The sequence below is a fragment of the Coloeus monedula genome (genome assembly GCF_965178545.1).
Source record: "Coloeus monedula genome assembly, chromosome: 6".
Lineage (NCBI taxonomy): Eukaryota > Metazoa > Chordata > Aves > Passeriformes > Corvidae > Coloeus > Coloeus monedula.
This window is the reverse complement of record NC_138786.1, coordinates 5770950-5843038: the sequence shown is the minus strand read 5'-3', so window position 1 is coordinate 5843038 and position 72089 is coordinate 5770950. Positions and strand designations below refer to the sequence as shown.

The 72089-nt window shown below is 42.3% G+C and overlaps 2 protein-coding genes across 2 annotated transcripts; both read right to left on the bottom strand.

The window, feature by feature from the left end:
* Positions 1–20016: 20016 nt before the first annotated feature.
* On the bottom strand, positions 20017–43057 carry BBOX1 (gamma-butyrobetaine hydroxylase 1; the record flags this gene model as incomplete). The annotated part of the gene is made up of 7 exons (XM_082283095.1): positions 20017–20177; positions 21280–21446; positions 22149–22345; positions 24708–24813; positions 28203–28401; positions 40414–40528; positions 42836–43057. 7 exons carry the CDS (start codon positions 43055–43057, stop codon positions 20017–20019), a joined length of 1167 nt encoding a protein of 388 aa, XP_082139221.1.
* A 25445-nt stretch (positions 43058–68502) lies between these two features.
* FIBIN (fin bud initiation factor homolog) lies at positions 68503–69206 on the bottom strand (the record flags this gene model as incomplete). Its single annotated transcript, XM_082283667.1, has 1 exon — positions 68503–69206. Exon 1 carries the CDS (start codon positions 69121–69123, stop codon positions 68503–68505), a length of 621 nt encoding a protein of 206 aa, XP_082139793.1. The 5' UTR covers positions 69124–69206.
* Between the last annotated feature and the right edge of the window lie 2883 nt (positions 69207–72089).

Here is a 72089-nt window from a genome sequence, read left to right as displayed (position 1 = left end):
CAACATTTTTATATGGAAAATATCACAGTTAATGCAGAGCACTGCTGGAATACACAAATACAGGTATTGATCTTTCCTCAGCTTTTCCCTCTTTTATAGCAAAGGCAAAAAAATATTTTCATCATGTTTCCAGAATTAATTATTCAAGGAGGCACTGAGAGATTTAATTACTCCTAAACCCCAATTTTGTTAGACTATGTCATGAGGTCAAAACTTTGACAATAACATTTCACTATTTAATAAAGACAACAAGATTCAAACTGCCCTATGACAAGAAAGCCTAATTGAGTTTCATCTGGTTATTCAACTGATATCTGTTGACTGTAAATGATGAGTAGAAGCTATGGAAATGTTTGCAAACTGATTTTAGGTCATATAATCATAGAGTGGCTTGGGTTGGAAGGGACCTTAAAGATGATCTGGTTCCAATCCCCCTGCCATAGGCAGGGACACCATCCACTAAATCAGGTTGCTCAAAGCTCTATCTGACCTGGCCTTATTTAAATTCTATGGTTATTTAATTCTGTAGTTATAGTCCTATTGTGTTACCCTACTAAGAAGAGACTAGGATTTATTTGACTTGGAAGGAACAGGTTGAAAATACACAGTTAAGCAGAGGGATTTGAGGGAGGAAGTGTGGTTATTTTGTTCAGCTCACAGCATGGTGAGATGCATCCTGTTAACTCTGCAGCTATAAGAACAGTGAAAAATATATTCAGCGGACATGTTGTTGAGTATAAAAACAAGAATTTTGAAATTCTTTCTTTTTCCATTTGGTATCTGAATATAGGGAAAGAACTTGACTACTTTGGCTGCAGTACTTTCTTCACAGCATCATTTTTACTCAGTATCCAGAGTAGAGGAAAACATCCTAAAAACCTATTGGAGGTGTTCTCTTTTATTTGGTGTAACAAAAATGGATTTGGGTTCAGTTGCCGCATTTCTGTCACATGCAAAGTCAATAGCCACTTCTGCTTTGTAGTTTCTAGACACCAAGCATCATCAGCATTCCTCCTCCTGACTTTACTCAAAAGTCTGCTGTACAGATCTTAGGTCTGTACACGGCATCTGATAGGGTTTCTGACCCTGTGTGTGACTCTACTCTGGGAGTGATTTATCTTCCTAATGCAGAGGAACATCAATATGATGCATTCTTTAGTTAAGTCTATGGTTTCTGAGCTTATGGACTTGGAAATATGCCATGATCTGCTCATACAAGCGAGGGTTGTGATGGCTCGTTTATGGATCTCAGAGTGAAAAAGGACACAAGGGATTTCAGTTCTAATCAAAACAGTGCACCTTTATTAAGTGCCCACAACACAGCAATGTGATAGAGGAGAGAAAGAGAGAGATAAAGAAAACAAAGTAAAGAGTAGAGAGGAAGAAGGGGGCAGGGATAGCTACCAACGGATGAGACAAAGTCCTCGTGGTCTTCTGCCAGTAGATTCACCTTCTTTCTGTGGGGAGATCTCGTCTCAGTTATCTCAGAAAGTCCCTTTATAGTCCTTTTCTGAAGCGAGGGGCAACTGGACAAGACCATATCTATGTTTTGTAGTAACACTGCAAAACTAGGAGCCAGCACTATCACAGGTACATACCAAGCATGCCTTTTATAGGCCGTACTGCCTGCCGTGGTTTGCGGCCTAGCAGCGTTAGCGTGTCTACTGCTGGCATGAGTTTAGCAGTGCTCTCGCTTCTGCTTTCTAGCTGTATCCCCACGTCTCCCCCTTTTCCCCAAGAGGTGGGGAAATCTACAGCCGTTGTTATGAGGCCCGTTGCTTTGGGAAACAGGTACAGGACAGGTGTACAGGACAGGTCACTCCCTTCCGCATCAGTGCAGTCCTTCCTGCCTGGGCAGCAAGAACGGCGCAGTCCACTGTGACTGGCACTAATTTTCCTCAGGAACGCATACCAGTTCCACTAATTTTCCTCAGGAATGCGTACCAGTTCCCAGCGGGCACACCCGCAGGCAACACTTGACAGACAACCCACCTCAGCCAGGCCAGGACTCCTGTGTTCAGTCTCTGTCCTTGGCGATGATCGTGAGGCAGATGAGGGATCTTCGGACCATCTCTTACACCACCTCGTGACTCACTATTGTTGTCAAGAGAGCTCCATCAGCACGATTTCATAGTGTCGTTGTGAAGTCTTCAGGACTCTTCAGTGTTGGTAGCATATCCCAAAAAAGGGTAGAGAAAATAAGAAAAGAGAAAGAAAAGGAAAAAAAAAGGAAAGAAAAAGAAGGAATAAGTCATTTTTAAAATACACATATAATTTTTAATCAAAATACATATCTAATTTCTAATCACATCTTATTTTAATACTGTGTAGTTCGTCTCATGTCAATAACCTTAGGGGTGTCCACAGTGGATGGGTGTTGGGGTGACCCAGCCCACTGCAGGGCTGGGGCTGCGTGATGCCAATCAATCCCAGCCCCTCCCCTGGATCGAGTTCCCTGAAGAGTCAGACTCAGGGGGCGGCTCAGAAACCTAAGCTGCACCCCCTGGGCGGTGCCTGGGTACAAGCCGCCTCCCCTGGTTCGGGAAAATTCTTGGTTACTCAGTTGTTCATTGGTTCTGTTATAACCCCTGCCTCTCAGTTCCCCCCGCCCCCAGTGGTTCTTGTTACATTGTATCCTCTCCCTGGCTTGTAACTCATTGGTTGTTTTCCCCTTGCACCGGGGTTTTCAAATTCCCTATAAAACTGAGGACAAGGCTCCTAGGAGCCATCCCATCACAATCCCATCATCCCATCATATCAGATTCCAGCCTTTCGAGCTCGTTCGGGTTGTGAAACTTCTAACAATAAACCTGTTAGAAGTCAGACCTGAACAGCCTCTCTCTTCCTTTGTCTCCAAGCTAACGTGAGCCAACATCATAAGCTCCTGCCATGTTCCCTCTGCAAAGAAGCCAGCTAGCTAGCCTAGCAAGCAGCTCTTTTCCTGATCCCGAAGTCACTTCTGCAACGCACAGAAGTAACGCAGTTGGACTCTCTGAGCTGGGGCACGCCAGAGCTCGTGCTTCGAGCCCAAGAACTGCGTTAGGTTGGCGCACCAAGCGTGGGACTCACGCAAGTGGATTCCTGCGACGTGGCTGTCCGTGGACAGCAAGAAGCGACTATGGACTGCCGACATCTCTCGGAGCAGTCTGCTCTGTTTTAGGAGCAGTGTCCTGAGAGAAGGCTGCTAACTCCCACTGATTCTGTGCTAAACTGACTTTGGAGAAAAGCCGTGCGGAGGAGAACCCCACCGGTGCCTTTTACTTTGTGACCGGATGACTGTGTGCTGATTTGAAACTTGTGTGAATATCCCCGGTCCCTGATACATTGTTTCTTTTTTCGTTTCGTGGGTGGCGGGTGGAAGAAGTGCTGAGAGAGAGATGGGATCAAAACTCTCTCAGCCCCAAAGAGAGGTTTTTCTCCAAGTTGTGAAATCCCTTCAAGTTAGTGGTTTTAAATTTTCAAAGGGTCTGTTAAAAGAGTTTATTCGCTGGCTTTTCTTTTACCTTCCTCAAGTGTCTCCTGCAAATTTAAAATCTCCTGCCTTCTGGCAGGCTGTGGGGGATAAGATTGCTGATTTAAAGCGAAAAGGGGACTCCTCTGGAGAAAAATTCTTTCCTCTAGTTCTAGTCCTCTGGGACTTGCATAAAATGGATCAGAAAGTAAAAGAAAAGCACAAATCCCCTCGCAGTTCTTCCCATATCCCTCCTTCCTTCCCTCCTGCTCCTCATCCCACTTCCCCTTCATTGGAAAAACCAAATGGGGTGATACACCCAGAGGCACAAAGTTGCTACCTTCTCTCTGACCCCTCTTGGTCTCTTCAGCCACCCTGTCGGAGTAGGCCTGGCCAGGCTGCCTCGAACGCTTCCCAAACCCCATATCCCTCGCCCTCTTCCCCACTTGTAAGCCCAGAAAACTGTTCTAAATGGTGTTTGCCATTGTTCCCCCCCCACTCCACGTGTCTGAACAATGGCGCCGACCACATGGCACAGTTCACCCCTCCCCCCTCTTCTTCTTCCCACAATCCCTTTTGCCCTCCTACCCCCAACCCTTTCCTATCCCTGCCCCTGGGCGTGATGTCATCGGGTTCCTCCCATGCAATGGGTACCGCCCCCTGCATCAGGAATCCCCGCCCATCCTGTGACCGCTCCTCCTGGTCCTCCAACCCCACCCCCTGTGGAGGACTTTCTGGTTCCCAGGCCTCCTATGCCGGTTTCCATGGGGCAGAAACCGGAAGCAGCGACATCTTGAAATCGGGTCCGGGAGTCCCCTCAGCCCCTTCCTGTCCCTTTGCTGCTCCTGTAACATATGATTGAACTGGCAATAATCCCACATGGAAACCTTTTGATTCTGCAGGGCTGAAAGAGCTTTGCAAAGCCCAGAAGGAATTTGGGAGGGAGAGTCAGTATTTTAAGAACCTTCTTAAGATAACTCTCTCCAGTACAGTTCTTGTGCCACATGACCTCAAAAGCATTTTCTTCTGCTTGCTTTCCCCATCCGAGTTTCAAATGTGGGAAGAAGGTTGGAGAAAGCAACTGGGAGAGGTCCTCTCGATTTTACTGCAGGATCCAAACAACGCTAGGGTTTCTATGGATCACCTTACCAGTGAGGGGTTATTAGCCAAGCCCCAGAACCAGGCTCAAAATACACCAGAGCCAGTCCTGAATGCTGTAAAGCAAGCAGCTGAGCAAGCGTTCTTAATGATGCCCCCTAAATTAGCACCTCAGTTGAATTATACGGAGATTCAGCAATTACAAAATGAGCCATTTATTGATTTTGTGGATAAACTGAGGCTCGTAGTGGAAAGACAAGTGGAAGATCCGAAAACAAGAGAGCATATTATAACGCAAATTGCAAAACCTAATGCCAGTGATGCTTGTAAAAGAGTAATTTTGGGTCTTCCACTGACCCTAAGTCAAATGATTTCATGCTTGCACGACATTGGTGCCAATTAACCAGCCAAATTTAAAAACAGGGAAAAATTTAATAGAAACTGCAGCCGCTGCTGATGCAACAGCATCTTAGGGCAATAGAAATGCTAATTGGGTCTGTCACAGGTGTGGCAAACCAGGGCACTTGGCCCAAAACTGCAGAGCTCCGGCCCCAATTAATCAGGGTTCCCAAGCTGTCTCCCCAGGGCAAATGTCATTGCCTACTGCCGATGGGATGCAGCCAAAAAACTGACAGGACCACGTGGAGTGGCAGGGCCACGCAGGAGAATGAATCAAGAAACTGCCACCAGGAAAATGGTCACCACGACCTCTGCAACTCAAATGGACTCGGTGACACCCCAGAGAATCATCGTGAGTTGCAAGAATCTGAGAGACTGTATATTGCTTGTGTTAAAAGATGTTGTACATTCACCAGCTGACATTTGTGTTACACCAGAAATTGTTCAAGTGGGTCCACAAGGGTTCTTTACTGTCAATATCCAGTGTGTTAACCCTCCCTATTTGCTTGCTGATAACCAGGTTGCGGCCCAAGCTATTCTCATGCCCAGTAGTCCACCACAGGACTACAACTCCTCTGTCTTCTGGGCCGAGGTAGTTGGGAACGACAAACCCATGCTTAATTGCAGACTGTCTTGCCAAGGCTCAGACATCAGCCTGGCAGGAATGATGGACACAGGAGCAGACGTGACAGTCATTTCTTCCCACAATTGGCGATCACACTGGGAGCTGCAGCTGGCAGAAGGTATCATGACAGGTGTGGCGGGATCTATATCTGCCCAGAGAAGCAAGGCAGTTGTCCAAATTGAGGGTCCAGAGGGACAGATAGCATCAGTCCGTCCTTTTGTAATTGACTCTGGATTTACATCGTGGGGCAGGGATCTCATGTCCCAGTGGGGGGCTGGAGTTGAAATTCCATCTCAACCCCAAAATTTTTAGTAAAGGCCACTGCGGAGCACCCCTTCCAGAAATTAAATTGGATCTCTGACAAGCACATCTGGACGGATCAGTGGCCTTTGAAAAATGACAAATTAAAGGCTCTCACCGCACTCGTGGAGGAGCAATTGAGAAAGGGTAACACTGAGCCCTCCAATAGTGCTTGGAATTCCCCAGTATTTGTAATCAAAAAGCCGGGGAAAGACCAGTGATGCCTCCTACAGGACTTGCGGAAAATAAATGCCGTCATTGAGGACATGGGACTCCTGCAGCCCGGAATGCCTTCACCCTCCATGCTCCCCAGGCAGTGGAAGGTACCAGTCATTGATATTAAAGACTGTTTCTTCCAGATCCCTCTCCACCCAGACAATGCTCCCAGGTTTGCCTTCTCGGTCCCTTCCATCAACCAAAAGGCTCCCATGCAGCGCTACCAGTGGCAAGTTCTGCCTCAAGGCATGGAGAACTCACCCACCATCTGCCAGTGGTATGTTGCTCACATTCTGTCCCCTATCAGAAAGTTAGCAGCAAAGGCAATGGTACTCCACTATATGGACGATGTTTTGGTGTGTGCTCCTAACCAGCAGTATTTAGACTGGACATTGGGGAAGGTAATCGAGGCCTTAGAAGCAAATGGATTTGGAATCCAGGCTGAAAAGGTCCAGAAAACCCCTCCATTGAAATACCTTCAATGGAGGTAATCCATGAACAGACTGTGGTTTCCCAACAAGTGAAAATTAATGATAACCCTAAGACTTTGCAGGAACTCCACCAGCTCTGCGGGTCCATAAATTGGGTGAGGCCGCTCCTAGAGCTGACGACAGAAGATCTCGCTCCTCTGTTCAACCTCCTGCGAGGGAAAGATGATCTCACATCACCCAGGCCTCTAACAGAGGAGGCGAGACAGTCCATCTGTAAGGTACAGGAAGCGCTGTCATCCTGGCAGGCACACCACTGCACCCCAGGTCTGCCTTTTCAATTTATTGTATTAGGGAAAATGCCATACCTTCACGGGCTGATATTTCAATGGGACGAGGTGCAGAGTGATCCCCTCTTAATCATTGAGTGGGTTTTCCTCTCGCACCAGCCATCCAAAAGTATCACAATGCCACAGGAGCTCATGGCTCAGTTGGTGATGAAAGCTAGATCCTGCCTTCATACTCTTGCAGGGTATGACTTTACATGCATCTACCTACCACTGGCAACCAATTCACTTGATAACCTCCTTCAAAACAATGAGCACCTCCAATACTCCCTAGACAGCTACACAGGCCAAATTTCTATACACCATCCACAACACAAACTGTTTATTCCAGTCTTCAAACTGATTCCAAAACAAATTCAAAGCAGAAAACTATTAAATGCCTTGACTATCTTTTCAGATGCCTCCAGTCGTTCTCGCAAATCTGTCATCACATGGAAGGATTCTCACACTCAGAAGTGGGAGTCTGATGTGCAGGTAGTTGAAGGATCCCCACGAGTGGCAGAACTTGCAGCCGTGGTCAGAGCATTTGAGCGGTTCAGTGAACCATTTAATTTGATAACTGATTCAGCCTATGTAGCAGGTGTAGTTTCCAGTGCAGAGAGAGCCTTACTAAAGGAGGTTGCAAACCCAAAAATTCGTAACTTGCTTTCAAAATTGATTCAACTGATCTCCCACTGAAAGCAACCATTCTATGTCATGCATGTGAGATCACACACTGACCTGCCAGGATTTATTGCCAAAGGGAACAGGAGAGCAGATGCCCTAGCTATGCCCATCGAGTTAGCAAATCTGCCTAACAGATTCCAGCAAGCCCAGCTGAGCCATGCAATGTTCCATCAAAATGCTCCAGCTCTCATTCGAATGTTCCACCTCACTAGAGCCCAGGCGAAAGCCATTGTGGCGACATGCCCCAACACATCAGCTTCCATCATTGGGCCAGGGGGTTAACCCCCAAGGCCTAGGCAGTTGTGAGGTATGGCAAACAGATGTCACCCACTTCCCCCAGTTTGGCAGCCAGAAATATATTCATGTTTCTGTGGATACCTTTTCTGGTACAACCTTTGCCTCAGCCCACCGTGGGAAGAGGGCCAAAGATGTCACCAACCACCTGGTACAGGCCTTCGCTGTGTTGGGGACACCAAATAAAATAAAAACTGACAATGGCCCAGCATACACCTCTGCACAGTTAAACAGATTCATGAGAGTGGGGTGTGGATCACATCACTGGCATCCCTCACTCGCCCACAGGCCAAGCCATCGTGGAGAGGAAACATCAGACACTAAAAAGACTGCTAGAACAACAAAAAGGCGGCAGTGAGATCGCTGCCCCCATCATAAGACTGTCCAAAGCATTCACTTTGAACCTTTTAAACTGTTCCTGTGAGGAACCTGATCCTCCCATAATGAGACACTTCACAAACTCTGCCAAACATAAACTGACTGAGAGACCTGAGGTCCTAATAAAAGACCCTGATACATGACAAATACGTGGCCCGTACCCCCTAGTCACCCAGGGTAGAGGCTACAGGTGTATTTCCACCCCAGAGGGTCCAAGATGGATCCCTGGGAAGTGGATCAAACCCTTTTTGAGACCACCTGTGGATACCAAGCAAAGGAAAGAAGCTGCCACAGGCTGGAAGAGAAGAAAAACCAAGCCACCTGGAAAAAAGACTCCTCCAGGCCTGAAAAACAAACCTTCCTCCTCTCAGTCTCCTTAAAATGTGTCTCCCTTCCCAAAATGACCCCTTAGTTTTGTTTTGAAAGAGGGGGACTCCAAGGGAGCCATTGTTATTTAAGTTAATTGTATTTGTATTAGTTTTATTTGTGTTACACTGTTCCTAAAGTTACCACCCATGACAGCGTGATGACATCCTACATGCTGCTGTCCCACCTGCTGCTGAAGATCCTCCTGTGCACCAGGAGCTTCAGCAGCCGGATTCCTTCCATTATCAAGGACATTGTTTGGGTTTTGTTTATATTGTTGTTAATTTTATTAGCCCTTCCCATTTTTAAGTGTTTGGTTTTGAAATCCCTTAAGCCTTCCCCCTCATTTCAAAGTAAAAAAGAAGGGGGAGATGTTGGGGTGACCCAGCCCACTGCAGGGCTGGGGCTGCGTGATGCCAATCAATCCCAGCCCCTCCCCTGGATCGAGTTCCCTGAAGAGTCAGACTCAGGGGGCGGCTCAGAAACCTAAGCTGCACCCCCTGGGCGGTGCCTGGGTACAAGCCGCCTCCCCCGGTTCGGGAAAATTCTTGGTTACTCAGTTGTTCATTGGTTCTGTTATAACCCCTGCCTCTCAGTTCCCCCCGCCCCCAGTGGTTCTTGTTACATTGTATCCTCTCCCTGGCTTGTAACTCATTGGTTGTTTTCCCCTTGCACCGGGGTTTTCAAATTCCCTATAAAACTGAGGACAAGGCTCCTAGGAGCCATCCCATCACAATCCCATCATTCCCATCATATCAGATTCCAGCCTTTCGAGCTCGTTCGGGTTGTGAAACTTCTAACAATAAACCTGTTAGAAGTCAGACCTGAACAGCCTCTCTCTTCCTTTGTCTCCAAGCTAACGTGAGCCGATATCATCGACTCCTGCCATGTTTCCTCTGCAAAGAAGCCAGCTAGCTAGCTCAGCCAGCAGCCCTTTTCCTGATCCCGAAGTCGCTTCTGCAACGGGCAGAAGTAACGCAGCTGGACTCTTTCTGACCTGGGGCACGCCAGAGCTCGTGCCTCGAGCACCAAACTCTGCGTTAGATGGGATATTGACTAAATTGTGCACATCTATTACAGATGTCAATTGTGTTAACCATTTCATCATTCTCCAATTCATGATGTATAAGATTGCTGATAAAACAAAACCAATCAAAACTAAAATCAAGAGAACAATTATGGGATGACACAATTTGTTCAGGACACCTGTAGCAGTAGGTGACCACCCAAAAAGAGTATCCCACCACCTGTGTTCAGCATCTTTCTTTACTCTTTCTAGAACACGATGTATTTCTTTCACATTGTGATGAACTGTTACCAAGGTTTTCTGTCCGTTTTTCTTGATCTTTTCCAAAATTTTGATTAAATCTTGGTGAAGCAACAATTGCTTTACTAAAGTATGGTTCATTCCAATGGGGATAGGCAATAGTTGGTGAATCAATGTGTAATTGGACTGTAAAAGATGGTAAGAAGTAAGTGGGGCTAAATAAGAGAAATCACATCCTGTGATTTTAGTAAAGTTACAAACACAAAAAATTTGAATGATTTTTAGTATCTACTACTAAATTTTCTATAAATACCTTATCGCAAGCAGTTCTTAAGCATGCACATACACAAGCACTGTTTCAGGAATCTTGTTAGGATGAATTTCAAAATGACAGATATTTTGTTCTGTGTCTAAACAAATGTCTTGTGCTCTAATTGCATTACTTTCACAAAAAACCCCTTGATGTTCTTGGACAATACAGGTTTCCAAATTAACAGTTTGCCACTTGTTACCAATTTGACGGGCCCATTCTCTATGCTTGAAAGGATAGAGAACAGCTCCATCACGGTTCAGCCCTAATGCAATGATAGGGAATATCGAATGCACTGAAGCATTACGTATGGTTAGTACAAAGGCTGTGGCTGTGTTTGTGATGGGATTGTAGGTAAAATTCACTAAGTTCTACCAGGATTGGAATTCTCTTTCAAAATCAGTAGGACTGTCTCAGATGATCTCCGAATTTCAGTAGGAAAAGTGCCTTCTTCACTTTCTCTTATAATTAAGGCAGCAACTGACTGCATCCACAATTGAGCCTGGACGCAGCTGAGAGCCAAAGAAATGTTGTTTTGTGTAGCACCGAGCGTGTCAATTATCAATTTGTGGTCATTCATATTTACCTTTTCCCAATTTGGTAATATGTTTGATAACAACCACTGATGGGTTCCCAAGGCTAATAAGGACGAATACAGTGGTTGTTGTAATTTAGTCAAATCTCTAGTTGTGGCAGCCAATTTATTCATTAGTACTTCGGAATAACACCAACTTCGAGTTCCCCCCAGTATTTTGTATTGTTTTTACCACACATGATTTTATGGGAAAATTGTACAGTAATTAAGTTTAGCCAACAATCTTGACTTTGAATTTCACAAAACAAAACACGGCCGTGAGGTCCAATGCTATAACTGTGTATAGGTTTGGTAAAAAATTCAGCAATTAATCTACATCGTATTGTAACATAGTCACCTCGGGTTACCATAAAGGGAGGAAAAACATTATTCTTGTCATCTAACACAAGGGGGCTGCTTATACCATGGTATGTGACTACTGCACTCGGTATGGGCTTTGCTATGACATTTATTTTGAATCTATGAGTTAAACCTTTCAGACTTGGCTGATTTGCTGGGTTATTTTGCCAATTGCATGTTACATAGGTTGGTTTGGTTAGAGTAAAGTTACACCAGCAGTCAGTTTTCAACATTGTTGGTACTGGGGTCTAAGGTGTAGTTACCGACATTCTTCTGACGACAACATAGGAGGAAGGGGGTTTGTTTGTCACACACCCACTCTGTTGTAGGGCAGTTTGGCTGTAATGTTGGGGTGCAAATCACTTTTCCCATCTGGTTTTAGAAAATTTCCAGCGATTGCAATGGTGGAAACTTTCCTGTAAAGAGATCCTTCTACTTTTCTGCATCCTACCTTAATTTCTTCACCAATTGTTCCATTTAGGGTTCTAGTCCAATCCTTCAAGTGCCATACCCATTCACTTGGATGGTATACCTCAGAGTCGTGCAGTACTACAGTGGCTAGGTTCGGGCGATGATCTCTGGGATAGGATCCTAGAGCACTAGTGTACCTAATAGTAGCTTCAGACCATGGCCACTCAGCTGTTTTTTGGCCCTGGTGTTGTGGTAGGATGCAGAAAAGTATCACTAGTCTTATCATGGTTTATGTGGTCTTTATGTCCCTCAGAGTTCTTCTGGGAAAAGTAAACACAACAGAGTCTGCCACCAAAAGGCAGAAAATTAGAATGATGGAATTATCCAGCGTGTATGTATCCCATGCTCTATTCCTAGGGCATCAGAGGCTACCCATGCGTGTTTATTCAGAGGGGTTTTTAGCACTAGTGGTACTTCTCCTACAGTAGGGAGGTCTACCAAAACAGGTTGTCCAGGGTAGTGTGCAGGATTCTTAGGATCATTTGGTCCCTGTAGTGAGGGAATTATGCTTGGAGCTGTTGGGCAAAAGGCAGTGATTTTCAGACACCCGTTTACCTCCCATCTATCATTCACACCTTTCACCGCTTCCCATAGCTGAACATCCCAATTTCCCTCCTGTGGTTTCAAAAGTTGTTTCAAGAGACCATTGGTCCTTTCTACAATCCCGTTAGCTTGAGGGTAGTAAGGCATGTGAAAAGTCCATTTAGTCCCTTCACCTTTTGCCCAGTCCTGTACAACTTTGGCAGTAAAGTGAGACCCATTATCAGATTGAATTTCTTGTGGTTTTGGGAAAGTTCCAAACCATCCCTGCAATGCTTTAACAGTATTATCTCCTGTAGCTCTTTTAAAGGCATCGGCCTGGACTAACCCAGATATAATCTCTACTCCTACCAGCACAAAGTGTTTACCTCCTGACTTTTTAAAGGGGCCGATATAATCTACCTGCCACGTGTCCCATAAGCCTTTACCCTTTCTTAAATGCAGAGGGTCATCTTCCAAAGGGTGTCTTTCTAGCCGTCTGTGGCATTGTTCACAGGCTGATATGCATGTTTTACACATTCCTCTGGTCAGGAGGCCAACCACGAGCAAGGGCTTCTTTGTACAAATATTTTGCACCTCTGTGTGTTGTCTTTTTACATGCAACCATTCTAATAAGTGTTCCCAGTCCTCTGTAATTTGATCTTTTTTTACAGGACTTAGTCTTGCTAATTCATTAGCTTTATTGTTCCACTCTCCTGCTGGATTTCCATCTTTCTGGTGAGAGGCTACCCACCCCACGGCAAAATTCCCTTGACTTACAATATTTAGAATTTCTTGCCACTTTTCTTTTTGCCATACTGGGATTCTGTTAACTTCCCAATCATTTTGCTACCTATAGGAGAAGGTTTCACGAAGGATGTCTGGACTTCAGGCGGCTCTCTTGAAAGCTGTTTATTGCATAGGCGAAATTACAGCATTTCAGGGAGTGGGTATCCAGAGCCAGCCCTACAGCTGTCAGCTACAGCTTGTAGGCATACCTGAAGCCGCTTTCTGTTCAAGTTACAAAGCATCTTATACTTTTCTTTGCAGAGTATCTTAATACATAACAACCAATAAGCACCATACGCAATACCTTTACATTTGCCTATAGCCTATCATGAGTACTACCATCACCATATTATAGTCATTATTATCCAATCACAAGAGTAAGTAAGTTACAATTTAAGCTTACAGTGGAAAATTCTCAGACCTCTCTTCTTCTTCCTACATCAACATTTCTTGTTTGCCTGCAATATCTCTCTTTTTGGTAAAAACATGTTTTCTATTTACTTATGCTCTTCTTGAGGCTTATTTACTTGGTGAAAAACATGTCTTTGCTTGTAGTCACATACCTTTGTCCTATTCATAAAAATCTCCTTCCAACTCATCTCCAACCTTTGCCTTCTCAGTTATTCAGTGGTCAGTGTTTCAGCAAAACATCTTTTACTCTATATCAAAAGTTGCTTTCATTTCTATCTCATCCTCAGTTTCTACATTCAGAGATCTTTCTGCTAAGCCTACATATCTGTGAAACTTTCTTACCAAACTTTCATCCTCTCCAACACTACCAAAAAGGAAGCCATTCAGTACATCCCTTAAACACAGCACAGGAATCTGTGTAGATACAGACAAGAGAAGTATTCTGTGCCTCGTGTTGGAAAACACTCCAAACAGCTATCAGCTTGCCAACTTGGGCACTGACTTCCCCCTCTGTGATAATTCATTCACCTGAGGAAGTGTGGAGGGCTACAGCTTTATATTTCCACACCTTCTTGCTTGGCAGAAGCATCCGTAAACCAAGAATTTGCGGAGTGTTTGGGGGAAAAAGGAGGGGCTACTTTAATGACTGAGGCAGGTTTGTCTTGGCTGCTACCCAAGTTTTCAGTTTCTTGCATTGCCAGATTTTTTACAGCTCCTTCAGTTATTGAGAAGACACTACAATAATGTTCAATCTGAGCATACCACTTCCTTACTGAGGCCCTCTGGGCCACCCCGTCAGGTGGGGGGGTCCCAGTAGAGACTGTCTTAATAACTTTGAAAGGGCCTCTCAAAACAATTGGTTGTTGTCGTGCAATCTTCTCCACTTCTATGAAAGCTAAGCTAACCACAAACAATCCTTTCTCCCAGGTAGTGTACCTTTTCTCAGCGTCTTTAAAGCCATGGGAGTAAAACCAACAGGCCTCGTCAGACCCTCAGGACCCCACTGCCATATGTGTCCTGACAACCCTGAGGAGGCAAATCCCCTTTCCACTTGAAAAGCATCTGTAGGATGAATAGGGCCCAGGGCTTGGTGAGCTGTTGCTTCAAAAACCAACAATTGCAATGCTTCTTCTTGAGAAGCAATCCATTCCCATTTTATCCCTTTTCTCAACAAGTTATAAAGAGGTCTGGCAATTATGGAAAAATCTGGGATGTGTTTTCTCCAGAACACTAATAATCCTAAAGCATATTGGAGATCCTTTTTGGATTCAGGCATTTTAATCTGGTTGAAAGAGGTTAGAGTATCAGGTGAGATACATGTCATACCTCCCACCACATTCCCAAAAATTTCACTTTGTGTGAAGGCTTTTGGATTTTTTCTGAGGGAATTTGCAAATCAAGGCTTTCTAAGTCTTATTTTCTGTTGGGTATCTCTTACTTCTTCTATTTCATCTCCTCCCACAAGGATATCATCAATGTATTGATAAACAGCCACATTGTCAGCTTTGGGTACTTTTTCTAACTATTGGGCTAAAGAGTGATGAGCCAGGGTAGGGGAATGTTTACCCTTGGGGAAGCCTAGTGAAAATGTATTGCTGTCCTTCCCATGTGAAAGCAAAACGGTCCATATCTTCTGGCTGTAAAGGTATCATAAAAAACATGTCTGACATCTCTAGTTGCCATGATTAAATGAGCCTTTTCTTGAATCAATGTTATTAATTCTGCTAGATTTGGGACTGCTGCTGTAAGAGGGTCTGTGTTGGCATTCAGCCTGTGAAAATCTATTGTCAGCCTCCACTTCCCATTAGGCTTTCGCACTGGCCACACTGGAGAATTGAAAGGAGAATGAGTATTAACTATTACTCCCTGTTCTCGCAGCTCCTGTATCTCTGGCTTGATACCCTCTTTGGCACCCAGAGGAAGGGGGTATTGTTTCACATTAGTTACTTTGCTGAATGGTAGGGAGGCTGCAGCTTGGAGCAGTCTGATGTTAAAACGTGTCATGCCAAAAGACCACTGAAGACCCTCTGAGTCCTCCCACTGCCTCCTAGCAAGGGCATTCATCCCTAATAAATTGGTTGGAATATCTCCAGCCACCATATTAATAGAGAGTTGGTTTTCCTCTCCAGGCAAAGGGAGCTTGACTAAGGCCACATTCCTAGATTCTGTTGTTCCCAAGGCATTTAAAACAAAATATCGGTTCTTTGTTGGAACAATTCCACACCTCTGGGCATCTTTCTTTGTCAGCGCAGAAATGTGTGCCCCAGTGTCAATCAGAAAAGTTACAGGTGCCCGTTTAGGACCTGTAATAGCTGTGATCATTATATCTCCTGTTTTATTTTTAGTGAGTATTCTCAGGTATACCCATGCTCCATTTCTTTGCCCACTTACAAGAAACGGAGGGTCTAGTTCCCCTGGTTTTGAGGAAGAATCTGTTTTGGCTCATTGGCCGGACTTTGAGAGAGAAGTGGCTTTGACTCACTGCCCAGATTCTGAGGGAGGAGGTGTGCACTGGGTTGAACTGACGGATTTGGTAGAATGGGTTTTCGGCAGTGCCAGTTAGACACTACCTTCCTCAATTTATCAAGGGCTAAGCCATCCATCACATTTCTGGGGACCCCCTTTTTGATACCTAATAACCACCAATGCTAATGGTTAGAGATCTGTTTTACATTCTCTAGTTTTTCGCTATGAGGAGCCCTAATGTACCTGACACCTTTTGTTTTTTCCGATTTTTCCTCTGGAATTTTTATAGCTCCATATTTTCTACTGTAATTAATCAGATCTTCTGAAACCTCACTCCATGTCCAAACTTTGTGATCACCGGCAGGTGAATTCAACTGTGAACTTGGTGGCTGAGAGGGGGTTGAATATGCAGTAAACCCAGGACTGGTAGATCCAGTTTGGTTGCTCAGGTTTCCAAGGAATCTATCCAACCTCTCTACAGGACCTACAGCTGTTATGGTTTTTTGAAGGACAATTGCTGTAGGTTTGAGTGATTCTGGAAGGCCTCAAATTAAAGGGGTCATCAGTTCAGGTTTCACAGGTAAATGCATCAGGGATTCATATCCAGGAGTTAATTTATTTTCATGGATCATTTGCAGACAGGCGGCTTTGTGGACACATTCTAGAAGTTGATCAGGGGTACCAACTGTAGCGAAAGGGTCTCCCCTTTCTAAAGGATTGAGTGCCCCGGCCCAGAAAGCTGCGCGCTGAGTCAGCGACCATGTGTTACGTTTGTCTCCTGTTGTCAAGAAAACTCCATGTCCCCAATATCCACTGGCCTCCTGTTCAGTTAATAGAATTTGGTCTCCTCTGGTGAGAAACACTCAGAAGACATATTCCATCTCAGATTCGTGGGGGAGCTGCCCATACACCTTTTTTAACTTAGCCAATTCAGTAGCAGTGTATGGTATTTGTTTAGTGGTGATACGCGGTTCAAAGTCTTCATCGATATAATTATATTCTGTTTTAATTAGAGGCCTCATACAAGGGCAGCAGTTTTCCCCACAATGTTTCACTAGCACTAGTTCTTTCTGGGGGTATATTTGGTTAATGTGAGGAGTTTCCTTTTCCTCTGTCTCTTTTGGTGAGTCAGCATTCTTTGAATTCTTAAAATATTCCTCTTTTAAAGCAGCCCGCAGCAAATGATTTTCATTCCTTTCTTCATCTAATTGTTTCTGTAAAATTTCCACTAGGTTTTGAAGGGAATCTGTGATTGCTTTCTCTTCACTACGCCACTTAAAATGGTGATCTATAGCTGCCGTACGGCATGCTCCTAAACCAGAGCAGATTATGGTTTTATTTTGGCCAAATTTAAGCTTTGTCTCATGTTGTACTGAACATTTTCTATCAGTCACACTCTCCAAATTAAACCAGTTATTTTGAGCCCATTCTTCCCCTCCCGGAGAGGGCCGGGCATTATGTTTTGCTAGCAGAGCATAAAATGCAACTTTATCTTTTGCACTAGGGTTTTCAGTCATTTTATGAAGGGATCAAAACCACTACAGGGAGGTAAAACTTAATTACACACTGTGACACACATAGCTTCGCTGTGTCTCCCTTTGCTTCCCTGGGTGGGTGAAGAGACCAAAATCTGCCTGGGAGGTACTCCTTAAGTTACTTATGGTTGTCTCTTTACTACACCAAGCAGTCCAAATTCACACACACCCACCAAAAGGGTTCCCCCTTTTACACTAATGTGGGAGACAGAGGAGTAGAAACTCCTGCAATTAAAGGAGGCTTTGATTTACAACCCTGGAAGAGACTAGGTCTGGCTTAATTGACAGAGATTTGTGGACTTTAAGCAAAAGGATTACAAACTTGTGTTCCTATCATTATAAGTAAAATTGTACACTGGGTGTTTTGGTGAAGGGTTTTAAAATATAATAGTGTGATTTTATATAGTTTAAGTTAAGAATGTAGATGGTATAAGAGAGACATCTGTGTGTATGTGACATGAGAAGTTATTGGTCAAGACACAGCTGCATTGCAGTGAGAAGTGCCACAGGTGATAGGTCATTAATCTAAAACAAAGTGTTGTTTTAAGTATCTATTGGATTAGAAAGTTATAAATTACGATGTAACCCTAAATCTTGTGAGTAGTCACCATTACTCGGAGATGTTGTAAAATCTCACGCCTCGACTGATGAGTTTGTTATTTTAAACAATAAATTTGTGTAATTGCATAGTCCCATCCCTCAAAGTTATTTTCCTCCGACACGTGAAGCGCGGGAAACGGACACACTAAGAGATCTTTTGTGAAAAATCTGAAGACAGAGCCCTCAGCTGAGTATGGGGTGCTTTTCACCTAGGCGTGTGCAGTTTGCGGGAAATTCAAGTCACCCCCGTTGCTTTCTAGACACTGCTCACCCTTTTTGGGGTGTTGGGCTAGATGCAGCTGGAGCGAAACATCCTTCCCCTATTACAAACTACCAAACCTTGCAACCCCTTCTGTCTGTCAGAGATCCTGTCCGTGACGCCAGTTTAATGTCACGATCCGCTAATACAAGCGAGGGTTGTGATGGTTCGTTTATAGATTTCAGAGTGAAAAAGGACACAAGGGATTTCAGTTCTAATCAAAACAGTGCACCTTTATTAAGTGCCCACAACACAGTAATGCGATAGAGGAGAGAAAGAGAGAGAGAGAGAGAGAGATAAAGAAAACAAAGTAAAGAGTAGAGAGGAAGAAGGGGGCGGGGATAGCTACCAATGGATGAGCTGAAGTCCTCGTGGTCTTCTGCCAATAGATTCGCCTTCTTTCTGTGGGGAGATCTCGTCTCAGTTATCTCAGAAAGTCCCTTTATAGTCCTTTTCTGAAGCGAGGGGCAACTGGACAAGACCATATCTATGTTTTGTAGTAACACTGCAAAACTAGGAGCTAGCACTATCACAGGTACATACCAAGCATGCCTTTTATAGGCCGTACTGCCTGCCGTGGTTTGCGGCCTAGCAGCGTTAGCGTGTCTACTGCTGGCATGAGTTTAGCAGTGCTCTCGCTTCTGCTTTCTAGCTGTATATCCACGTCTCCCCCTTTTCCCCAAGAGGTGGGGAAATCTACAGCCGTTGTTATGAGGCCCGTTGCTTTGGGAAACAGGTACAGGACAGGTGTACAGGACAGGTCACTCCCTTCCGCATCAGCGCAGTCCTTCCTGCCTGGGCAGCAAGAACGGCGCAGTCCACTGTGACTGGCACTAATTTTCCTCAGGAATGCGTACCAGTTCCCAGCGGGCACACCCACAGGCAACACTTGACAGACAACCCACCTTAGGCAGGTCGGAACTCCTGTGTTCAGTCTCTGTCCTTGGCAATGATCGTGAGGCAGATGAGGGATCTTCGGACCATCTCTTACAAAATGTAAGAAAAATTATTTGTGGCTGTGATAGTCAAAACATGTACAGTGGGATTTAGAGAATACAGCTTCTGTTCAATGACATCATGTATGACAGTGGAGTCCTACCTAGAAAGGTGTGTATTTAAAAATAACACCATGGAAATGTTTTTTTTTATTTTGCTAGTGAATTTTAGTTATGATTTATGCAATAAAGAATGCTTCTCTGAAAATAGAGGAAGGTGCTGTTCATAACAAAATTTAGTTAATAGTACATTTTTCATTTTATCTTTCAAGCTTTCTAGGGAGGGCAAGTAGATATGTAGAGGCAAAGGAAGGCATTGTGATCCCCAGTCAGTGAAATAAAGTGATAATCTTTCAAGCCACTTTGCACACTGATTTTAAAAAAGCACATAAACTTACAGATGTAGCAATTTATTTCCTAGATTCAAAGACCAGGGCATAGATAAATCTTAAATTGTTATGAACAACATAGAAATTCTTAGCTAATAGAAATAAAAAATACATTTATGATAGAATTATAGAATTGTTTAGGTTGAAAGGGACCTTAAAGACAATCTCATTCTACCCCTTCTGCCATAAGCAAGGATACCTTTCACTATCCCAGGTTGCTCCAAGCCCCACCCAACCTGGTCTTGAACACTTCCAGGGATTGGGGAGCCACAGTTTCTCTGAGCAACCTGTTGCAGTACCTTAGCACCCTCACAGTAAAGAATTTCTTCCTAATATCTAACCAAAAGCTACCCTCTGTCAGTTTAGAGCCATTACCCTGGTTCTACAACAAGCCCTTGTCAAAAGTGATGTTAGTTTCTGAAAAGAAGACTCATTTTTATAAAATTGCTGTTGTCACTTAGGTTAGATAATCTATGTTTTGCTCATTCTAGTTAGAAGAAAGCTCAATCCCTCTTCAGGACCCTTTTCCTAAGGAGCCGGAGCCTTGACATGACCACATCCCAGTCTGCATAGGCACCTTCCAGGTGATGTGTCACTTCTGAACATGATGGGTAGCTTTGGCGACCATGAAGCACACGCCAGTTATCAAATGTCACTATGTCTCCTATAAAGAGATTGCACAAAGGTCAGTAGTTGGAATGTTATGGTTGATTCCTTCAAAAAAAAAAAAACGGAGGTAGATTCATATCAACAGTTAGGGAGCAATAATTTTAAGTAGCTCAGGTACACAGCAACAACACAGTAATTTTAAATTTCCCAACCATACAGGCCAGTTCCCTTTTGACATCTCTTTCATTTCTTATATAATGAGGAGTTAAAAAGCAGAGTGATAGAGGAGTCCACACTGAGAAAATAAAGCCTTGAGGAGAAAGGCAACTACAGCAAATCCACACAGGTGAAATAAATAAAATGGGTGAAAGCCACTAGGATACTTTTTGTTTGATCAGTACAATACACATACATACTATCCCTGTTAAGAGAATTTTATGAGAACAAAGTCAAGACATTGAAAATTAGGAAATCACATAATTAATGCTAGAATACCAATTTAATTTTTCTCCCTTGTGTGCCACCATTATGATACATCTTGAATTAAATAACCGCAGTCTTTCTTCTCCCCATTCCCTCTACCACAATTTTGATGTGTTCATCAACAAAATGAATGTCACTAATGTAATGTAAGGCATTTTGTTTTTCCATTTATGTGATCTTCCACATTATTTTATTGCATGTTTCCAATGGAGAGAGATTAATTTCCTCACAGATATTTTAAAGACACAAGTACCATAGTACATGAGGCAGTCAGATACACCAATGAATTTACTTTTGTAACATCTCTTGAGAGATTCATATCTTTATTTTAATGCTGAGGAATGAAATAACAGAGATTAAGGCCACACATGATATCACACATGGTTATTTCCCATCTGTGGTGCTATTGATACATCAATTTCCAATATGGTATGTAGCATAAAATGCTGGTTTGGATTTAGTATAAAGATACATTCGACTAATCTATAGGTAGAATACTCCCCCCTGCCATTTTTTCTTCTTTATAGTGTAACTATGCAAAAGAAATCTATGAGATGAATGTAAGAATGAAGTATGAAATGAAATAAATGATAGAAAGATTTGAAGTGTTCAAGTGTTTTGACTGTCAGGAAAAACATGTGAAAAATTGTTGCGAGGAGAAGCAACTTACTGAACTGGTTTCAGCTTGTAAGTAAACTTGTGTTCTGCACTGTTTAATAAATCATTAAATTCCTTTAGAGCTGCATAAAATGGCCTCACTTTTTCAGCTGGTATGTCAAACACTGTGTCTCTTGTTGCATTATTATAATTGATGCGAATTGCTTGGCCTCTGGAATCCATGCTATGAAACAAAGGAAAGGGGAAAAAAGGAAAGGAAAAAGAAAAATGTGTTCTGTTGTTACTGAAACAGTTCAAGATGATTAAACAACAACTGAACTCCCCTGCTGGAATATCAGTATGTTTCTACAGTAAAATTCAGATTGTTATTGGATTGGATTTTGCTAATTAAGCCTAACTAGGAAAAAGGATAATCAGGAGAAAGTATAGACACTTAATTTGCTCAAAAATCCATATTATACACTCTTTAATGGAAAACTTTTTTTATATAAATCATAAAATTTTTAAAACCAGAAAAGAATATGAACATTTGCATTTCAACTTTTGATAGTATATAATTCTTAATCTGAACGTTTCAAATTATGACCTCTCTTTGGCATGATATGTATGTACATTGGCTGGCATTTAGTAACAGATTTGGCTGCTGCTAACCCATGCCTGTGCCTAGGAGTTACTCTAATTACCACCACTTCTTGTTTGTGTGTGGCAAAACCAAGTAAGTGGTACAATGCACAGAACAAGTCACATATTCCCCAAAAAACTAAACAAAAGACCCCAAACAAAAAAACCCAACTTAAACCTAGAACTACAGACCAAGCTAAACCAGTGTTTTCCCACAAGGTGGCAGGAGCAGACCTTCTCCTACCAACATGTAATCCACAACACGAGAAGGATTTTCTTTTTGGGTGTTGTTGAAACTACTCACTCTATAATCCTTTGTTTACAGTGCACAGCAAAATCACAGTAATCCACCCCAACATCAGTGTAGTCTACAGCAGTAGAGGACAGGATCTGATATGCCTCAGGATTTTGTTTCTTCAGCTCATTGGATACATGAAATCCATCTACAACTTCACTTTCACCTCCTGCAGCTGTTTGCTTTATACAATGAAGAAATTGAACCTGGAATGAATTAACAGCTCATTTAAAAAATAATTAGCTTGCATATTTAACAGTTTATTAGTATCAGTTCTTGCACATCTGTGGTTCTTTTATTCTGGTTAGGTTTCTTTTCCCCAGTGACAGACTGAGTTCTCATTTACTGCAGCTTCACAATGCCCTGCCACAAGTATCACAAAGGCAGAAAATTAAAACAGCATGTTTATAAATCCATCCCATTTGGGGTACCTTCTAATGCTTGCAATCTGTGAGTCAGTGGCAAAGTGGTCTTGCTTCTTTCCTTTGAGTCCCTCTTTGTGGCAGTCACATAGTTTTAAATGTGTTTCAGTCTTATCTCAATAACACGTATTAGCTTTGTCCTGCAGAAACAAAACCTGATGTGAATTATTCACTCATAGAGGGGAAAAGGTAGCTGTCAGAGAAGGCTTGTCTCTGTGATAAAGTAGGATTAAGACAGTTTTATTTCACTTTAGAATTAATTTGCCAAGGTGTAAGATGGAGCAGAAAGCCTAAACTGGGCTCTAGGTTGCAGTGGTTCTAAATCTGAGCTGCTGACACAAGCAGTAAAACTCCCTGTGGCTCTAGATATCACACAAAGTGTATTTGCTCATTCTGCAAATGACACAAAATACACTTGTCATATCAAAAGTTTTTACGTTTGTCACTTGGCCCTTCCATGATGGTGAATTATTTCTGAGACCACTAGGAGACAAAATAACCAAACCAAACAAAAAACCTCCCAACAACAACAACCAAAAGCAAGCAAACAAACAAACGAATAAAAACACAAAAAAACCAACCAACCAAAAAACCCCACACAAACCCTCCCCAAACAAACAAACAAAAAAAACCCACAAAAAACCCAACCAACCAACCAAAACAAAAAAAAATTCCCCAAACCCAAAAGACCCCAAAACAACAAAAACACAAACAAAAACCACCCCACAAACACAGAAGCTCAAACAAATAAACAACAAAACCGAATAAACAGACAACTAGCCAACCAAAAACCCCAACCAAACAAAAAAAAGCCCTCAGGATGGGAAAGAGGACCGGAACAGGGGTTGTTCTCCTTAGCAGCTGGACCTGCAGACCTTGCTGATGGTGATGAAGGTGGAAACTGAAGCTGTGGGCAGGGCAAAGGGCCCACTGAATGGAGCACAAGGCAACAAGTTCTTTTCTTTTGTGGCCACAGCTGGCCTTGTGCAAGGTAAGCACAGCTTGGCCCTGACAAGGAGGGCTGCAGTAATGTAAGTTGTATTATGGTCCTAGGAATTCCTAAACCAATTTTTATGGGATAGTTCTGAAATTAATCATCATCCTTTAAGAACAGGTCCAAATATTTTTAATAAATATGACATAAGAGTTCAAATATTGTGTAATAACTGCACATTCAGGACAATGTTCAAAAACATTTCAATGTACTTTAATACTTTTATTTCTTACAAGCATGTTTGAATGAAAAAGGTTACGCTCTTTTTCTAATGTTTCATAGCAGAGCATGAGCTTTGGCGCAGACAGGACAGCGAGCTAATTCACATCTGCTCTCTATTAATGAAGCCCTATTCCATTCTTACTCCACATCAATGAACAGTATCTAAATGATGAAAAGATAATCTTATTGTGAAGTATTTGGTACTTCCCTATGGGTAAATCACATTGGCTTTTTGTTTAAATACAGAAACAACAGAATACTCCACAACAGGAGAAGAGAAAGTTTTATAGGTGCAACTCTTCCAGGGTTCTCTGTGTTCCTTTGTACCTTTTCCTACTACTTTCCAGTTCTCTGGAATTATGTGAATTATGTGGATTACACTTTGATGTGACAGGGACTGGGTGAAAACATATTTTCTGTGGTTGTCCAGTTTTACAGAACGGCCCTGGATTTTGTCTGTTATGAAAGGACAAACAAGTGTTTATCTTGCATCAATTCACAGAAAACAGAATATACTATCTTAATCATATTTCTTTCTCTGTTCCCCTCCTGAGCTGAACAGATGAGTCCTTAAATGTCACAACCTGACTATAGCATTTAGACACCTAACTTTTGTGAAATAATGAGAACAGTATTCAAAGCATATAAAGGACCCTAAAGTTTTCTCATATGGTAATATTTTCAATACTTTGTGAATTTAATTTAAAAATTACGGGATATATAGGAGACTTACACTGAATTTACATCATACTGTATAAATTGCATATCCATGTGTATATAGATTGCCATATGCAGATTAATATCTTGTTATTTTTACATTGCTCTTTTAAGACAAAATTCAGAGCCACTGATCACTAACCGTATTTCACACTATAGAAACATTTCCCTTTCCCCTTCTGTGGGGTGAAAAACTCAGTAGATTCAACTTACCCCAGGTGAATGCTGCAGAACAGGGTAATCAGTGTGAAAACAAAGTCTCCCAGTTGTATAAGCTACATTGTTAGCATCTGCTTTGTCCTGCACTTGCCAAGTTGGTCTTTATAATGAAAGAGAAAAGAGAAAACATGTTAGAACAGCCAGCCAGCATGCCCGACAGTATACACTGAAACTGTGAAATCACAGTAAAAGAGTAATTTCATCTTTGAACATGAAAATATTGTAACATTATAAGGAAATAAGGATTTAGCAGTCCCTCCACCCCAACAGAGCCTTATTTCAGCAGTCCTAGATAAACTTCAGTGTGCCAAGGGACATCTGGCACCAGGGTAGCACCTAGAAGAACGATGGCTTTCCAGTGGCCGCACTTTGCTGAATGCAAAGGCCAGTTGAAGATGCTAACCAAGAGGCTTCTGCCAGTAGAAATCATCATCTTAGTACTGATGCTTCAGAAATAAGCAAGTAGAAGCTGGCCTGTTTCTTTTATCAACCTTCCACTTTCCCTCTGCCACATGGAGCACTTTATCAATGAAATACAAAATTGTTAAAGGCCATGTAACTTTCCCCAGAAGTCATTTTTAAGGCTTTACAATCTTATAAAATATAGAGTATCCTTTACAGGTGTATCTTTCCTGTAAGATGAAGACTTGCTACTGGAGGAAAAATATCTTGATGAAAGACTTTGAAACTTCTTCCCTTTCTATGACTCTTTTTGAGAACTAGCTCTGTTTATTTTATGATATAGTTTCTGTCTTGGAATTTGGCAAAATTCAGTAAAAAAGTTTTGTGACAACTGCAGTGAAAAGAGTAAGTCACAGCTATATGACAAAGACATGAATACCTCATGTTGCTGCACAGACAAAATGTGTTTTGAGTGACACACCACACAGGAAAATTTCAGACCAAGAACTACAGGTTTTATTTACACAAAGTTCACATGATTGAAAACAGTCCTCAGCAGATGCATGTTATAGATCCAGACATTTGTCTGGAAAAGTGTAATTTACCATGCAGAGTCCATATAATTGCAGGCACATAAGTGACTGAAAAAAAATTATGAAACTCATTTTCCCTTGTGGAATACGATAGACCAAATATATTTCAGACGATGTGTGCCTAGCTTTACCTCTTAAAACAGTTTAAAAAGAAAATAGGCTAAAGAACAGGCAGATGAAATTATTTACATACAGTATATAAACGCTTTTGTACTAGGAGTGGTATTTAGTATAGAAACTATGCAAAATACTAAAATTAAATTTCTGCAATTGCCAGAGGGAAAACCCCCTTGAATATTTGCAAATGTGTTTAACTTCCCGGGAGAAATAGTTTTTATTATTTGGTATGGCACATATTCATCAGTACATTACTTGAAAAACAGCACATATTCATCAGCACACGACCTCAGTTCTCAAGTATGATAATTTCAACCACACTTCCACAGTTCCCAGTTTGACAGCCAAAAAATAGCCCCTTTATATCATTCTTGTAATTAGTGCTCAAGGCAGCTAGGTTTGCTCCATCTTTAATTTAATAGGCTGTGGTGTCACTTGATGGTTTTAAAACAATTTAACACATTTTAATTGTCTCATTTATGTGAAATGCATAAAATTACTGGAGTGATAATACTTTATAGAATCATTATAAGCTTTTGCAAAAGCAGTCATTGCTTTTCTGCTGTCAGTATTTGCAAGGGATGCTGCTCCCCAGGAGCTTTCCTTCCACACAGGGAGCTTTGGTCAAAGCCCAAGTTACTGACTTGATGTCAAAGATGCTAACAGGGAGTTCAGCATGGAATATGGAAAAATCAGACTCACTTTGTCGAAGTCTCAATTGAGCTGAAGTATCAACTTCGCCATGCTGGGTGAACAGGTAATAAGGGTAGTGTCAAGAGACTCTTGGACCTTAGGGAGAGCAAAGTGGGTTGGAATGGTTTATGGTTTAGTAATTAGGGTCAGATTTCAAAGCCAATTGTTCAGGCTGTTTGATAGAGGAGGAAGATTGACACCAAGCAGGTGTAGCAATTTTTTGCATTAGATAGCAACATGAGCTCAGTGTTCATCGCTAGAAAACCAAGCTGTCTGTTACATCCTTAGTCCTGCTAAAGTGCAGCACTAGGAACTGAAGCCACATTTGAATTATTTGGTCTTACACTTCATTAAAGGTCTATGTCTCATTCATATGAGATTTGGAACACATCCTTATCTTGATGCTGAAGCCCTCTAGGAAAGACTGATGGATTGGCTGTTTTCATGGGAGTGCTGGAGCCCCAAAGAAAGGACTTCCCACCAAACCAAGCACTGGACAAGGCTTCAGAACAGTGGAGGAACACAAGGTCTAGGGCATGAGAAGTTGGAGAAACGAATTGTGGTATGACTGGAGACTTTATTAATGGAGTTGGGTCTCCATAATGGAAAGAAAAAGATTAATTTAAAAACGTGAACACTCTTGATGTTGTTATACGGCTGATACAGAGAATGTTTCCGCTTTTTACAGCAATGACAGTCTGCACCAAGCAGACATCTAGACAAGAAAAACGGCTTTTTTCTTTCATGTGTCAGAATTATATTCATTGCTGTTACATTTCAGTTTAAAATGCAGGGCCCTGTTGAGGTAATGTTTTATTTGGCAAGTTTGCCAATTCCAAGTTTATCCTTTTATTTATAGTATTTTGTAGGCGTTGTATTTGGCTCCCAGTGAAACGGCAGGGAAATTACCCAAAGTTATTATTTTATTACAGTTGTAAAAGCCACTCCAGAATTGGATGCAAGTAAGAAATGAACTTCTGTTTCAGAGGTGAAAATTATTATAAATATTAGCTACAAACATTTCTTCTTAGTTAGATGGAGGTCACTGACTCAGCTCACCAAGATGTAAGTTGCCATCATCATTGTCTACTCATTTAGTAGGCACTTACAGAGGTAGAGTTTCAGTTTTCCAGTTCTTGGCATCAAAAGGATAATTTACAAGTGCCTACTTGCCCTCTTTCAAGCTGAACTCTGCTTATTGGGATTGGTTATGGCTTTCCAGAGCAGACTGTTGCAAGCAGGGAAATGGATACTCAGTCCATCTTCTTGGTGATGTAGGACACAATACCATCATCTAAGTCTTACCTATATCCATGACTCAAAATCAGACTAAGCAAAAGTTTCAGAACAGATAACTTTCTCTGTTCAGAAGGGGACTAGATTAGGGATTTTTTGTTTTGTTCCGTAGTATAGATAAGTAAGTCTATCTCACTGTTATCCTATATTCCACAACATCTGTTTTCAGGCACTTTTCCTTCTCTCAGCAGTTAATGTTATTGCTGCTCTTCTTTACATACCCTACCTGTGACAGTATAAAAACTTGATGCCAAATTTTCTAATATAGAGAGAAAAAAACATACACCTTGCTTTAATAAATTAATCCACAGATACAGCAAGCTTAGATGAAGAACATTAGAGGTGATTACAACACTGGCAAAACAAAGATATTATAAAACAAATTCACCCATAAAATGTGAGACGCAGGAACCCAATCCTGTGGCCAAGTCTAATCAATTCTCCCAGCCTTGTAGCAGCTCCTGTCAGTAGAACAATTCCTACTTTCTTTAGGGTGCACAACCACTTGTACACACTTTCATCATTGTACATGATTTCTTCAAAAGGTATTTTGTGAAGTTGAAGGTCCGAGCCCCAGTACTGGCCTTCTGAAAGGGAAGAAATAGAGAAACAAGGCCTTAGCTGTTTTAGCATCAAAACTCAGGACACAATCAAAGCAGGAATCTAGTGGGATTTCTATGTATTTGTGAATATCCCTCAATCCTGCAAACCACCTCAGATGGGGTCCCTGAGTTTGCACGGATGACAAACAAACATGATGAAATTCAGCAAGACACTGCAGTATCAAAATTTTAGGTCAGAAGTTGAATGAAAGGACAGTTTGAAAGGAGTATTTTTTGTTAACAGTGCATCAGAAATGTGTGTATTCCGTTTTCGGCCTGTACTGGTGAGCCACAAGAGTGAAAACCTGAAAATACGACTGCTTTGAAAGCTTCTTATGATGGGTGCAAAACCATGGAGCACTCTGAGACCTCCCTCACAGGTCAACTCATGGGGTTATTCAAGTTCAGACTCATCACTTGGAACCATGATGGTGTTACCTGAGTTCAACCAATTAGCCTGCAGGGTTACTTGAGGTCAAATTCATGAGTTTGGACAATGCTAGGGTCGTGTGATGTCAACCATTTAGCCTATGGGATCACTTGAGGACAAACTGATCAGTTGGGACTGTGCTAGGGTTACTTGAGGTCAACCAGTAAGTCTGTGGGGGTTACTTGAGATCAAACTCGCGGCTTGGGACCATGCCGGTCCACGCAGAGCTCTGTGAAGAAGCTTCTTAAAACCCGAGGCCAGTGGTTTCAGTTTCCCTTGCCTATGTCCATGAAACACTTTTCATGCCCACTCATTTTCTGCCCCTCTGCTCTGCTAAGACCCCACCTGGAGTACTGCATCCAGCTCTGGGGTCTCCAAGACATGAAGGACATTGACCTTTTGGAGTGTAGCAGGGCATGCCCCCTGCTCTTAAGAACTTATCTGTTGCTTGTTAGCTGGTGCAGTAATTCAGGGCATCTCGCCTCTCACATAAGTTTGCTAATTGGTGAAATAACTCCATCAGGACAGCTTGTTTTGAGTTAATGAGTTATTTCAGCACCATGGGATTACCATTCCCAGTTGACAATAAACATCTTGCTGTGGATGCAGATGTGGAAATATAAGCTAGAATTTCTGACTGACAGACACCCCACTTTATAAAAAAACTATAAAAGCGACATGATACTTTCACAAAGCAGAAGTTTTCTGCACATTCCCTGGAAATGTGTGGGGGTCTTCTCCCCAAAGTTTGGGACGCCTGCTTTGTGGTTACTCTCTCGAGGGTTGAGTGAAAGGGCTCTGTGTACACTATGAACAGTTCAGTGGTAAATTACACTGACTCCTAATCTAGACTATTACTTTGCTAGCTATAATATAGGTACCTTTATGTCGTGCACTGTTTTATGTAATCTACTAGTAGTTCTTTTGTTTTATACTGCATAGTAAGTAATTCTGTTTAAGGCCTTTTGTCTGTTAATCTCCCATCTATTTAATAAATAACTCATTTCATAATAGATCTAATCAGCCATTCTTAAGAACTTGTGAGCCAGAGCAATTTAGGTGTGGGTCACCTAAGTTAAGCTGCTGACAAAAATCTAAGCCTAAGGCAGGGGTTGTCTAAAGCTCTCAGTCATGCAGTGAGTCCAGAGGAGGCCACCAAATTGATCAGAAGGACAAAGCACCTCTCATATGAGGAAAAGATGAGAAAATTAGGATTGTTCAGTCTGAAAAAAAAAGCTTCAGGGTGCCTTAACGGTGGGTAGTGAGGCACTGGAACAGGTTGCCCAGGGAAGGTGTGGAGGTGTTCAAGGGCAGGTTGGATGGGGCTTTGAGCAATCTGGTCTAGTTAAAGGTGTCCCCGCCCATGGCAGGGGGGTTGGAATAAGATGATCTTCAAGGTCCCCTTCCAACCCAAACCATTCTGTGATTCTATGATCCCAGAGCACAGCTGGAGGAACTCCACCACTGGGGCTCCCTCTCAACTCTTACTAGGTGTGTTTCACTTACTTGTAACTTTGGTAAACCTTAACTCTTTGGTCTGAGGTTTTCTACGGCAGTATCTGCCAAAAGCTTCAACAAAGACTAAAAGGAATCAAACCCCTAAACCAGTGAAAAGTATAATGTTCATATCTTACCAGTAGCATACAGGAGATTTAGGAAAAGAACTCTGATAATTTGTCTCTGTGGAGAAGCTAGTAGGAAGCACCACTTTGCTAACCATCTGTTTAAAATTTCTCATGACGTCTATTTTAAGATTTTCAGAAACATATGCCAAAATCAAATGAATATCCTCCAATAAAAGGCAGTGCTGTAGCCATTCATTAGTGCAGGCCAAACCACATAATAACAACTAAACCCCATGATTCATTCTTTTGAGCTCAATGTCATAGGCCAAGATCAAGTTAAAATAATAAAAGGTCATTCCACCCCTCCCCATTCAACCCCCATTTCTTTCCCTCAAATTAATGTTGCAAGGACCAATTTTGATAAACAACACTGAAACCGATATCATCTAAGTTTTAATGGCTCTAGTGTATTCAGCCAAGAACTCAAGGGAACAGTAAAGTAGAAAGGAAAAAGGCAGGATATTAATCATGGAGCCCAAAGCACAGCTTCTCACCAGGACACTTTCTGGAGCCTGACAGTGGTTAATGCAGTTACCTTTCATTTAATTTTTCTGTGCTACTGGCAGAGGACACTGGAAGCTATAGTTGTGGGTCACATCTGTTACAAATAATAGTGATTTTCTTCTGCAGTTGATAGAATTCCAGAGAATACCCAAAAATACTGTATGGTGTACCTGGACCACTGAGTCTATCTTGGTCTTTTCTTTATTTGTTCGTACATAGGGATTTTAAAATAGTACAGGTTTTAAAGGCAAGTAAAATGGCTGCCCATGCAGCTGAAAGAAAACTGCTATGCGGAGTCAGTAGTGATTTTATTGCTACAAATTGCACTTGTAAGCCCCCTTAGTACATGTAACCTGAAACTACTACAGGTTTCCAGTGCAAATGCATCTTAGGTCAAGATACAATTTTTATTAAGCTGCCTTGCTAGAAAGCATCACTGGTAATTGTTTTTTCCCTTGTACTTATACTAGTGTTTATCATAGAATATAGAATCACAGAATGGTTTGGGTTGGAAGAAGCCTTGAAGATCAGCTGATTCCAATGCCCCAGCCATGGGCAGGGACACCTTCCACTAGACAAGGTTGCTCCAAGCCCTATCTAACCTGCCCTTGAACACTTGTGGGCATCCACACCTTCTCTGGGCAACTTACTCCAGGGAAGCAGTGGGTCTTTTCTATTTCATGAAGGTTGTCTGGAGCAAAAGTTGATGAGGGGAGGAATGGCCCAGACCAGAGAGACACAAGCCACCAAGCATCCCAGGCTCTACAGAGCTGTGTCCCCGTGCCCGTGCCAGTTGCCTCACGAACTTCTGCCCTGCTTTCACCACACACACTACTTGCCACTACCCAAAACATTCACTCAGTGTATTCAACAGTAATTCACAGTAAAAAATCATTGAACAGAGAGCACATAAGCCTTTAGAACCCCCCACCCCAACAGCACTCTGTCCTGTCCTCTGATTCCAGCTGGGCTCAGGTGGGCTAGCTGTGATGCCAGAGAGTGGCAGCCATCTCGGAGCTGTCGACTGCTGCAGCTCAGCTAAGCACAGAAGCAAAATATCCTGGTGATTACGACTCTACAGGCTCTTTCATAGCTACTTTGGGTCTTATATGTTTCAGACTTTTTGTGGGCCACGAATAATGGAACCTGTCAACTTGCAGAATGAGGAAATGAGGTGCGATCTGCTCACCTGATCTGAAAAGCAGTGCTGGTACCAGATTTGTCCAAAGACCATTTGGACAGATAAATCGGCCTTTTGTCTCCCTCCATACTGTAACACACAGAAATTGATGTGGGGTAATTACGTTTTCTTCTGTATAACAAAGACGTATTCCAGATACTCCCCAAATGAAACACTGCCTGCCTTCTTGTTCTCTTCTCCCTTATTTCCACTTGTAACATCTCCTAAGTTTTTAAGTTTACCGGCTTGTATGCACAAACATACACATACGTTCAACAGTAATGGGTAAAAAGGACAAAGATGCTATTTCTTACTTTTTTTGTTTTGCATAAAGTTAGCATTGATTCTAGTTTTTTGCAAAACTTGAAACACTACTGGTTTAAGTCAAGCATTCTCTTAAATATTGAATCAGAGCTTTTATTCTTACAGTAAAGACATACTATTTTTCCTTGCTTTTATATATTTAGTCTGAAGCTGCTATTCTTAAAAGAGTGTGCTATAAAGCATGAAAAGATTTTATATAGAATAATTGTTTTGTTTAAATCGCAACTACCTTACTTGATATTTTAGCTAATATTCAGATAACTTGCCCAGTCATCAATCACAGAGCTTACACACTACAAATGAGACCATATAAATATTTGAGAAATTATGCAGGTGACATCACTTATAAAACACCTATATCTCTATTTATTCCAACATCTCTTCAATGGAGAGGACCAATAAAAACTATTACAAATTCCAAGGAGCCTTCAGAATTGAGAACTCTGGGTAATTTTACCTGGTGACTCAGGGACATACTATACTTCAGACAAATGTGAAGCCCAGGTTTGGGGCTTCTTTTTTACCACTTTATAGATACAGGCAGGAAGCACAAAATACAATGTGCTCATTAAAAAAAAATTGAACTCAGACACTACATAGTTACAAAATTTTCAACCACTAGTGTTCCTCTTTCATTTGGCTAAGGCTAGCTAGAGATGGTCCAAGAATCACAACACACATGCCCAGATACAAGCTATCCACAAAGACCATCTTTTATACTCTGCCTGTGTTTCAAAGAAGCTGCCGTATGATAGGCAAGCTGTTGAATTTTGTAACATGTTCACAAAATAAAAAAAGTACAAACCTTGAGGAAAGATAATCTAACCTCATTAAATTCCTTTTTGAGACCACTCCATGGTCAGCTACTCACTGCTCAACTTTGTTTAACTTAATACACATATTTTCACACACTTCAAAGATGGTGAAAAAATAAAATATGAATGTTTTCCCTTTTCTCTATTAGAAGTTAAGAAATTAAAATAGCTTTAAGTATGTTGTGTGAACTGCCAAGAATACCCCTGAAAGACAGTGCAGGTAAATAACCATGTGAAAACTAATGGAACATTTTAAGTTTCATCTTTTCCATCCTAGTTTTCTTACTGACTTGCTAATAAATATTTTCCTAATCTTCCTGAAACAAGAAGTAGAATTTCAAGGAATACACCAACAGATTTTTCGTCCCTTTGGAAAATAAATACATGCACCTGGAATTGAACTGCAGCTCCAGGAGTCCTAGCCTTCCAAGGGTACATGGACTGTAGTGTCCTCTTGTTCAAATTCCCAATGCCTATTGTTCTTGCTAGAAGTTTCACCTAATATGGGATGACCCTTCTGCAGCAGACATGGGCTGTGCTGTTGGGTTTTCAGGTGGTTTTGGCTTCTGTTACAAACACCCACTTTGTCGCAGCACTGCAAAACAGCACATGCTCAGCGTAGCAGTCTGATGTGTCTTGGATTTTGGCATAACGAAACTATCAACCCTTACAGCTGTCCTGTGGAGCAACCACCCATTTCACCCTCCATCCAACCAGACCCTCAGCACTGGCAACTGTCATCTGGCCTCACATCCAAAAAGCTATGGAGCCAAAGGGAGACAAAAGCTAAATTCAAAATGTTTCTCATATCACTTAACTTGAAGAGAAATATTTTTTCTGGGAATTTAGCCTTTGCCAGACTCTGAAATGTATTTGGGAATAATACTATAACATTGCCTGCTGACTGAAGAGATATTTAACCTTTACAATACTGCTATAATGTGGAAATTGCAAAGTGTCTGTCGGTGCCTTATCCAAGAGATGGGACGATCACGATTATCACGATTTATTACTTAAAACTCAACAAGGCATCAGACCCAAAGGCCATGCTTCAGTAACAATTCGCCATAAGTGAGGAAGTAATGGGTTTCAGAGTTACATGGCAATTTATAACTTTTTGGTCCGATAAGCAATTAGCACGAAACTTTGTTTTGACTCTGTAACCTATCACCTTTGATACTTTTTACTGCATGCGTTTGTTTCACAACCAATGGCTTGCTAGCTCACGTACACACATACACTTCTATTATAACATCTACATTCTTAACTTAAAACTATAAAATCACATTACTATACTTAAAAACCCTTCACCATATCACCCAATACATTTTCTTACTTATAACTATAGACACCTTGGTTTATAATTCTTCTGCTTAAAGTCTGTATAGCATTGCCATTACATCAATCCAAGCTCTTTCCAGGGCTGTAAATCAAACTCACTAATGCCTGTGGAAGTTTCTGCTTCTCTGTTTCCCACAAGTATCAAGGAAACTGAACTCTACACTGGTACTCCCAAAACAGCTACTAAAACTGAAAAGCTTTTTGTTTGTTTGTTTAGCCACTTTGCATTTTAAAAGCACCAACAAACAAACAAAAATAATCCCAAACACCAACAAAACGAAGAAAGCTAGAGAGTAAATACGGTTCAATCCTGCCTTGCAAGGCCATAAACTCTTCCTCAAAGTTTCTCTTTTCTCATATAAATTCCCCTGTGACAAGTGTAGCCAACATCCTTAATGGTTTAGGTTCGTCTATCTTTTTAAAGGTGCAGGCTGGTACATGTATGCTTATAAATCCTACCTCATGTTTCAGAGAAGAAAGGCTCCAAGTTTCCAGCCCTTCAGTGGGATGCTGATGCAGTCAAGAGCTTAGCCTTTGAGCTACTGCAGGAATAACCTTTCCCCCTTGACATTTGCCAATCTACTCTGTAACGACACCATGGTAAATACACTGGAAGTTGAAACCTTGCATACAGCTCCAAGTGGTAATATGAATGTGACCACTCCACTTAATACTAAATATCCCAAAGAAAATGATTAACTTTAGCACAGAATTTCCTGCAGACTTTTTAATATTTATGCTTTACATATTAGTAATTGTGTTTTTTTCCAGAGAGCTCTTAGAGCTTAATTTAACTATACTAGTGCCAGTTTTGATCCTTCTAGTAGCTGCAATAGTTCTGAGGTCTAGTTTCTAACACTTATGTCTGACATACACATGAACTGCTTTTAAACAATTCATATTTGTACAAAAAACAGTGAAGGAATTCTCCTGACTGGTCCCAGAGACCATCACAGCCAGGTGAGCACAACAGCAATAGGTGAGAGACAAGTCATAGGTCTGCACTAAAAGAAGCAGCACTTATAACTTGGCTCCAGATGAAAATGCTATATGTTGTCCAATATTTACAGTCTGACAGATTACCAGGTCCATAATTATTTGGAAAAGGGACAGGAAAGCATACCTCAGAGAAACGAAAAAAGATCCTGTGATATAAAGATATTTATGTTCTTCCATTTTAAAGTATTTTTTTAAAAGTCTGTCTGAAAAGTCTTAGAAAACGGTGTGCCCCCCATGGCATGTTATTCTGCCACATACCAAACAACAGGAACTTTCTACCCATTTTTATTCACAAAATCTCTTCAGCCTGAAAATCTATCAAGGAGCTGTACTGAACTGCACAGGGACTGTATTCTTTGCCAGTGTTTCCTGGTGGTAACTGGTCCTACTCAAGCTCTTAATTGTTTTATCATGTCATCACAGCAGAACTTTTTCCCACTGCATAAGGCAGTAAATACAACTTCCATTTGTACTACAGTAGAAATATTACAACATATGCTGTGAAAGCTGAAGGGGTAAGAAAGATAGGAGTGAGTCATTAGTGTCTAGACAGCCTTAGATCTCACTTGCACAGCACAGCTGCAGTTGCCAAATTAAAAATCTTTGTGTCACAGAACCACAGAATCAACTAGGTTGGAAAAGACCCTTAAGATCATCAAGTCCAATCTATGTCCAAACACTACCTTGTCAACTAGATCATGGCACTGAGTGCCATATCCAGCCTTTTCTTAAACACCTCCAGGCACGGTGACTCTTCCACCTCCCTGGGCAGCCCATTCCAATGCCCAATCACCCCTTCTGTGAAGAAGTTCTTCCTGATGTCCAATCTGAACCTCCCCATGCGCATCTTAAGACTGTGTCCTCTTGTTCTGTCACTGGTTGCCTGGGAGAAGCGACTGACACTCAGCTGGCTACAACCTCCTTTCAGGGAGTTACCGAGAGCATTAAGGTCACCCCTGAGCCTCCTCTTCTCCAGGCTAAACAACTGCAGCTCCCTGAGTCACTCTTCATAGGGCTTGTATTCCCGATCCTTCAGCAGACTTGTTGCTCTTCTCTGGACATGCTCCTAAACATCCTTCCTAAGTTGAGGGGCCCACAACTGGACACAGCACTCAAGGTGTGATCTAACCAGTCCCGAGTACAAGGAAAGACTCACTTCCCTGGTCCTGCTGGCCACACTATTCCTGATATAGGCTAGGATACCGTTGGCCTTCTTGGCCGCATGGGCACACTGCTGGCTCATGTTCAGTCTGCCATCAATCAGTACCCCAGGTTCTTTTCTGCCTGGCTGTCGTCCAGTCACTCTTTCCTCAACCTGTAGCACTGCAGGGGATTGTTGTGGCCAAAGTGCAGGACCTGGCAATTGGTTTTGTTCAACCTCATATTGTTGGATTCAGCCCATCTATCCAGCCTGTCCAGGGCCCTCTACCTGTCCAGGTTCCTCTGCAAATGTAACTGAAAAATATACAGGATAAAAAGAAGTCTTGTAGAACTATTTTGTGTCTTTATTGATACTTTATATTATGACTACTAAGCCACCAGATCTATGTGCTTTTCAAAATGGGAAGAATGAAACACTTTTGAAAGAATTAATGCCTCTTTCAATAATTTCAGAACAGTAATTTGGGGGAAAAAAAGAAAGAGAAACCAAAAATCCCATTTCTTGATCACACCAGGTTAGTCATAACTACATTAGAGTTTGCATAAAATGAGAAGATGCCCTTTGCCCAGTACCTGCAGATGGTGTTCATCCATCAACAAACACTTGGAATTATCCAGCATTTACTACACAGGTTGGGACAGTGCAGATCAAAAACTTCGGGAGTCATATAAGAAAATCTAGACACCTTAGATTAAATTGCTTCATCTAAAATTATTTTGTCTATAGCACATATTTCAATGTTTGTTGAAAGCCAAGTGTATTTTCGTTGTATTGTGAGTTATGTATATGGCAGCCTAACTCATGTTGTTAAGCTCTTATTAGTTATTACTGCAGGATAAATTCAGATGACCAAACTTTTTAAGTAAAAAACTACTTTTAACTTCACCCTCCTAAAATTATCATCTCTCAGGGCCTAGCAGAGAAACTGAAAACACCATTGATGCTGTTAACATCCTGATTCAAACTTTTGTGGAGCTGGATATATATCCACTGTCATATTACCACATGTTAAAGAACGATCATCATCTGAAACTTTAAACTGCTGTTAAAACCTTAACCTAACCTAAGGTCAAAAATATAAAGTACCACTACATACTAGCTCTGCAGAATCTTCTCTTTTACCTGACAGGAAAATATCATTTTGATGTTATCTTATTTTCCACCCCAACCCCATCCTGCTGTTGGTATGCCAGCATGTTGGAAAATTAACCTCAGCAAATGCAGTGAAGTTACGTACTGGATACTGGCTTACTTAGTGTCTCTCACAAGCATCCTGTACTACACCCAGCATCTGAATTACAGACATGGTAAATCATTCCTGTGACATCTGCTGGGCAGAACTCAAGTAAACAGAAAGAAAAAGGAGAGTATCTTTGAGACACCACAGCTGTAGAAGTAGAATATGGCTCTTTTGCTGTTCTTTTGGGAGCATTTTGTAAGCTGGGCTGAAATGAGCCTTGATATACACAAATAGCAGACTTTGATTTTGCATATTGCATGGATAGGATCTGGCAATGTTTTAAAAGGGAAATCTTAACATACTGCCATAGAGCTATTTAAAGCCACTTCATCATGCACTGAAAATCTGACCTACTCTTCTTTTTGGGTTTAACACAGTGCCTGACATCTACATTTTTTGAATCAGAAACTATGACGAAAAAACATTTTTTAAAAAAGCAACACTAAAAACAAATAACCACTTGCAAAAGAAAAAAAAACAGCCACAGCTGTGATAATGTCAGCCGTGAAAGTTAACCTTTAACAACAGCAGTCTGGTGAGCTTGCGTTCCTCTTTGTTGAACCAGCATACAGGGCTGGCATTCTGTATCATTGTCTGTAACACTATACTTCTGGAATATGATTAGCTACTTTAGGGCATGTAATTTGTAGTGTGCAGCTCCACTGACCACAAGGAAGTGTGTTCTAAACTTAACACAATGCACAATGAGAAACAGATCTTTAACAGCCAGCAAGCAAATGCACAGGCTGCACCCTTTTTTTTTGCAAGAAGGTGTCAATTATAATGAGCTAGGGCTTGTCTGAGAATAAGAGGAAGAACTGAGAATATGAGGAAGAGCTGAATGACACCACTAAAAAAAGCCAGTTAACTGGTGTAATGTTTATATACATGATTTCTTCAGACCTACCATGTGAAACAGAATTTGAAGAACCATTGCCCAAAGAATGAAACAGATCTTTGGTGTATGTTTCTCCCTGAATGGCTCCACTGGAGAAGAGCAGTGGCAAAGGAGATAACTGGCTTCTAAAACATGCACTGTATTTAGATGCCAAGAGTAAGCACTGTGCAAATGCATGCATGTGAAGGCAAATCACAGCCAGTTAAGACTTCATAATAGGTGAAAAAAGTAGCATTACATCCGAAATATTGAAATCTCAGTAATTAATACCTTTGCCAATGAACACAACCAGAGATCTAGATTATTTTGTCTGGGTATTAATTAAAGCAATGTTCAATTTACTTTGATCCCTTTGAAGGCTACAAAACATCCTGCTAGCTTTCACAGCATATTATTTTTTACAAATAAAAGTTCTTACTACCTGAAAAATCAAGTCTAGTTTCCCTGAATGAGGTTTGTATCTTCACCATATTCACTCTGGAAGCATGCCAAACTCTTCAAAATAGTAAACACAACAGTTTATTTTTGCCAAAATTAAAGTAAATATAAATTTTTATATTACCAGAGGAAAAAAGTTCCATTCTGAACTATAAGGAGTCTGTTATAGCATCCACTGAAATGAATGGAAATATTACTCATCATTTAAATTTTAAACCAGTAACGTCCTATTTTAACAGATACTGTCTTAGCAGTGAATACAGATGCACAGCTTTCTGCAACAGCAGATCTCACAGGAACACTGTCGAGCAATCGCAGATATCTTGCAAGCTTTCACACTTTCATGCTCAGTCTAAAGTCTGTCAAAGGAATGATGATGTGCATCATGCCAAACCTAGTGGGTTTATAATTATTCACTTAAAAGGGTTAGTGATTTGTACAGGGTAAATGTTGCAAAGACAGATGTACAAAATGCTTCGTAATCAAAAGACAGCCTACCACTAAAATACACATGGGAAGCAAAGCAAACACAACCTCAACTTCAGCACTACACACTGCTATGCTACACAGTTACTTTTTAACATGAAGGCCATGAAAATGGAAAAAATTATTTCAGTTGTAACTCCCTTGCAATTCCAAATTATCTTTCTTTTTAGAAAAATTTAGAAGAATTTAAATAGTTTAAACAGCACTCATACAGTTCCATAGTCACAGACCACTGCTGGTCCATGGTTCATTTGTGAGACCTTCTAACACTTTCTGGAAAGAAAAAGGCTTTTAGGAAAGTAAATGCAGCCCAATCAGTTGTACTTCTCTTTTTATACTATAGTTGTACTATACTCAGCTATAGAAGATAGAAGAGGAAAAAGATAATCACGGGTCCCTGTCATGCATACACAGCCTGGCACTGTGCACCAAGGGTCGTTGCCACTGCTTCAGCTGGGTAGACCTGGTCCTCATACAGGCACATCTAGCCAGTACTATCAGTGTCAAAACCTTTGCATTTGACATAAGCATGGCAGACATGGATTTAATTCCTACCTGGTAAAAATAAATCTGCTTGCATTACAGCTCTGGATTCTTCAGAGAAGCATCGTTTTTTCAACCACTCAGCTTCATATACACTTGTGTGTTCATCAGGCCATGTAATAGAGATCTTTCAACACAAAGGAAAAGGTGAGTTTAGAAAAAAAAAATTTAAAAAATGTCACCTAGAACAATAACAAAACTTAGACACTGCAGAAATTGCAATACTTAGATCAATAATATTAGAGTTAAGCTTTCCCTGAAGCATGATAGCAAACAAGTAATGAAAACCCAACCTGAACACCATTCAAATTCTGATACTTTTTATAAATGCTCATTTTTATTTCAATCCATGACCTAATTTGCTGGTTTGTGTGGACTGTTTCCATTGTGGGAGCAGCACTTAATAGAAAGAAGGGAATTGTAAAAACTGACACATATCACTGGGGAGAGCACTTCACCCCACCTCAGAAGAGCGAAAATATCTTGCAAAACACCAACGGCTTGTGAGAAAAGAAAAAGAACAAGACAGACAAGGACCTTGTGCTAGGAGAGAAATCTGTCTACTACTTTTGAAAAGTCTTCCCTCTAGCAAATAAATTTTTAAAAAGTGTTTGGTTTTCCACTTCCTGAAAAAAACATGGAAAGAAAGCATATAGCTTTGCTTGTCATGAACTGAAAGAGCTCAGTCCAGCACAGACCCTTAGCTGAATTTATAAGGTGGATGAGTAGGTATCAATTCCCAATTCACGTGATTCTACTCATTCACATGATGGTAAAACACTAGTATCATTTTAGTATTTATGCTGTGCTTTCATCAGTTTCTGAATATAAGTGGACGCAGACAATACCTAATTTGCCTAATCAAATAATGAATTTACACTGCATTAATTTTGTCTACAATCAACTTTGGATCCCAGAATTCCTCACCAGAGACCCTTACCCTGTGGCTGAGACACTCCTACATGGGTCAGCCTTTGCAAACTGCCCTTGCAGCAAGGCTGCCCCAGGGTTGACTACTGCATATTCAATATGTTTAAAACATCTTTAAGTGTAAAATTAAGGAAATTAGTTTGCCAAAGGAGCCATATACTGCTTTTAATAAAACATTAAAAATCTAAATAATATGTTCAGTTTTTATATATCAGGAAAGATTGAAATTCATAAAGAGGGCAGCTACTATCCTCTCTTGCTTGATAACCTTCACTTTTTCAGGAAGAAATGTTAATGTGGATAGGTAGACAGGGGTACAGACATTAGGCCAATTCTGATTACTGGATTCAACTTTGGTTTGAGTGTTCACTCTAAGAGGAAGTTTATTTTACATTGAAAATTTGCTAATGAGCTGGGTTTTTTAATGGATTACGGTCATCATCCTTTTGCCATTTGTTTTTCATACTTTCAAGCCATTTACTTAAAGAATAAAGAGAGGGAAAAGTGTAAGTGTAATTAAATGTCCAAGAAATGTCTGTATTTTCAACAACTAGTGATGAAGAAGCATATGGTAGAATTTTTAAAAGCATTATTATATTATACCATCTGAAGCCTGGGTTTATGCAGCCTCTGCATAACATCTACAAAGTGAAGTTTCACATGAAAGTAGAAAGATCTGAGTTCCCCAAATTGGGATTTTTCCTAAAAGCTTATACCTGGTAAGGTTTGCAAATAAGCAAACTGTGATTAGAGTATAACTTGGAAGTGTCTCGAATTTAGATTAATAAGCATTGTTAGACAAGTTTCATGAGAAGGTTGTGAAAAACAAGGTTCACTCTCCTGTGAGAATTTAAAGGGTTTAATATAAAGACAATAGAAGACACATAAAATAAAGCAAAGAGGTAACGGCCGGGCGCCTTGGTGCTCTGCCAAGAGCACACTTGATGCTCGAGGTTAGTCCTTTTTATACCATTTTTACTGTTTGTTCTCTATGCATATTCAAACTTTTCCAGGAGCTGTTCTGCATGGCCACTCCTTGGTTCCACCTTTTTAGAGCATGTGTAGTCTTCTGCTTTGCGGTTTTATTTCTTTTGATTCTTGGGGCTGGACTCGCTAGGTGAGAGTTGATAGTAGGGTGGATCTCTTAATTCTCCAGACAGTCAGGGCTGATTGCAGCTTCCGTCCTCTTTGCCTCCCGGGCAGAGCGGTGATAGCAGCTCTGGCCCCCCCCCGGCCTCCCCGTTCTCTGGGCAGAGTAGCCTTTAGGCCCTTTTGTTCTCTGGACAAAGTGTTGATCAGCAGCTCCTTGGGCCTCATCCTCTGTTCGCTTGGAGGTTATCTTACTTGCTCACACTTGCTAATATTCTTGCTAAAAAGAAAGAAAACTACATCCACACAGCAAAAAGCATTTCTAACATTATATAATATCTACTTTAATACTTGCGAGAAGCCAATATTACAATATATGTTTATAACAAGGTGAATGATGGTTTGCTTCAAATACCTTTTTTCTACCTGCCAGAGCAACCTGCTTCACCACAATGTTCACATCCAGATCCTCAAAGAGCAGCCTGCGCGCTCCGGCAGAGGGCAGGAAGCAGAGGGGACACTGGCAGCTGTCCCTCAGCCAGACGCAGGGGTAGCTGCTCTCACTTCCGTCCTCCCACTCCACGCAGACGAAATGGCCCTCGTTCAAAGCTTCCACCTTCTGTATCCCCGGGCTCATGCTAGCTGCTGGGTGGTGTGGAGCCCTGGACAGCATGCCAACTACAAGGCTGAGTACTCTCAGTGAGTGGATTCCAGCCCTTCTGCACCGGCACCAGGCAACACACCCGGTCTCCAGAGACTCTGGTCCCCAGCAAGGCGTTAGCCACCGCCCACTGACTTTTGGGTTCTATATTGAAAACGTCAGAGGGAGAACACTGTCATGGAATTCCTAAAACACCACTAAGAGCAGCTTATTACTGAAGAAATCGGTACAGCAAAAGGACAGTGTTAGATTGATTCCCCTCTCCCTTCCTACTACCTAGACTTCAGGAAGTCACTGCATGTTGCTTACAGATGGTGTACTCAGACACATCTATTCAAAAACCCCTTCAATTTGATCCATCATCTTGGCCATCTTTTATTTCTGCTCCCTCTGACCAGAGATTATGCCACGTCCCTAAACTTCTCCTCCTCTCCCCTTAGTTGAGGGGGAAGCATGTGCAAACCTGGCTTCAGGAAATGAGTGAGCTATGACCTCCCCCACCCTGAACCCAGCCAGAGCTGATTTTCAGGATAGCTGCTGGGTCTGACTTTCTTGTGGATACGTTCTTCTTCCTCAGCCTTATTTACTTCTCCCTAGACCTGAGGTAACTGGACAATAGTGTCACCATTATCTTATCTCATGTTCCCTTAGGTGTAGATACAAAAATGCTGCTAGCGAGGATTTTCTTACTATATTCTAAGTCCGTGAGAGACTTTTCTCTCTCACAGAAGAGGTAGCAGAGTATGTAAACAACCAAGCCACCTGCAACCTTGAAAAGTCCTGTTTATGGTATAGTAGAAAAATATTTTGACAATGGATGTTTTAGGAGTTTAGCCAATCACCCCCAGGGGTGGCTGATCCTTTGTCCAATTAGACTATGAAGAAAAAAGTCTATAAAAGAGTTTGTAAAATAATTAAATGAAGCAATCTTACTGCACAATTCCTGCCTGCTGGATCTTCTCTCCTCCTCCTCCCTATGGCTGCAGGACACGGTGATACACCCTAGGGCCCAGGCCTGCGGTAATATTTGGTGCTGCCCGACGTGATCTGCACTCTCTGACGTGTCCTACTGCTGCGAGCCAAGCCGAATTTCTCTAGAGGTACACTGTTTCCGTTCCCCCCCCCCCGGGACCGAGAGGTCCAACAGGACTGAGAAATGGCGAACAGCGGCTCACAAACCGACCCTGTGGTACTGGTATGGAAAGGTGTGTTTAGCATATTGCAAACCTCCATTCCTGAGAACTCATTTCGGGAATTATTAGATTGGGCTACCTTAAAAGGGATTTCCATGGACAGAGATACTGCCCTGGACTTTGCCTTATGGCAGGAACTCGGCTGTGCTGTCTGGCACGAACTCCCATCTGGGGGCCCATCAGTGTTAGAATTATACCAGACCTGGCGTTCGTTATTTATTCTGCTGACAGACCTTGACTGTGGCAGCAGGGCTGGCTCACCTATTTCGGTGATGAGTGACGGAGGAATGTCCGAGGAGGACCCTGCTGAACGGCCTTCCGGGGCAAATGATGGTGGATCTGGAAAAAACCCCCCGGCTCCACAGGCAGAGCCTGCGCCGGCTCACCCTGCACAATCGCAGGACTCTGAGGCCACCAGGGACCCGCACCGGCAGAGGCGGGGGGGGTCAGGGCAGCGGGAGGGCGCACAGCCTGCCTTACCGCTCAGCTCGGCGGCGGCCACTGCTTATCCAGGGCTGCGAATTAGCGGCTTAGCGAATTGGACCCCCAGAGCGGCTCCTAGCCCGGTTGCCTATGCACCAACAGAGCCAAAATGGCTCGGATGTCCCTTCTTAGCCGGCGTAGCGCCAGGCGTGCCTGCTCCGAGACTGCCTGGGTGTGGTCCGCTGCCCTCCTTGGCGCTGGACTGTTCTGCACCGCTGCAGAACCGAGCCATCGGCCTTTTAATACAACATCTGTCTTTGCTGACAGAGTTACCGAACATATCCCGGCAGCTGGGAGAATTGGTCAGCCTGCAAAAACAACTGCTGCAGATAACAGAGGCACCCTGCGGTGCGGGGTGCGCCAGGCCTGTGCCGCCAGCACCGCCCGCGCCACCCACAGGAGACGCAGCTCCAAACCAAGGAGCTGCATGGCCGGTGGTGAACCCGGAAGTGGCGCTGCCACGGGAAAACCCAGAAGTGGCGGCAGCAGGGGGCAGCGGCACCGAACACGGCCGGGGAGCGAGAAGCAGCAGCGGTTTCCGCAGCGGCACCGAGTGCGGCCGCGGAGCAAGGGCCAGCGGCGGTGCCGGATGCGGCTGCAGTGCAAGGGCCAGCGACGGTGCCGAACGCTGCTGCGGAGCAAGAGATGAGCGCGGTGCCGGGCGCGGCTGTAGCCCCAGAGATGGCGGCAGCAGCTCCAGTACTGGTTCAGTTGGGACTGGCCGAGACGGCATCCCGTAAAGAAGCTGCTGTTCAAACTGCAGCGCAGCCAGCTGTAGTCTGTGCTGTAAGGCGGCTGTAGCCGTGCGGCGAAGGAAAAGGCTGCACTTGTCTCACCCCTGGACCTTTCAGGACTGCACGGTAACAGTGCGTCCGACCCACTACAATCGCTTCTTAGAGTCAGTTAAAATGCGAGCATTGGAGGAGGGTGACTGGAGGTTATTGGAAACACTTGGAATGTCAAGTAGATTTGAGGATTCTGGGGGTAATCGGGAAGCTGTTACACTCCATCCACAGGCTGTGCCAGAAGTTCAGGATGGTACTGGTTCCCCAAAAGAGATCCAAGCTTTCCCAGTGTATAAGGCTCTCCCAAATTCAGGCGAGCATGATAAGCATGAGGTAATTGCTTGGAAAGTTGCCCAGGACCTCCAATCCAAGGTGGCACAATATGGGCTAGGTTATGCTGAGGTTATGCAGATAATAAGGGTGATAAATACAGATTTACTTGCTCCATTTGATATCAGACACTTAGGTCAAATTCTATTTCAACCTGTACAATTTACAGTTTTTGAGAAAACCTGGAGAAAGCTGGCCGACAAGACTGCATTAGGGAATATGCAGCTCCCTGCTGCTGATCCTAGATGGACAGTGGGAATGGAGGCTTTGATGGGGACTGGTCCCTTCTCTCATCCCAGTCTACAGGGTACTTTGTCCTCTAGTGTCCTGCAGAAAGCTACACAGGTCGGCATGGCTGCCCTGTTGAAAACCATAGAGTTGTCAGCACCCAGAAAGCGATATACTGAAATAGTTCAAGGGAAATCAGAGTCATTCCTCTCTTTTGTAGAGAAAGTTGCTGCTTCTCTCGAGAAGCAGGTTGAGGATGACGGGTTAAGACAATTGTTGTTAAGGCAGTTAGTGAGAGATAATGCAAACGAGGAGTGCAGAAAAATCATAGATGCCTTACCAGGGGATCCTGAGGTAACAGACATGGTTGAAACCTGTGCTAAGGTGGGATCTGGGAACCAGAAAAGGTCTGCTTTGGCTGCGTTCCTGCAGCCTGTTCATGCATCTTCTGGTCGTGAACCAAAGCAACCAAAACAGGCGAAAAAACGGAAGCAGCCTAAGCCGAGCCAAAAAGAGAACACAGCGATCCCCCAGTGCAAGGGGTGTGGCAGGCCAGGGCATTGCTCGGAGTATTGTAGATCCCAGACTCAGGCCAATGGTTGGCCTTTGTTGGGAAACTTCCGCTGGGGTGTAAGGAGGGGGAATTGCTCTCTGATGCAGTCGCTCCCCCAGAGAGTGGCACAGGTACAGGCACAGGCTTACCCAGCCACCCTAGAGACAGCACCCAGGGATCAGACAGCACCCATGGATCAGACGGTTTTGATGTCTACACCGCAGCTGCAGTCGTCTTAGACTCTAGCGGTATTTATAAAGTTCCCTTGGATGCATATGGACCCTTAGCCCAGGTATCCAGTGCGATGCTGGTGGGAAAACCTGACGTTGGCCATCAAGGAATCTTAGTGCACTCAGGAGTTATTGACGCTGACTTTAAAGGTCAGATTTGCGCTATGGTCTCCACGCAAAAACCCCCTGTAACTATTCCTGAAAAGACCTACCTTGCTAAATTAGTGCCTTTTAAGTCTTGTGTCCCCAGGATAGAGCAACAAACTCACAAAGATGACGGCAGTGGATCTACGGGACTTCCGCAGGCCTTCTGGACTGCAGACATCTCTGACCAAAGGCCACAGATGACATGTACCCTGATCCTGCCAAACGCCCATCTGCCCCAGACTCAGCTTCAAGGTTTGATTGATACAGGTGCTGATGTAACGATCATCTCCTTCTCTGCGTGGCCTCCCTCATGGCCTTTAGCCCCGGTGGGATTGGCCATCGCAGGATTAGGAGGAACCACACAGAGCTATTTAAGCGAACGGCTTGTGGTGGTGAAGGACTCAGAGGAGCCCACAGCTACAATTAGGCCTTATGTTGCTACCACTTCCCTTAACCTTTGGGGACGGGACGTGTTGGCACCTTGGGGCGTACGGATCGGGACAAATTTTTAGCAGGGGTCACTGTGCGTAAGGGCGCACGGTATCCTACACTACCTTTGTGGTGGTTCATTAACACATCAATCTGAGTCAGACTTTGCTTAGTTAGTTGAATTAAGGGCTGTTACCATGGCTTTTCAATGATTCTCACAGGAACCTTTGCATTTGGTTACTGAAGCCGACTAGAAAAGCTTTGTATACAATTAATCACCTTACAGTACCACAAAATTCAAATAATCCTGTTATTCTGAATCATTTCCTCTCATTGCAGTCTGCAGGCGAGAGACAACTGCCCCGGGCAAAAGTCTGGGTATGGAATTTACTCACTAACCAGTGGGAAGGCCCACATGAGCTTATCATTTGGGGTCATGGGTATGCTTGCATTTCCACAGATACTGGGGTACGGTGGCTACCTTCAAAATGTGTTCACCCTGACCTACGGCACCAGAGGCAGAACAGGCAACCTCCAAATGATGACCTGAATGCCAACCATCCAAATGGTGACCAGAATGTAGATCATCAGCCTAATGACTCTTGTGATGATGACCAGGATGTCAACCATCAGGCAGATGGTCCTTCTACAAGCAGAGACTGTGATGGTCCTTCCACAAGCAGAGACTGAACTTTAAATTTCTTGTTATGGAGTCAGATAGTTAAAGCCTTAAGGATATATTAGAATTAATAACTGATGTAAATTTCTACTTAGGATTAATAGTAGAGTTGTTCTCTTATCAAATAAAAAGGGGGAATTGTAGATACAAAAATGCTGCTAGCAAGGATTTTCTTACTATTTTCTAAGCCCGTGAGAGACTTTTCTCTCTCACAGAAGAGGTAGCAGAGTATGTAACAACCAAGCCACCTGCAACTTTGAAAAGTCTTGTTTATCCATTTTGACAATGGATGTTTTAGGAGTTTAGCCAATCACCCCCAGGGGTGGCTGATCCTTTGTCCAATTAGACTATGAAGAAAAAAGTCTATAAAAGAGTTTGTAAAATAATTAAATGAAGCAATCTTACTGCACAATTCCTGCCTGCTGGATCTTCTCTCCTCCTCCTCCTCCCTATGGCTGCAGGACACGGTGATATACCCTAGGGCCCAGGCCTGTGGTAATACTTAGGCATCTTAACTCACAGTCCAAAGTTCTGGTCAGGAGGCATATTCAGGAAGGGGTGGACTTTGGTGGTTGCAGTTTCTTTATACAGTTTTGCCATAAAGAGCAAGAAGTCCTGCATGAGAATATTTAAGCCCTTAGCCATAACATTTCAGTCTCTCACAAAAAGACACCTTGAAATGAATTCCACAAACCAAAAGTAGGAGCTACTACCAGCCATGTTCCAAACCTAAAGCTTAACCCCTGCTGTGGATACTATGGAATAGAAAACACAGGATCCACCTCCCTGCAAGGAAAAGCTTTGTAACATGACTTTAGCAATGGCAACAGAGTTCTGTTATAGTTCCTTTCTCCTTTCACAGCCAGACTGCTTTCTATAGATACACTCTTATTTAAAGCCAGCTGCACATTGTACTGCAGAAAGAAGATGTATCCAGATCCTAAAATTAGGAAAGTTCTGGTCTAATGTTTTTCTTATTCAGAAAAATTCAGGGGAGGCTCCCTGAATATATAAGTCATTACAAATGTATTTTAATAGACTTTAACAACTTCAAATATTGCATATTTTTTAAGTATCTTTTCTTTTTATTCTTAAACTCACAGGGCAAAATATTGATGCTACCAGGACCAAATTCTCACCAGTTGTCTTTGTGCATAAAAGATGTCCTGGACTTCAGTATTTTGACTCACAAAAGCCTATTGGAGTTATCAGATGGGTTTTTTAATATTTTCCTTTGCTACAGTTTAAAACTAGGTTACCCTTGGGTCTCCATTTGTTTTTATTTCATTTGATTGAGTATAGCACAGCAGAATACTGTTTCTTTTCTTTCTTGTGTTTGTAAACAGTAGTCCCATTGGAACCCAGTAATTACTAACCCTCACCTGCAATGCAGTACAGCTAGTTTTGTGCATACAGACTTAAAACATCTTTTATCCCAAACTGGGTTTATATCCAGATTGAATATATTTTCTTTTATACAAATGTGTACATAAATATACATATGTCAATATATATGTGTGTTTCTACCATACTGCAATTTTCCTTTGAACTGTAAAAATATTTATACTGCAAGACTGGCTGCAGTGTCCTTCTGAGATTTCTTGGACAAAGTTTTATTATGTATGACTGCAAAGTTGTGTTATGCTCCAGGGTTTAAAAAAAACCCCAACCATTCCAACCTGCCATAAACTTTTGATACATTAGTACTCATTTAAGGATAGTTCTCTGTTCAAGGTTAGCAGTTTACCTTGATGCCTGAGATGGCCACCTAAAAACAGGGACTAGAAAAGAATAAGGGAATAAAGGTAGGTATTTATTTGACGGGCCTTCAAGGTACTCCTTGGGCAGTCAAAAGGCTACACCCAAGATGGACCCTGGGTCATGAGTTCTTCACGCTTTTATAAATTTGGTACATTTGCATATCAGGGTTAATTGTCCAATTATAACCTCAGTTCATAATGTAATTACCCCAAGTTTACCCCACTTCAGAGGATTTTTGTTTACACATGTTGGGGCCTGGTGTACTTGATGTGGAAACCTAGAGAGGTTTGTTATGTCTAAACAGCATGAGAGAACAGTAGTTAACAGGCCACAAGAAACTTCAGAGTTACACACTAGAAAGTACAGGATTTGAAAAATATGAAAGTTAAAACTTAAGGCATCAACCTGATGGTAATGAGTCGCATTCCCTGACACCTGACAATGCTGAATTGTCCAGCACAAAACATGGTACTCACATCCACCTGAATTTAAGTACCTGAGCAACAAAAATGGTCGAATCAAATTATTCCACCTATCTTTCAATGTATAAGGAATTCTAGAACAAAGCACTCTTCCCAGAACCAACCACCCAGTTCCTTTGGGTACAGTGATGCTTTTCTCTGTGTACTAAATATAGTAGGTACTCCTGTAGGTATCTGTTTAAGACAAGACCATGAGAACCAGAATTTGCTTTAGAAGTTTAAGGCCACCAGGAAGCTTCTCCAGCTTACTAAATGGGGGAAGCAGGAGAAATCTAAAGGTCTGGATATATATATTAAACCCACCTAAGTATTTAATTTCAAATTTTCTCCATAATGTATTTCATACATTCATTACATTAATCTATCCAGTAGTCCACATACTGGTTTTGTACACAAATTTCTCATCTTATGTAAGTGGATCGCCAAATAATTTTAGTATTATTCACATGCTTAGTGTTTAACCTAAGCAAAGGCTCTTCTTTAACTTTAGCATGGTGGTTATAACTACCTGGATTTTGTATGTGGACATTCTATAAATATTTTTCTTCAAAATGTCAAAACAAGGGACTGGAAAAAATATTAAAGCCTTTACTTTCTGAATGTCTAAAAGGGAAGATTCATCACTAAATTTGAAGCCTTATGTGAAGCTTGCCAGATTTAAAGGGCTTCTAGACACCTCCTATTTTACCATTCAATTAAGAAATCTAAACTTGCTTCTAAAAGATTCCAAGTACACTAGTGGTAGTAGAAAGTCACATTTTTTATGTCAAGAAACTGAAGTGAGTTTAGGGTCTTTCTATGACAGATGTCACTTAATTGGTATTTGTTCATCTGGTAGTAGGTAACTTAGTCACACAAAATGCCTGTTAAGCTGTAAAGAGCCTATTTAATTTTCATTTGTCTCCACACTGATTGTCAGAGGTATGTGGAGGAGGGGTAGTACGTGTGCCACTTGCAGGAGGCAACTAAAAGAAGATGGGGGAAGTCCTTGTCTCTGAGGAGACTTCACCCGGTAACCATTTCATGTCTCACATGGGACTGGCAGTCAGCAGAGGAACCAAAGACACTGCACCCTCCAGAGAAGTTCTCCTATCAGATGGCAAACGGTCTCCATCAACGGACTGCATTGGAAGGCTGGACTGGGCCAATGGTCTCCTGTCAGCAGGCGGACTTTAGGAGGGGTCAGGGGGCATAAAAATAACTGCGTCACAAGCTCTGGGGTTTTATGGCTTTGGCTTTTTGAGTCTTGCCTTTTTGGGGCGTTTTTGAGTCAGGGCTTTTTGAGTCTTGTGTTTTTGCTCTGGCTCAAGCCTGCTGAGGTCTGTTTTTTGCACTGGCCCTAGCCTGTTTTTTGTCCCTTTTGCCCTGGCTCCAGCCTGCCTTCTGGCTCTTCTGCCCTCGCTGGCCCTTGCTTTGCTGGTCCTCGCATACTCGCCTTCCCTCTCGCTGGGCGCTTGGCGGGAAACTAGCTGACCTCCGAGCCTTGTGTGTAGCCTGTGTCCTGCTGTGTCCCTGACCAATGCCCTGCCTGCTTCATTCCTGTGTTCCTGCCTGAGCCACCTGCATCCAACCCTGCCTGCCTCCGATCCAGCCCACTGCCGCGATCCCCACTGCGATCCTGTCCAGGGTCGTGCACCTCCTGCCCGATCCCCACTAACCACGTGTCCAGCTGCCCGTCACCGAGGGAGCCGTGCCTGAAGAGCCGCACAGGCTCTCCGGCAGGCAGCGTGCACACACCCTCTGCCGCTCGGATGTCGATGGCACTCCCCAACCCCCTGGTGGTAACGCCCGCTTTTTCTCTTTGTCTCCCCTCTCTGCCCCCCCACCCATCCTTCTCCATTTTCCTTCCTCATTTTCTGTCTTTTCTAGTCCTCTTTAGTAAGGCAACTTTTTTTCATTACCAATACAGGGTTCTCAGGTACAATGTTGTCTCATTTTACTTAATTTCATCCTAGACCATCTGTTCTAAAAGAACTCCTCACAGTTCCCCACAGTGGAATGCAACACAAGCAGAATGTCTTCTAATTCCGTTACAGGGGAGGGTTTGTAAATGCTTTGGAACAAAAGGTTAACTTCAAAGAAACAGATGCAACCAATCCTCAAAGGCACAATTTCCAGATTAAAAATAAAATGTGGGAGCTACTGAGGTGAGATACATGTAATTTAAGTTATGATGGGAAAGGCTGTAAGCCAATGGAAATTTTCAGTTTTGCTTGGATGTGAGAGGCTTTTACAGCTGTGTTCAACTCACCTAACTTCAGACATGTAGCATCATGACTTATTCCCAAACATCAGACAGACCAGCCCCAATACTCCTAAATGACCAGGCATATTTGGGTCACAATTCAGCCAACCTTTTCAGAAACCTACTTTAGGAGACAAACCAAACTCTTTTTTCCTCTCCACTGAGTACAAAGAGAGCCTCAGTGACTAACTCCAACATGGATGTTCATGCTACTTACACTTCAGCAAGACTACTTTTCATGGCATTAATTTTGTGATTCACTGATGCTTTTATTTACTGATACCCTTTGCTATGTACAATTCACTAAACTGCTGGGAGAATCACAAATGGTGCCAGCCCTAGACTTCACTGGTGACAGAAAAAGCCTACACTGCTGTCCGTGATGCCCCTGTTCCACAAGGCTGTAGTTTTTGGACTCATCAGACAAACCTACTCTTAGTCATAAAGTACTCACTTGAAATATTTTCAGTCCTAAGAGCCAGAATCTGAAAGACCCGCTGCATCTCACAGAGATAGGGGAGGATCTCCTTCATAGGCTGCAACAGGAGCATTTGATATCTTCAGGACAGGAAATTATTCCATTGGACGCTTTTCAATATTAATAAAAATCATTGTATGTGGCTTTTGAAATATGTGAATCTACTTGGTTCACTGCCCCAAACATATTCAGCTCTTTCATTTATGTCTGCTTACTGAAGTCAATGAACTTGTAACTGCATACCACCACTGCTAATTAGGAGAGAATTGGGCACTCAAGCTTTGGTGTTACTCAGTTTGCTGGTTATACAAGAGGAAGTGTGAAAATTATTATAACAAAAATATTTCCCTTGTGGTAAAGTTAAGTATTTATTATTTAAATACACTGTAGTGTTTGCATTAGACTTCTGCTTCCGTCTTCACTGTAAAGGAATTCTTCGGGTTGCTCACCTGCCAAGAGAAATCCTGTTACAATAACAAGGATGTCTGTTATTTTCCTTGAGTTATTCATATCATAGTGTTACTGTTCAAATGAAAACCCAGTTCAGAGTGACTAAAAATATTTGCTACAAAATGCCTTCTGGATATTTTTCTACTTAGATACAGAAATTGAATAGATCTGCAAGTCTAGGGTTTTTTTACACACAGCACCAGAGCAGAAGCTTTTCCTTTCAAGATTTTTTCTGATTTGCATGAGTGGAGTGGTAAAAGTATTCTGGGTTGTTCTGCACAGAGGCCACCCAGCATGTCTTCACTGCTCTACTTCAATAAAGCATTCCAGAACAACCAAGGATTGGTCACTACTTGTACTACAGTGCTCAAGCTTCCTCGGTGGGACCTGTGTGCCAGGTAATTGTCAGGCACATAATACTCTCTCATCTGCACCATGCCAAGACACAATATCTAGTCTCTCTGACTGTCCCTGGCCTAATGGTAGTGAGGACACAAAAGAATCAGATATAGAAGACCTAACTCAATCAGTAGCACAATAGTGGAAAATAGGAAATCAGATGTTTGGTACTGGGAATGGGACCTATAGGGTATGCAGAGACAATGCCTATAAATGGCTTCTTAAAGGATGGTTTAGTTCCTGTTTTCAAGCAATATTAATGCCTCCCCTCATGGTACTTTGGCAAAATCCACAATAAGAGTTAGGGCCGAGAGCACATTTTCCACCCAGGGAATGCAGGATGATCTGCAATAAACCCCTTTGATTTCAGAAAGCAAAAGATTGTAGTTCACACTATGCCCCATGTGCTCTACCTTGTCCTGTGAGTTTAACAAGCTAAATAGATTATTAGAAATGGCAATGATGCTATTTAAGTATTAAATAGCACATCCTAACAAACACGAATGGTGGCTCTACAGAACCGCATGACCTTAGATTATCTGCTTGCTAGCCAAGGAGGAACATGTGTTGTTATAGGACAGGAGTGTTGCACTTACATCAATGATGGGTTTGAAGTCTAACAGTCAGGAATCACCTCAATAGAAAGAGCAGTAGAAGAGTGGAACAAAGAGGAAAATTCTTCTTGGTGGCATTGGCTTACTTCATGGCTACCAAACTGGAGACTGATACAAAATGCTTTTGTGGCAGTCATTGTAATCATTGTAGTGTGTGTACTTGTTACAGCGGGGATACTGTAACATGACGTATCAAACCAGGAGGCCGTGGAAAAGAAATATCTATAGACAGATTCTTGATAGCTGTTTCAGAGATGTTTATTTCTCCAGCCGCATGGCCGGGGCTCTGCCGAGGAACTCCTCCAGTCACCGGACCAAGAGTCCTTCTGCCCGCGCAGGGAACACAAACCAACCAATGGGAACGAGGCTGAGCAGGGGCAGGCAAACCCCATGTCTGTCCCCTCAGGGCCCCTCTCCCAGGGCTACATGGCAGGGGGAGGAGACCCCTACATTTCACCTGTTTATTTTTAACAAAAAAGATGTAAAACTTAACATTGAAAACAACAAGGACAGTTTCAAAACAAAACAAGCCACCCTCTTGAGTCTTTAAATGTCCAAACAGATTCTGTGGAACGTCTTAAGGCTGACAGAAGGGAGACAGAACTCTCTGAGCATGCTTTGTGGGGAAACTGAGGCAGAAGAGGGTTTAATTTCTTCCCTCCCCCTTTTCATCCCCCACTCGGCATTGGAAAAGGATTTTTGGGGAAACAATTGGCAAAGGTATGGTTTTGTGAGGGAAACCATGGATGAAAAAACGGATTGGAACTACACTGGGGGTAATAGGACATAGGGTAAAAGGGAACGGTGGGATTAGGAAAGGGAGACTGTAGGGGGGGCTTATAATGGAGATACTGTCCAACGTGTCATTTATAAAGTTGCTAGTTTGGCTTTTGCATGAGTTAATTATTTAAACTGTTACTGTGTTAAGGCTCATTGTTAATCCATAAGTGACCCCCTTCTGTTTACCACTACACATTTGTTGCTTACACCTTTTTTGAAAGTTATTTGGTGTTTTACAAAAAGTTGAGGAATTGCAGTTGTTAATACTTATATTGAATTGAAAGGTTCCCTGTTTAAAAACTTGAGTTGTGTGTGTTAGTAATCATTTTTAAGACTCTCCCTCCAGGACCCTCAGCAGCCCGTAAGTCAACATATTAAAGGCAACTGAGTCTCCTTCTGATAGTCAGTAACCTGCAACCACGGCAACCATGCATTTCAATTAGGAACTTTTCCTGCCAACAGAACAGCTTACCTCACTCCTTCAACAGCCCTTAGCAGCAAGCGAGCCACTGGATGAAAGAGCTGATGTCATGATTTTTTTATCCAATTACCTGAGGCCAGGAAGGCTGGACTATGGGTGGACTGTGGGTGTGTCTGGGAGGGACCAGAGAGTTTAAAAGGCTTCTACCCAAGCTGAAAAAACCTCTTTAGCACCTACTTTACTTGTTTTGTCTCTTCTTGTGGTCTTGTCTCTCCTAGGACTAGCCTTGGAAGAGACCCAAAGCTGTGGCTGTTGGTCCTCATACCTCTTTGGAGGCATAATTAATTAACTTGGGTTTTAGGCTAGCTGAAGCCACCGCAGCTTTGATTGAGTTCTTGCTCTGAGGCTCCTGGCTGGTTCGGTCAAAGATCTCTTGATCCAGGTGCCCAGGCTTTTTCTAATTTTATTTTACAATTTTATTTTTGTACTGCTCCTGATTAAATCTTTGTTAAATAAATTACCTTTCTATGGTAATTTCAAGAGTTGCTGTTTTTTTTATAACACATGACTACGATTTTTAGCATATATATACTGCCTTTTACAGGAACACCATCAGGCCCAGTGACCTTCAATGCTTGTAACCCTTTTCTACCTTGTATAATTTTGAATTCTACCACCTCTCCATCTCCCAAGCTTGGGATGCGTTTTTCAGGGTTATTCTTTTTAATAGCAGTTCTATGCACGAATATGTCTTGCTGGTTGTCACATCTCATTATAAAACCTTAATTTTTTTTAACATTATACCATTTTACTATTCCTAAAACTTTGGCTACGATGATCTTTTCCTCTTTTGAGTGGCTGCTGTTTTCTGTCTCGCTGGGTTCTGGCTTTCTCTATCGCTTGCTCCCGTGTTGGAATTTCCAGGGCTGCTAGTGCTGCCAGGGCCGCTGGAGCTGCTCGTGCCTGCTCTTCCCGGGGTCGCACTCGGGGCCAGGCCAGGCTGCGCCGCTCAGTTCTCCGTGCGTCGCCTCCTCTGGTCGCAGCTTCGCCGCCGCTGCCAAGCACTGCACCCACGTCTCTGCTGGGCCCCCGAGCGATGACTCCTCCACGTGTTTTGGCTGGGCGCGGCTGTGCTCCACCGCCGCCGCCGCCTGCCGCCGCCTGTGTGCCGCCCCTCTTGATCAGGCGTTCATGGGGCTCACTCCACCATGCACTGCACAGGGCTGGGTGGCCACCACCGGGTCGTGCCACTCCCGCCGCACCTCACTCCACCGCAGACACTGCAGCTTGTGTGGCTCCGCCTGCGCATGGGAACTGCCTCGCTGCTGCTCGGAGAGCGCTTGGTCCATGTGGCCGAGGCTGCACGGTCTCTGAGGCAGGCTTCCCTTTGCCAGGACACAGCTGACATTGCTCAACAGTCTCGGTAATTAAATAATATTCACGAAAATATTCTTCCATCGGCATATATTTTGACTCAAAAATTAACTGTGTCCAAACCGTGTTCCAAAAGTCTTTGGTAAGAATCAAATCCCAAGAAACATACAAAAAGTTCTTAAACAATCATGCCAGGAAGTGTTTCAGTTCTTTTTGAGCTTGAATGAAGCTAAAATTTACAAATCGTTTTTCAAGAATCATTTTAAGTTTAAGATAAATGTCCATATGCGGCTCTGAGAGCTAAGAATCTTCCCACGGTTCCTCCATAGTTTAGATATGGAATAGCAAAACAAAACCAAGAAGAGGAATCCAAAGTTTCTAGGGTTTACCCACACACATCAGTTGCTTAGGGATCGGGATCGTTCTGCTTGCAATTCCCCACCATTTGTTACAGTGGGGATACTGTAACATGACGTATCAAACCAGGAGGCCGTGGAAAAGAAATATATATAGACAGATTCTTGATAGGTGTTTCAGAGATGTTTATTTCCCCAGCTGCATGGCCGGGGCTCTGCCGAGGAACTGTTCCAGTCACCAGACCGAGGGTCCTTCTGCCCGCGCAGGGAACACAAACCAACCAACGGGAACGAGGCTGAGCAGGGGCAGGCAAACCCCATGTCTGTCCCCTCAGGGCCCCTGTCCCAGAGCTACATGGCAGGGGGAGGAGACCCTGACAAGTACTTGCTCGTATTATGATTCAATGTTATAGTTGTAACACTTTGTGCTGGAAAATGAAGCATTGAGATTTGCCTAAAAGAGAGATAGCCTCAAGAAAAGGGGGTGCTTGATAGTTTGACGGACAGTAGAAATTTTCAATTCCCCTTGAAGTTGCTAAACAGAGCTTAAAGACTAAGTAGCAAAATAGATAGAAGAATCTAAAAGTAGACACACAGGATGCTCAATGTAGCTGGAACCAGTCGCTAAGCAGATAATTAGGAACATAGTGGCTTTTGTGGCAAAGCCATGTAACAAGAAGTAACAGTGCATGCCCGAAGACAAGTTCAAGGCAAGGTCATCTGCAACACTGGGGGCACTCAGGGAGTAGAACCATCAGAGACCCCTTTAGACGACGCTGTAGGACCACAAAAGAACTCCCAGTAAGAGGCAGATGCATGCAAATTAGTTCTAGGAGAAGTGATGTTTGTGTATTAGCTAGGAAGTACATTGTAATGAATATGTATGAACACGATAGAATAAATACCTTGTTGTAAAGTTTCACGACATACCTGATTAGGGGAGATACCCTCTGAGTGTGTTCAGGACACTGAGAAAAAAGAATGCCTGCTTTCTAATGCTTTGAATTGTGTTAGAAAGTTTGTTTTCTAGATGAAATTGCCCCTGGTATCACAGTTGCCTAAATATAGCACGTGTAGTGCCTCTGGTTGCAAGGCTAGATTACATCACCTTGTATTCCAGCGTGCCAGTGTCTGCAGGAAAACACTTGTCTGATGCTTTACCTCACAAGCAAAGCAGCAAATATGTACCATAAAACCAGAAAACTCTGTGCACCCACATTCCTTCATGGCTGCATAGCACTGTGGAGACACTGCCTGAAGGGTCCCTGCTCAGGAGCCTGGCCGCAGCCTGACTGCGGTCCCGCTCCAGCGTTCCATCTCCTTACTGAGCGTAATGAGAGTACACGACGAGGGAGATAATTTGCGCAGGTAGTGACGTGCTTCCAGCGGAGGATGCGCAGCCCCCTCTATCATGGGTGGGATTGGGCAAGATGTCCCGGCTGATACACCAGCTCTGACCCCCGGCGCTGCACTCCCGGCCTCAGGCCCAGCTCCTCTCACCCGGGCGCCCGGCTGCCCCCGCGGCGGGGCGGGGCGGGGCGGGGCGGGGCGGGGCGCGCCTCGACTCGACTGAGCTGGGCAGGCCCAGGCCCGGGTGGGGTGGGGCTGGTGGCTTCAGCTCTTACGTGCGTAGTGCTCCCCTGGGAGTTTGGCCTCCCTTTTGAGTTAAGGGAGATCTTTTATGCATTATTTATCACCTGAGGAACACACCGGAGACCAGGGCTTTGTTATCCCTGCTATCACCACACTGACTTTGCAGTTACAGATGGATTTTAGAAGGCCTTGGGCCTGGATTTGGGCATGAAGGGTGGAAAACTCATTTCCTATGGCTACTTCTTCCCTGTGTGTAACAAACCTTTCCCAACCACTTCAGGCTCCTGGGACGGAGAGGGAGTGGTGGTGGTGGTGGTGGTAGTGTGTGGAAAGAAAAAAATAACCTGGGGTTTTAAATACCAGATGAAACCTACAATAAACATCACCAAATAGAGATGGCCTTTTATGAACAATATTGAATAGGACTATGGTCAAACAGAGCCTTTGCTGTGGCACAAAACATCCCTCCTTCAGATGGAGCCACTATTTCTGGACCCTCCAAGTTAATGGGGCAGATTTGCATTAGACCAGCAGGACCAGGGCAGTGATCATCCCTCCAAAGTTTGCACTGGTGAGGCCACAGACACTCAAATCCTGGGTTCAGTTTGGGGCCCCTCACAATAAGAAAGACATTGAGGTGCTCAAGCATGTCCAGAGAAGGGAATGGAGCTGCTGAAGGATCTGGAGCGCAAATCTGATGACAACCAGCTGAGGGAGCTGAAGGGACTCAGCCTGGGGAAAAGGAGACTTGAGAGGGACTCTTGAGAGGGACACTCTCTACAACCACCTGAAAAGAGAGTGCAGTCAGCTGGGGGTCAGTCTCATCTCCCATGTAATAACCAATAGGACAAGAGAAAATGGCCTCAGATCGTGCCAGGGGAAGTTTAGATTGGATATTAGGAAAAATTTTTTCACCGAAAGTGTAGTCAAGCATTGGAACAGGCTGCTCAGAGAAGTAGTGGAATCACCAGCCCTGGAGATATTTAAAAGTCATATACAGATTTGGCTTAGGGACACGGCTTAGTGGTGGACTGGGCAGTGCTGGGTTAACAGTTGACTCAATGATGGCAGAGGTCTTTTTCAACCTAATTGATTCTATGACTCTATGAGGTAATTTTACTGCCAAACAAATCATCTGAGCAGTAAGCTCATACAAAGACAAGTGAGCTGCTTGGGAACAAATCTTAAAACAACATTAATATACCCTCATTGTTTTGTGCCTGATATCTTCTGGCTGGCAAATATATTAATGCTGCATTTATTTGATCAGTGTGTTTCTTGTGGTTGAAGGGAGGGAGGTTCTAACAGAGAGAAATATGACTTGTGTAGTTGAAGGCTATAGGAGAAAGTTTCATGAAGGATGTCTGGACTTCAGGCGGCTCTCTTGAAAGCTGTTTATTGCATAGGCGAAATTACAGCATTTCAGGGAGTGGGTATCCAGAGCCAGCCCTACAGCTGTCAGCTACAGCTTGTAGGCATACCTGAAGCCGCTTTCTGTTCAAGTTACAAAGCATCTTATACTTTTCTTTGCAGAGTATCTTAATACATAACAACCAATAAGCACCATACGCAATACCTTTACATTTGCCTATAGCCTATCATGAGTACTACCATCACCATATTATAGTCATTATTATCCAATTACAAGAGTAAGTAAGTTACAATTTAAGCTTACAGTGGAAAATTCTCAGACCTCTCTTCTTCTTCCTACATCAACATTTCTTGTTTGCCTGCGATATCTCTCTTTTTGGTAAAAACATGTTTTCTATTTACTTATGCGCTTCTTGAGACTTATTTACTTGGTGAAAAACATGTCTTTGCTTGTAGTCACATACCTTTGTCCTATTCATAAAAATCTCCTTCCAACTCATCTCCAACCTTTGCCTTCTCAGTTATTCAGTGGTCAGTGTTTCAGCAAAATATCTTTTACTCTATATCAAAAGTTGCTTTCATTTCTATCTCATCCTCAGTTTCTACATTCAGAGATCTTTCTGCTAAGCCTACATATCTGTGAAACTTTCTTACCAAACTTTCATCCTCTCCAACAAAGGCAATGGCAGAACATTGCACCTACCAGTTTTCAGCTGGAGTGGCCCATGTTGGTCTTCAAGTTTTTAGCTTTTATTGCACTGCAATCCCCACCTTCTTCAGTATGCATGGACTGGTGGCATGACTGCCATAAAAGATGAGGAAAATGGAAAAGGAAAACCTTTATTTGTCTCCAGATGGAAAGCTTTTCCCAGCTGTGCAAGACGCACCTGCTCCACGAGACACTCACTGGCTGTATTGTGGTCTGCAAAGCCTCCAGAAGAGTCCCAGTGCTTCAGTGTAACCCATAAAGGGAAAACCTTAATGTAAATTTTGCCTAGTCAGCATTTTTCAAAGACAGTAAAGCATTGTTGGAGATGGAAAGTTGGCTAGTTGGATGGGAACAAGTACATGCCAAAGTGAAAATATTCAATGACTCTTTAGAAACATTTTGGCACTTAAAAAGACTGAGTATATATCTAATAGGAAATGAAGTATTTGTGTTGGTAATTATAATTTAACATCTTCAATAAAAACAACCCTCACATGCCAAGGCAGTGCTAGTAATATATGGAGTTGGATGCATTACTTTCTTTTAAGGGAAAGATTAGTAGGAATTAATTGCTTCCAAATTAGGTCCCAAATCCATTTTTTCAGCTTTCTTTCACATTCTTGCCTTGGTTTTTTTTCTGTTTTCTCTGTGGAGTACATACATTTTTGGTTGTCATGGTTGTCTTCTGTTTTTTTTATTAATTCTTTGTAAGAACTAATATATACCTCCCACCTCCCCATTTAAATACATAATTTGAAACCAGGAGCTTGAAAATCCTAAATTATTTTCTAGGTTTGATAGACTGGATGTCTGGTAGGTAATTCATAATCCTTTCATAAATACTGTTTACAAATGGCTTTATTTCTTTATTCCAGAGGTTTTGTAACTCTTTATTTTCTTTATCTAAAGATAATAAAGAGAATTATTTACCTGCAGATTTTTATATGGAGTACGTATCTTATTCCTTGTCTCAATCACTAGTCTGCAAGTAGTAACTCCTAGAAAAGAGCAGGATGAACATCTTGCCTATGCTGAATGTAGATTATTGCTTGAGAATCCACATTTCACCTTCCTGACTCTTACGCTGTTGACTTTGCAACACAGTACCTTAACACTAGGTTTCTCAATTATTTTTGCTTCTTTGTTTTCTTTTATAAAAAGTACACATTAAATGCATACTGGGTGAAAGAAAATGTTTATATTGTATGCATTTATAATTTGTTTTGTTTTTATTAAATGGAGAAAAAATGAATCTATTTTTTCAAGTGTCTAAATAATACAAATATAGGCTTTTAGTGAGTGAAATCTGTTATTAACATAAGCTACATATATAAGCATACATATAAATCCCGGTCAGGCTGGAAAAAAAGAACCAAAAGTAATTTAATTTGGACCTTAGGAAGAAAAGTTGTACATATACCAAGAATAGAAATTTCTTCTTCTCCAGTCAAAAGGGGAACATATTGAAGTATTATAAGTATAAGGGTGTAAGAAGTCTCATTTGGTAACAGGAGCACTCCAAGGTTTTTTGCAAGGCTGGGTCTCTATTTTTACAAAGAGTGCTATATAGTATAGAAGTGGAAAAGTATCCTATCCAAGTGGAAATAAAACCAAACTGCCTTTAAGATGACATAACAGCAAAATCTAAATCATTAATGCTGTGCTTGTATTTGTAGTGTTGCTGTAAAAGAATTTTTAAAGAGGCATATCAGAATATATAATGAAAATTTCAATCTGCAGTATATTTATGTGCCTTTCTACTGTCACAACATCATTTTGCTTAATCCTGTAGTGCCAGATCAGTTCACTAATTCTCTTTGGGCTTTACTCTGTCACTATCACTCATACAGGGATGTACCATGGGGGTTATGCCACAGGTCTCCATATGACTACTAGTCTTTGCAGTAGGTTACTGTGACATAAATATCAGTTTGGCAATTAGTAGGTAAAGGGCATTGCAAAATTTAAAGTCACAGGGTAACATACAAAGAGCAAACATCCTAGGAATCAAACTCTGCTTGCTACCCTGACATGATAGTAAAAGGCTACAACCTAGACCAGTATTCCCAGTGGAGTCAGACATAACCAACAATAACAATATTTTCCTGTTTCTGTGAGCTGGAGCTCTGCACACATGCTAAGGGAGATAAAAGCAGCAACTTAGAGCAGGCCTGAGATGTATGTGCAGTGGGGCAGACTGAAATTTAGCTTAGAATTGTAGAGGAGTTACTATTAAAGCCAGTGAGATGTGCAAGTAAATAAATACCTTGCAGCCTGCATATGGTTGTGGAATCAGATACAATGGAAAAGTGATTAGGATAGAAGCTATAAATCAATATATAAGTAGCACAAGGGGATGCCTGACTTTTTGAAAAACCTAATTGCCAAAGAAATGTAAGTGTTAGAAATGAAAACTGGGCCTGGCTACAAATTAGCTTCTAGGGAAAATGAGCACACCATGAACTTCAGTTCATTTCTGATGTACACAGTCAGATTAATTCCTCTGCACTCATATAAGGAAAAAAAAAATCTGAGTGAGGTTTACCTCTTATTCATTCGCTCTTTTTTTCCTAGGGTTACTCTTCTGAAATGAGAGAGTATGTGAGATATTATTTAAAGTCACAAATCTAATAGCATCCTAACTTATATGATGATCCAGTTAAGAATTAATCTGCATTTTGTTGTGCTTCTGTTGGAATCCAGAGTAACAAGTGTATTACTTTAATACAAATCTCAGATGAATAACATTAAATAAGAAACAAAATCATATTAATTAAAAAAGGACAAAGCCGGCTATTAAGAAAAATTGACTGCTCTTCATTAACAAAGAAGCTGTCCACACAGAAAGTGTAAAGAAAAGAATTCTTTATCATTACCCCAGAAAAGGCATAACAAGATCTTAGATAAATTCAGCTGAGAACCTAAAGCTAAAAGCCCACTGAATTAATTGTCGTGAACTAAAACCTAACACTAAACTGAAAATCATAGTCACATTATTTTTGAGAAGAGATAACAAGTAGACAGCAAAAACCATCTCGCAGTTTGGAGGGTGTCCAAATTATTAATGTAAATAATAGTATTTACACTATATACCAAATATATAATACCAAATGATTACTATTAATAATAGTAAATCTCTGTTATAACACTAAAACTACTCTATATTGGTAACTCCTGTCACAGGGAAACATCTGCAGAGTGGAAAATGTATGGAAAATATGATGCAAGTACATAGCTCTTTTGGTCATCGTGCACTTCACAATATTCACATTATCCACTTCACTGGATGATGAATCCCTAAAACAACCTTCTCTAATGACTTTCCTCCTCCCCAAAGAAAGTTCAGACATGAACAATGACTACTATACAGTTTCTAAGCACTTAAAAGGGGTGTACACAGTCTAAGGAAGGTTGTCATCTGAGAAAATATGATACTCTTGGCATTGTCTTTTCTTATGAAAGAATGTTAATGGCATGTTGGAGACTGCCAGCAATACCTCCCCAAGGTAAGGTAGTTTTCAAGGAGGAATGACTCTACACAGACACGAATGACTCCGTCCAAGTCACATCATTAAAAATGTAATGGTTATGGAGACCATATGTTTTCCTTGTTACAGAATTAGTCATTAAATTCTGCCTTTTCCAGTTATAAATTGATCTTATAGGCAGGATGACAACTCAATGAAGAAAATAAAATAAGCAGCTTTAGTCTCTTTATACACATATGTTCTAATAACAGCTTTTTTTAAAAGCATGTAGCACAGTCAGGGTTTTTTGCCAGTTTCACATATTATAGGAATGAAATACAGATCCACAAATTGAACAATATTTTGCTAATGGCTCACCAAAAAAATTTAGGCAATAAAAACCAAATTCCCCAATGAACTGCAAGTAAAAATACATTTTAAAAGACAGAAAAATGACAGACTTTGAACCCACAGGATTACTTCAGGCATAGTGGCTGTGAAATGCACTTCACTCAACAACACTTCAGTGTTAGTTGAAAACTTCTTTAATAATCACAAAATTGGTATTCAAGAAGCATGAGCAAGAAACTGGTAAAGCAGCATGAAGACCGTCTAAAGAAACAGACACACCAACAGTAATAGACACATCCAATAGAATTTCTCCACAAAATACACTTTTTCTAGACAAGACTATAACCAGAGCTCTGTAGCTCACAAGGTTGTTTCTAGTGACTAAGCCAGGTATATTTTTTGCTTCTGAGGTTCACATCTTGCCAAACTGCATTTGAGTAAATGACAACCTATATGAGCAACAATTTAGCTTCAGACAATTCATATAGCCCAGCTTGGCACACATAGGGTTTTTTAAAGGCTCACCAAGTTTTTGAAAGCTTCACTTGACCTCTCTTTGTGAGGATGGTCCTGGGTAAGTCAGCCTGTGAAACTGGAAATTGCAATTTTGAAATCCAGTTTGCACACTCCCCTCTGAATTCCTAGCCATTAACTTGGCACAAGGCAAGGACACTTTTCTTTCTCAAGCTTTTTTTAATGGTTTTGGGCATATTCTGAGCGCCTTCTGTTCTGTGTGTATCTGTGGATATGAGAATGTCCACATCAGAGCACTGCTTTCCAAAGTGAGCTACCTGGAGAGAAGTGGAGGTGAGTCCCTTAGTGCCTTGCTTTGACTCTAGTCATATAGAATGCTTTGAGTGGGAAGGGACCTTAAAGATCATCTCATTCCAATCCACCTGCCTTAGGTGGAGACATCTTCCACTAGACCAGGTTGCTCAAAGCTCCATTTAGCCTGGCCTTGAACACTTTCAAAGATGGAGCATCCACACCTTCTCTGGGCAACCTGTTCCTCTTGATGAAAAACTTAAGTATTAAGTAAGCTCTCTATGACTGTTCCAGCTGCAGCATTTTTTTTTCCCCCACAAAATAGTCTTTTGCTCTTCAATACCATCAACGCTTTAATAAATTCAGAAATAATACATGTTTTGAAAATCGTCAGCAAAATACAAAAAAAACCCCACTGTCAGCTCAATTTTAGCTCAAACTTCTGCATTCTGAAAAAGAAAAAAAGAGTCTAATACCAATGCAATATTTTAACACAACGGGAGAATATAATGAGGATGATTGCTGTTACAATCATCCTTTTAAAGCTCTCTGCTTAGAAATCATCACCAAATTTTCAGTGATAAAAGGGCCTTTACTATTTGAAATAGGCTGTATGAAGCTCCAGATCCAGGGGATCTTCATACCTTCCAAACAAATAAGTTTTACCAGATAAAAAGCAAAAGCAGGACATTAATAAGATTGCAAAGAGTATTGCAATATAGTTTTCATAATTTTTAAAGAAAAAAATTGAATTTAAAACTTTAAACTGCTGAATATCACTAAGCATTCAGTTCTTGCAGGCAGCTCTATAAAAAACATTTAATGTATCAACTCGGACTCAAAAATTATATATTTAACATATACATTTGCTTAGATTAGCCAAAATGATATAAATCAAATTCTAGTAGATTTAAATGTCCTAAAAGATTTTTGTATTGGCTTCAACAAATCCACATAAGATTGACCATTTTTATTAAATGTGTGAACTTATACATAGACTAGACTCAGATATCTTAATTTTCTTTTTGAAAGGAACATTTAAAGCCTTCCAAAATCAATGCTACTGAAGCAAAATCAGAGTTCTGTCATATTTCAAATATAAAAATGTTTATATTTTACTGAAACATAAAAAAGTGTCAGGATTTCATATTTATCATATGAAACATTAGTGTGGATTATAAAGTACCACAGTCTTGTTTCATTAGATGACAATTTACAGACTTATAATAACTTACCCACTGGGTGGTTTGCAGACTGAAATATAACTAAATGGGAGCAGGGTTGACAAGAACAGACCTCAAAAGTACATCAGCTTCTCTTCCAATGCCATGAGGTTGCTAAGTGTTTAAAAAGGCTTACAAACTCAAAAAAGTCTGCAAGCCCTTCTGTATTGTTTCTTTTAATGAAACTTGCTTACCTCATGAGTCTGTAAATTTTTGTTTTTACTAAAAAGCAAGTTATTTCACTTGGCAGGGGCTACAAATTTGCAATTTTTTTCTGTAAAGACACACTTCAACAGAATGTTTTAAAATTAAGAATATCTTGGGAACTAATAACAAAAAAGTACTTTAACATTGTTTTCAATATTTACTAGAACAACCTGTAAACTTTTTTCATCCAAACGGCTATTCTGCCTGCAGTATCTGTAACCTAATAGCCACATTACCCCAAATTGTCAGTTAAACAGCAATGAGTCTAAAAACACAAATAAACCCCACCCTCCTTCCCACCAGGCACTTTTGCTATTGTCTAGGACCACAAGTAGTTTTATTAAAAACTTAGCTAGCAAAAGTACAATGTCACCAACAAAAAAAGTCACTATGCTTTCATGTCTTGCTTTAGAAATATGCTCCTGGCTCTCAAATCTGGGATCCAAAACTCTAATCACCACTAGGGCTCATTCTTTTTGCTATAAAAATCTCCACCAGCATTCTCAGGATCTGACATAAGCCTTTTTGGCTGCTTCTTAGGGTAATATAGATTAAAGTCACAGATAAGCAAGCCTGGAAGTACAAATCCTGCCAGAATAGTTACCATCTTTCTAAACGCAAATGAAAATCACAGCTCTATGTAGTGGAACAACGTTTAATGATCATATAATGCATATCATTAGAAAGAAAGTTAATAGAGGGCCAGAGGTTTCACCCTGAAGGACTAACAACAAAAGCAATTTTAGCTACACAGGAGTCTGGAAGGAGCTGGCCAGCACCTCACTTCAACTACACTTAACGGCAGGTGAGCCACAGAAAAACAGGTGATATTAAAAAAACCAAACCCAACAGGGACTCAGAGAGAAAGCTTACTTCACTTTGCAACCAAAGATGAATAACAGAGGGTAGATTTTTGAATATGGGATATTAACTTAAACATACCTCGAACCTCCTGGTTTATAGAATTGTGCTATTTGTTTAGAAAGTAAAATAAAATAAATAAGGTTTTTCCATGAAGAATAATGTATTTTGGTTGAGTTACTATCCCTGGACGTGTTAAAAAATGAGTAAATGTAGCACTTCTGAATATGGTTTAGTGGGCGTGGTGGTATTCAGTCAAAGGTTGGACTTCATGATCTCGGAGGTCTTTTCCAACCTTAATGATTCTTGGGTTTGTCCAAGGAGGTGCTCCTTCCAGGCAGACGCCAGGGCTGTGCCTTCCGGGGGACTGGCGGTAGGGCTGGGGGTCTCTCTTGAAGCCGGTGGGGGGTCCAGGTTCAGCTGGGCCGGGGGCTCCTGCCGGGCACGGGGTCCCGTCTCAGGCGCGGAGATAGTCATTCTTGAGGCGACTGAGGCGGGCGCCGTGGCTGCGGACGGTGAGGGCCAGGAGGTCGTACTTGTCGCGCAGCCCGCTGGAGACGTGGCGAGTCTCGCGGAGAAGTGCGCGGGCGTGCAGCAGCAGCCCCAGGAAGCTGTCGCCCAGACGGGACTCCTCCCGGCCGCCCTGCTCCTGCCCCTGACGGAATTTGCCCTCCAGCTCGCTCAGAGAGCGGTCCGAGCTGGAGTAGGCGTCGCTGATCTGGGCGGACTCGCGGCGCAGGTAGGCACCGTAGCTCTCCTCCCCGTCCAGGTCGTAGGAGATGCTCCTGCCGATACCTTCCAGTACCCGGCCCGCGTCCTCCACCTGCCGCCCCAACACCGTCAGCTCCTCTCGCAGGCTGAGCCCACCGCCCGCCGCCGCACCGCACCGCCGCTGCTCGCTCACCCGGAACAGCAGCTGGCACCGCTCGGGGTCGTCGTTCTCCTCGTAGTCCCCATCGGGGACGAAGTAGTGGTGCAGGCTCCCGTTGGACATCTCGGGATACAGAGGCCCCTCGAAGTACCCGCGGCAGAGGCTGCAGAGCCAGAACAGCCACAGCAGGCGCAGAGGGACCGGCATACTGCGGCCGACGGGCAGCCTAGGGCCGCCCGTGCCGCATGGGTCTCCCCGGTGCTGCCGCTGCCTTCCCCGGCTCCGCTGCGGGCCGCCCGGGCCGAATACCTCAGCACGGCCGGAGAGCTGGCGGCTGTCTGTGGCTGGCTGCGCCGCGCCGCGCCGCTCTTAAAAGCCGGGCAGCCCCGCCGAGGGGGAAGCGGCGCCCGCGCCGCGCCAGGCAGGGAAGGGCCGGACCGGGCCCGGCCGCCCCCCGCCCCGGGCACCGGCCACAGGGCCCCAGCGAGCACCGCCCCCCGCGTCGCCCCCGCGGGGGTGTCAGCCGCAGGGAGGGAGGGATACACGTACACCTTTCTGCTCTTAATAAAGAAAACCCCCTAAACCTGACTTTGCTCCGGTCTGCTCTTCCTCCCCTTGTAAATTACTGCTTTGCTAACAGCCTGCTCAAACACGGCTTGGGACAGAGGGACTTCTCAGAGTTGCTCAGGCCACATAGTTTGTCATTGATCAAAAACTAGGAAGGGAAAAAGATACAGGATCAAGTACAAAGTGTAAAACAATAAACCTTGATAGGGTAAGATGGGAAAAGGAAACAAAAAATTTTTTCTTAAACGAAATGTCAGATGTGTCTGAAGAAAACCCCATTACAGCGCATCATGTGGGGCTGACTTTGTAAGAAGCATTTCTTTTTCACGAAACAATATTTTGGGTGAATCTAGTAGCAGAATGGTGGTAGGTTGAGCCATGCATGTAACTGTTAGAAATCTGTCTTTACCATTTTTGAGTTGTTAAATCAAGGTGAGGTCACAAAGAGAAAGGGTCTATAAAGTTACCAACTCCTTCCACATCACCTTTTCTCTTTCATGGAAAAAATTGCTTCCTAGCAAAGATCATGCCAAATCCTGCAGTCATCCAGAGTTAAAACTCCTGCTGCTGTTTGTGGGAGATTTGCATGCAACAATATTTATATTGCCTCTATAAACTAAATAAGTACTTTGTCATCTTGACACTTTCTGCATGTTGTAAATAACTATGGTGCTGACAGTTAACTTTGTTGGGAAAATAGGCCAGACACTTAAGATGTATCTCTGCTTTTTTTACTATTATGCTGGGCATTGTAGATTAAAGCCTTATGAGGCTCAGGGGCCTTTGGGTCTACCATTTCTTATGCTGCCATCCCTTTAGACGCCTATAATTCAAATGCAGTCTCGACTCCCTTTCCTCACACCTTCCCTCATTCTCTAATCACAAGCTATCCTGTCTCTGGGCACACGTGAAGAAAATAGCTGCTGTAGAGACCAGTTGCTCATCTCAGGTTCAGGTGTACTGAGCTCCACAAGCTGCACCCTTCTTTGCTGACTGTTCCTTGAGAGGATTCAGGGAGGCATCTATTCCCATGTGTCTGGTAGATTCCTGGGAGCTCAGTGATGGGCTTAACTACATAGCCAGGCCCTTTACGGTAAGACACATAGCTACCAAGTGCAAGCTGTCACTTTAGTGTGGCCTTTAATATTTCATGATAACCTGTGATATCAATGTGCCTGGGCATTGACTTCAGAGCCTACTGAAGTACTTTACATAAGTACAGAAGGTCTTAAGACTAACACCAAGAAACAAAAGCAAAAAATAAATCAATCAGTCAGACAACCAACAAAAAGCTAACCAGAGACAGCAAGAGTAATAACTGAAGACTTTACTTACTGAATTGATATAAAGTAGTCTCTGCAAGTTCTGGGATCGTTTGAGACCACAAACATGGACAACTCAAGAAGAGCAATATTTGCAGTGTCCAGGCAGCTTCTCTTTACAGGCAACTTTCTGTTGAGAAGCCAGGCCAGACAAGCTATTGTAACACAAGCACACCACTCATTTGGAAACATTTTAAATTTGTAATTAAGTTCACAAAACACTCATATAGATAGGAATTAGGCTAAGGTACTGTGCTTCAGCTTTCTATAAAACGTTTAAAGCTTATTCAACTGAGGCTGTTTGGTATTTGTCCTTGGTCTGTGTTAGCCAACAGGGGCTACTTGAAACAATTCTATTCCCAGGATGCTCTTGTTTCACCTAATGTTTTGTTTGGATCCCAGTTCTTTGCCAATCACACTACATGGTCTCCATCCATTTCCACCCAGGCTGGTATTACTGACAGCTGATGTGGCTAGTTGTAGTGGACTCTATTTTTGAGGTCTCCTCATGAAAGTACTGCATTGTAAATCATCCAGCTGTAGCTTTGTCAGCATAGTTATGCTTTCACCAGTGCCACAGAGGGTAAAAAAACCAACTAGCTTTAGTAAATATTTTGTCTCTTTGTACATTTAGCGATTAAGAGGTGTATGCTGTTCCCTGCTGCAGTTGCTGACTCTCTGCCACTGCTCTTTTCAACTGAGCATACTTTATTGAGGTTTAATTTAAATTTTATATCCAGATAGTCTCTCCCCAAGTAACACACTTGGAATGTCTGCTTTCGAATGAAGTCTGCAATTCGGGTTCTGCAGCCTTAGTGACTCAGTGGGCATAGCTTTTTTGGGATGCATCCAAGAAACAGATCTTCCTTGTGGCATGCCCCCATGAAGGCCCTCATTTAAATTCTGGCGTTGTCAAAAGACCCATTGATTTCAGTATTTTATCCTCCATGCCTGCTTAAGCATTAAAAACTTCTTTCTGTATAAATGAGGAAAAAGTACAAGAAGCAAAAATGAAGCAGCATACTGGTACTGTTGTCTTACACATACTTGGCATGATATACTCTGCCGTGGTAAAGCTATTTTTTTTCCACTGAATAACATTAGTTTAAAGTAATATAAAGAACTGTAGAATTTGCTCTGCATAACCTCTTATGCAACAGCACCAAAATCAACCTCCAGCCCAGAAATGACCTATAAGCTGGTGGCAAATGCACAGCTTAGCACTGGATTTCAGGCAACAGTTGTATACATCTTCCTCTGCAAACTATGCTTCATCTTTGGGTT